Source organism: Salvelinus namaycush, chromosome 3, assembly GCF_016432855.1.
Source record: "Salvelinus namaycush isolate Seneca chromosome 3, SaNama_1.0, whole genome shotgun sequence".
In the NCBI taxonomy this organism is placed as follows: domain Eukaryota; kingdom Metazoa; phylum Chordata; class Actinopteri; order Salmoniformes; family Salmonidae; genus Salvelinus; species Salvelinus namaycush.
This window is the reverse complement of record NC_052309.1, coordinates 41,288,253-41,360,341: the sequence shown is the minus strand read 5'-3', so window position 1 is coordinate 41,360,341 and position 72,089 is coordinate 41,288,253. Positions and strand designations below refer to the sequence as shown.

At 42.8% G+C, this 72,089-nt stretch overlaps 1 protein-coding gene across 7 annotated transcripts; it reads left to right on the top strand.

Moving 5' to 3' along the window:
- Window positions 1-28,067: 28,067 nt before the first annotated feature.
- On the top strand, window positions 28,068-56,065 carry LOC120031411 (HMG box transcription factor BBX-like). Of its 7 annotated transcripts, XR_005473738.1 has the most exons (19): window positions 28,068-28,193; window positions 30,217-30,298; window positions 37,496-37,667; window positions 42,846-43,097; window positions 43,519-43,720; window positions 43,855-43,922; window positions 44,920-45,000; window positions 45,373-45,453; window positions 47,368-47,442; window positions 47,560-47,640; window positions 47,812-48,634; window positions 48,789-48,921; window positions 50,424-50,578; window positions 50,764-50,853; window positions 51,242-51,448; window positions 51,599-51,791; window positions 52,120-52,379; window positions 55,766-55,821; window positions 55,915-56,065. XR_005473738.1 is itself a non-coding variant. In XM_038977180.1 (17 exons), the coding sequence occupies exons 3-17, from the start codon at window positions 37,509-37,511 to the stop codon at window positions 52,193-52,195; spliced, it is 2,673 nt and encodes an 890-aa protein (XP_038833108.1). In that variant the 5' UTR covers window positions 28,068-28,193; window positions 30,217-30,298; window positions 37,496-37,508; the 3' UTR covers window positions 52,196-56,065. The 7 variants fall into 7 exon arrangements, 4 of the variants coding, with proteins under 4 accessions (XP_038833108.1, XP_038833079.1, XP_038833116.1 ...); XR_005473736.1 differs by having other exon boundaries at window positions 55,766-56,065; XR_005473737.1 differs by having other exon boundaries at window positions 52,120-55,821.
- Window positions 56,066-72,089: the final 16,024 nt, after the last annotated feature.

The window sequence follows — 72,089 nt, the reverse complement described above, 5'->3', positions numbered from 1 at the left end:
ACATCTGCTAGCCCCAGCCCGCTAGCTTTCTGAACGCCGTGTCTCCCGCTCGCCTAGTGTAGTAGTGACTACCGAATGGCTCCCTGACTCACCTATTGCTGCTCATCGAACCCTATGATCACTCGGCAACACAGCTGATGCTCCCTGGACTGTTTCAATAACACGGTACCTCATTTTGTTTATCTGTCGGCCCCAGCCTCGAACTCAGGTCCTGTATGTATCTAACTGAACCGCTCTGCCCATTCATCGCCATTTACCCGTTCTTGTCTTAGCTCTCCCAATCAACACCTGTGATTTGCTTTATGCCTCTCTCTAATGTCAATATGCCTTGTCTACTGCTGTATCGGCTTGCTCTTATTGTTTTATTTCACTGTAGAGCCTACAGTCCCGCTCAACTTGCCTTAGATAGCTCTTTTGTTCCACCCCCCATACATATGAAGACCTCACCTGGCTTAACTGGTGCCTCAGAGATGAAACCTCTCTCATCGTCACTCAACGCCTAGGTTTACCTCCACTGTACTCACATCCTACCATACCCTTGTCTGTACATTATATCCTGAATCTATTCTACCACGCCCAGAAATCTGCTCCTTTTATTCTCTGTTCCCAACACACTAGATGGCCAGTTCTTATAGCCTTTAGCCATACCCTTATCCTACTCCTCCTCTGTTCCTCTGGTGATGTAGATGTTAACGCAGGCCCTGTAGCCCCCAGTACCACACCTATTCCCCAGGCGCTATCATTTGTAGACTTCTGTAACTGTAAAAGCCTTGGTTTCATGCATGTTAACATCAGAAGCCTCCTTCCTAAGTTTGTTTTATTCACTGCTTTAGCGCACTCCGCCAACCTGGATGTCCTAGCCGTGTCTGAATCCTGGCTTAGGAAGACCACCAAAAATCCTGAAATTTCCATCCCCAACTACAACATTTTCCGCCAAGATAGAACTGCCAAAGGGGGTGGAGTTGCAATCTACTACAGAGATAGTCTGCAGAGTTCTGTCATGCTATCCAGGTCTGTCCACAAACAGTTCGAGCTTCTACTTTTAAAAATCCACCTGCCCAGAAATAAGTATCTCACTGTTGCCGCTTGTTATAGACCCCTCTCAGCCCTCAGCTGTGCCCTGCACACCATATGTGAATTGATTGCCCCCCATTTATCTTCAGACTTCGTACTGTTGGGAGCCCTAAACTAGGACATGCACTGCGGGCGTTCTACAATCTAAGCTAGATGCCCTCAATCTCACACAAATTATCAAGGAACCTACCAGGTACAACCATAAATCCGTAAACACAGGCACACTCATCGATATCGTCCTGACCATCCTGCCCTCTAAATAAACCTCTGCTGTCTTCAACCAGGATCTCAGCAATCACTGCCTCATTGCCTGCGTCTGTAATGGGTCTGCGGTCAAATGACAACCCCTCATCACTCTCAAACGCTCCCTAAAACATTTCAGCAAGCAGCCCTTTCTAATTGACCTGGCCCGGGTATCCTGAAAGAATATTGACCTCATCCCGTCAGTAAAGGATGCCTGGTTATTCTTTAAAAGTGCTTTCCTCACCATCTTAAATAAGCATGCCCCATTCAAAAAAAAAATTGAACTAAGAACAGATATAGCCCTTGGTTCACTCCAGACTTGACTGCCCTTGACCAGCAGTATCCTGTGGCGTATTGCATTAGCATCGAATAGACCCTTGCGATATGCAACTTTTCAGGGAAGTTAGGAACCAATATACACAGTCAGTTAGGAAAGCAATGGCTAGCTTTTTCAAACAGAAATGTACATCCTGTAGCACAAATTCCCAAAAGTTTTAGGACACTGAAGTCCATGGAGAATAAGAGCACCTCCCCACAACTGCCCACTGCACTGAGGCTAGGAAACACTGTCACCACCGATAAATCTATGATAATCGAGAATTTCAAAAAGTATTTTTCTACGGCTGGCCATGCTTTCCACCTGGCTACCCCTACCCCGGCCAACAGCTCCTTACCCCCCGCAGTAACCTGCCCAAGCCCCCTTCCCATGCTTCTCCTTCACCCAAATCCAGATAGCTGATGTTCTGAAAGAGCTGCAAAATCTGGACCCCTACAAATCAGCTGGGCTAGACAATCTGGACCCTCTCTTTCTAAAATGTTCTAACGCAATTGTTGCAACCCCTATTACTAGCCTGTTCAACCTCTCTTTCGTATCGTCTGAGATCCCGAAAGATTGGAACGCTGCCGCGGTCATCCCCCTCTTCAAAGGGGGAGACACTCTAGACCCAAACTGTTACAGACCTAACCAAGTTAACAAACAAATCACCGACCATTTCGAATCCCACCATATCTTCTCCGCTATGCAATCTGGTTTCCGAGCTGGTCATGGGTGCACCTTAGCCACGCTCAAGGTCCTAAACGATATCATAACCGCCATCGATAAAAGACAGTACTGTGCAGCCATCTTCATCGACCTAGCCAAGGCTTTCGACTCTGTCAATCAGCGCATTCTAATCGGCATACTCAACAGCCTTGGTTTCTCAAATGACTGCCTCGCCTGGTACACCAACTACTTCTCAAAAAGAGTTCCGTGTGTCAAATCGGAGGGCCTGTTGTCTGGACCTCTGGAAGTCTCTATGGGGGTGCCACAGGGTTCAATTCTCGGGCCGACTCTTTTCTCTGTATATATCAATGATGTCGCTCTTGCTGCTGGTTATTCTCTGATCCACCTCTACGCAGACGACACCATTCTGTATACTTCTGGCCCTTCTTTGGACACTGTGTTAACAAACCTCCAGATGAGCTTCAATACCATACAACACTCCTTCCATGGCCTCCAACCGCTCTTAAAACTAGTACAACTAAATGCATGCTCTTCAACCGATCGCTGACCGCACCCACCCGCCCGACTAGCATCACTACTCTAGATGGTTCTGACTTAGAATATGTGGACAACTACAAATACCTAGGTGTCTGGTTAGACTGTAAACTCTCCAGACTCACATTAAGCATCTCCAATCCAAAATTAAATCTAGAACCGGCTTCCTATTTCGCAACAAAGCCTCTTTCACTCATGCTGCTAAACATACCCTCGTAAAACTGACTATCCTACCGATCCTTGACTTCGGCGATGTAATTTACAAAATGGCCTCCAACACTCTACTCAGCAAATTGGATGTAGTCTATCACAGTGCCATACGTTTTGTCACCAAAACCCCATATACTACCCACCACTGCGACCTGTATGCTCTCGTAGGCTGGCCCTCGCTTCATATTCGTCGCCAGACGAACCTGGCTCCAGGTCATCTGTAAGTCTTTGCTAGGTAAAGCCCCGCCTTATCTCAGCTCACTGGTCACCATAGCAACAACCACCCGTAGCACTCGCTCCAGCAGGTATATTTCACTGGTCATCCCCAAAGCCAACTCCTACTTTGGCTGCCTTTCCTTCCAGTTCTCTGCTGCCAATGACTGGAACAAATTGCAAAGGTCACTGAAGCTGGAGACATATCTCCCTCACTAACTTTAAGCATCAGCTGTCAGAGCAACTTACCGATCACTGCACCTGTACACAGCCCATCTGTAAATAGCCCACCCAACTACCTCACCCCCATATTGTTATTTATTTTTGCTCTATTGCACCCCAGTATCTCTACTTGCACATTATCATTTGCACATCTATCACTCCAGTGTTAATGCAAAATTGTAATTATTTCGCCACTATGGCCTATTTATTGCCTTCCCTCCCTATTCTTACTACATTTGCACACACTGTATATAGATTTTTCTATTGTGTTATTGACTGTACGTTTGTTTATCCCATGTGTAACTCTGTGTTGTTGTTTTTGTCGCACTGCTTTGCTCTATCTTGGCCGGTCGCAGTTGTAAATGAGAACTATTTCTCAACTGGTCTACCTGGTTAAATAAAGGTGAAATAAAAAATGTACTAATAAAATCCATTAGGTTCTCTAGCAGATTATTAAGAATGTTTCACCCCATGTTTAAGATTGGCCTTTTTCCCTTTATTCAGATTACAAACCTCTCACTTTCAGTTATTTTAAAATGATGTCATCTCCAAAATATCGCTATTTTCAAAACTGTAACGCTCCTCCTCTTCGTCTGATGAGGAATACGAATCATCGGACCAACACGCAGCGTGGTAAGTGTTCATAGTAAATTTAATCAAATAAACTGCCCACTGAATGACAAAAAACAACACGAAACAGTCATGTAAGGTGAAAAAACACAAAACAGGAAACAACTACCCACCAACACAGGTGGGAACGGGCTACCTAAGTATGGTTCTCAATCAGAGACAACGATTGACAGCTGCCTCTGATTGGGAACCATACCAGGCCAAACACATAGAAAAGGACAACATAGTACAAAACATAGAATGCCCACCCCAACTCACGCCCTGACCAAACCAAAATGGAGACATAGAAAGGATCTCTAAGGTCAGGGCGTGACAGTACCCCCCCCCCAAAGGTGCGGACTCCGGACGCAAAACCTAAACCTATAGGGGAGGGTCTGGGTGGGCATCTATTCGCGGTGGCGGCTCTGGTGCGGGACGTGGACCCCGCTCCACCTTAGTCTTGGCCCACTTAGGTTGCGCCTCTGGAGCGGAGACCCTTGCCGCCGACCCCGGACAGGAGGGCGACTCCGGCTGCTCCGGACAGGAGGGCGACTCCGGCTGCTCCGGACAGGAGGGCGACTCCGGCTGCTCCGGACAGGAGGGCGACTCCGGCTGCTCCGGACAGGAGGGCGACTCCGGCTGCTCCGGACAGGAGGGCGACTCCGGCTGCTCCGGACAGGAGGGCGACTCCGGCTGCTCCGGACAGGAGGGCGACTCCGGCTGCTCCGGACAGGAGCCCGTCGCTGGAGGCTCCGGACTAGAGGGCGACGCTGGAGGCTCCGGACTAGAGGGCGACGCTGGAGGCTCCGGACTAGAGGGCGACGCTGGAGGCTCCGGACTAGAGGGCGACGCTGGAGGCTCCGGACTAGAGGGCGACGCTGGAGGCTCCGGACTAGAGGGCGACGCTGGAGGCTCCGGACTAGAGGGCGACGCTGGAGGCTCCGGACTAGAGGGCGACGCTGGAGGCTCCGGACTAGAGGGCGACGCTGGAGGCTCCGGACTAGAGGGCGACGCTGGAGGCTCCGGACTAGAGGGCGACGCTGGAGGCTCCGGACTAGAGGGCGACGCTGGAGGCTCCGGACTAGAGGGCGTCGCTGGAGGCTCCGGACTGACGGCCTTCGTTGGAGGCCACGTGCCATAACTCCTCACCGGAGGCTTCGTGCCACGGATCATCACCGGAGGCTTCGTGCCACGGATCCTCACCGGAGGCTTCGTGCCACGGATCCTCACCGGAGGCTTCGTGCCACGGATCCTCACCGGAGGCTTCGTGCCACGGATCCTCACCGGAGGCTTCGTGCCACGGATCCTCACTGGAGGCTTCGTGCCACGGATCATCACTGGAGGCTTCGTGCCACGGATCATCACTGGAGGCTTCGTGCCACGGATCATCACTGGAGGCTTCGTGCCACGGATCATCACTGGAGGCTTCGCGCCATGGATCATCACTGGAATGGAGAGACAGACAGGAGGCCTGGCTCTGGGAGCAGGCACAGGACTCACCAGGCTGAGGAGACATGCAGGAGGGTTAGGGCTTAGCACAGGCACAGGACTCACCAGGCTGGGGATACATGCAGGAGGCCTTGTCCTTGGCTGAGGCACCGGATGCACTGGGCCGTGGAGGCGCACTGGAGGTCTCGAGCAACGAACCTGCACAACCCGTCCTGGCTCGATGCCCACTCTAGCCTGGCCGATGCGAGGAGCTGCGATGTAGCGCACCGGGCTATGAACATGTACTGGAGACACCGTGCGCTCCACCGCATAACACGGTGCCTGACCAGTACGACGCTCCACCCGGTAAGCACGGGGAGTTGGCTCAGGTCTCCTATCTGACTCCGCCAATCTCCCCGTGTGCCCCGCCTCTCGGGCTTCCTTGCCAGCCGTGTTCCCTCGTACCGCTGGTTCCCTTCTCCTGCTGCCTCCGCTCTCCTGGCTGCCTCCACCTGTTCCCATGGGAGGTGATCCCTTCCAGCCAGGATCTCCTCCCATGTGTAGGATCCCTTCCCGTCCAGAATGTCCCCCCATGTCCATGAGTCCATCAATTGCTGCTCCTTCCTACCACGCTGCTTGGTCCTTTGGTGGTGGGTAGTTCTGTAACGCTCCTCCTCTTCGTCTGATGATGAGGAATACGAATCATCGGACCAACACGCAGCGTAGTAAGTGTTCATAGTAAATTTAATCAAATAAACTGACCACTGAATGACAAAAAACAACAAAGAGCGTGAACGACATGAAACAGTCCCGTAAGGTGAAAAAACACAAAACAGGAAATAACTACCCACCAACACAGGTGGGAACAGGCTACCTAAGTATGGTTCTCAATCAGAGACAACGATTGACAGCTGCCTCTGATTGGGAACCATACCAGGCCAAACACATAGAAATGGACAATATAGAACAAAACATAGAATGCCCACCCCAACTCACGCCCTGACCAAACCAAAATAGAGACATAAAAAGGATCTCTAAGGTCAGGGCGTGACAAAAACAAGCCATAGAAAGTTGTTTCAATTTCAGTTTAATCCACCAGAAAAGACAGAACAAATATTGCAACAAATGTTATGGTTAAACTCAATATATACTAATTGGGGGGGGGGGGGGAATTGTATAACCTTTGTAAATTCTATTATAAATAGGACTGGTGGAGTTATGTGACACATTCAGCTAACAAAATATATGGAAATGTCTGCTCTACCCAAAATTACAACCAACTATTGCAACATTACCGCAAAAATGTAAGAGACAAGTGGAAGAAAGTAAGAAACTGTCAGCTTGCATTATGAAAATAAAAAACTATACCAGTTTCATTTAAAGACCAAAAAAATACAGTTGTGCCATACAGATTACAAAATTTGGGAGGAGATTTTCGATGTACTGATTCCATGGCTCATGGTTTATGAATTCATACACAAAACGACATTGGATTCAAAACATTTTTCATTTAAATTACAATACAAAATTCTTGCAACCAATAGAATGTTACATACAGTGCATTCAGAAAGTAGGCAGACCCCTTGACTTTTTCCACATTTTGTTACGTTACAGCCTTATTCTAAAATGGATCAATTTCCCTCATCAATCTACACACAATACCCCATAATGACAAAGTGAAAACAGGCTTTTAGAAATGTTTGCAAATGTTTTAAAAATATGAAACAGAAATACCTTATTGACATAAGGGTTCAGACCCTATGCAATGAGACTCGAAATTGTCTGTCGGACCAAGATGGCGCCGACAGACATGGCAGCTCTGCTTCTAGCTCCTAAGCAACTTTGAAGTATTTTGTTTTTTTGTGTGTTATTTCTTACATTAATTGCCCAGAATTTTTTTGTGTTATTACATACAGTTGGAAATAACTTTTGGATATGAGAGCAGCAGTAACTCAGTACAGTAACAGTAACAGTACCAGCATTACGACCAGGAATACGACTTTCCCGAATTGGATCCTTTGTTCGTATCCCCCAGGGCAATTTAACTTATCCCAGAGGCTACTCCAAGACGCCGGAGAAGAGGTATTCGGAGTGGACTTCTTGTCCACTTCAGAGTATATTACTCGTTCAGTCTCTGGACAATAAAGTAGACGAGCTCAGGGCAAGGCTCTTCTTCCAGAGACACATCAGGGCCTGTAACATACTCTGTTTCACGGAATCATGGCTCTCTCCGGATATACTGTCCCGTCCATACAGCCAGCTGGGTTCTCAGTAGATCGCGCAGACAGGAACTCTCCAGGAAGAAGAATGGCGGGGGTGTATGTTTCATGATTAACTACTCAGGGTGTGATTGTGATAATGTACGGAATCTCCAGTCCTTTTGTACACCCGACCTATAATATCTCACAATCAAATGCCGACCGTATTACCTCCCAAGAGAATTCTCTTCGGTTATAGGATGGAAATAGGTATGGTCTAATTGACTCAAAACACATACTTAAGTTAAGCTTTCTTGAACAACTCGAAATAACTATTGATTTTTTGGTTCATTTTGGTTCATTATCAACGTTAGCTGGCAAACTCATTAATCTTCCTCTCTGATCAACTGCATTATCAATAGTCACTGGAGAGATCATTCACCTGTAGTATCTCTCTTGCACTAAGTTCACATGTCACATCCTTCTCTGTTTCACAACATTATTTATTAATGTTGTGATATCTACTATACTTGCCATGCATGTTGATTTTGGATTGGAAGGGGTATAAAGTCAGTTACGGTGACATCTTGCAGAACGTCTAATTCTGCTAGATGTTCTTGTCTATGTCTTAGCAGGACTGGCGGAGCACTTGTATTAGCTGTGTTGTTGGGTAGCTCCTCTGAACAACAGTGTCCTGACGAGAGAGCACATTTTCTATGCCAGGCGAAATCGCGCCTCACTAACTCATTGTTATGGATGCATCCAAATAAATGTCACTAGAAAACAGCTTAAACAAATGCAATTGCAGCTACTGTTGTTATTGTGGCTGCACTGTTTGACCTGACTAAGTTAGCCGTAGTTGGCTATCTAGTAAGCAAGGGATAGGAACGTTGCCAACCAGTATGGCAATGGAACATTTAGAATGAATGACTGGGTAGATACAGAACAAAAAGACTGAACGACTGGGTCGTGTCTCTAGCAACCGAACCGATAGAACGAATGACCAGCCAGTTTGGGTACAACCCTTTATTTGTGTTGAGACTATATCTTGTGGAAGGATGAAATAGAATGAATAAAATTCATCACAATAACATTTTTAATGAAAATGTGTCAACCATTATTTGAAAATGTTGGTAACCTGTTGTATGAAAGTGATTATAAACTGGGTAGTTGGAGTCCTGAATGGTGATTGGCTGAAAGGCGTGGTATATCAGACCGTATACCATGGGTATGACAAAACATTTATTTTTACTGCTCTAATTAGATTGAGAGTCATGTGTAGTATTTTGATACTTTGTGGAAGGCAGTTGATAAGCATTAAAACCTTTGTGGATGGAACTTCCCGAGTGGCGCAGCGGTCTGAAACACTGCATCGCAATGCAAACTGAACAGTAGGTTAACTGCCTTGTTCAGGGGCAGAACGACACATGTTTGCCATTGTCAGCTTGGGGATTCGATTCAGCAACCTTTCGGTTACTGGCCCAATGCTTTATAAACTGTGTTGTTCGAGCCCTGAATGCTGATTGGCTGACAGCCATGATATATCAGACCGTATACCACGAGTATCACAAAACATTTATTTTTACTGCTCTAATTACGTTGATATCCAGTTGAAGGCACAAGAAGGTGTGGTATATGGCCAATTTAGCACGGCTAAGGGCTGTTCTTAAGCACGACGCAACGCGGAGTGCCTGGATACACAAACCCCCGAGGTGCCTTATTGCTATTATAAACTGTTTACCAATGTAATTGGAGCATACGCGTGGTATACCACGGCTGTCAGCCAATCAGCACTCAGGGCTCGAACCACATAATTCATAATGCTTAATAATTCCCTTGAAGCGGGTGTTTGAAGGATATATTGGCACAGTTGCCGGCCCGAGACGATCCTCCAAACACTGGCTTCTCTGACATTATCACTTAAATAATGCAGAGTATATTTGTATGGTGGAATTGAGTGTCTATAGTTAATTCTTACATGTTCTATGATTGAGCTGCTTTTGAAAGCAAAAGTCGAATTGAAAACATTATTGGCATTGTTGAATTTGATTTTCATAATGGCAAGCTAGGAGTGATAGTTTGGTTACCACGGCAACTAATATCTAGTAAACTTGCTACCTAATCGGTGGATGTTGAACAAATGTCTACAGGCAAATGAACACATTTCTAGTGGAAAATATATATATATAGCCATGGTGTAAAAGGGATAATCAACATGGGTCTCCACTACAGGGTGAGGGTGATGTTGTGTGTTTAGAAATATGTGGATCAAGTAGGACACCTAGTGGCCTTTTAAATCAACTTCACACTTTCCCTTACAAAAACAGATTGCAGTTTCGTCGTCAACTGTAGTATTTTGGATGCTGTTAAAAGGGCTAAGACTTACTTATACAGTATTAATTTAACTACTTATTGTTTTTCAGCCAATAGATGTAATTATTTATTGACTGGAAAGCAGAGAACAGAGAATTGCACAAGCTGTATAGAAACTAGTCCTATTTTTACTATGTTTACTGTCAACCGGAACTTACTTTGAAATTGGAGGGGGACCCTTACCAGAAAATTGTGCAGTTTTGAAACTGCAGTAACTGCAGTTGATGGTGCTATTTTGGAAGCTGTGATTGCAGCATAACTGCAGTGTACTGCACTGTTATTTTGGACGCAGTATTTTCAGATATACTGCATACAGTTATACTGTACTCTTTTTTCGTAAGAGGATATTTTTCCTCAACCCTAACCGACCACAGTCCCTCATGATTACAATACTTAACACATCACACATCGTTCAGTTATCCACAGCATAAACCCTTATGCTGCAAAGGGGACTCACTTTCATACTCACGTGTCCCCATAGCCTGATCACCATTCTGTTTTACTGACACTTGAAGTGAAACGGAATGGTGAAGGCTGCAATCAGGCTGGTTCCAACTTGTTCATGTCCCCATGGGTCAAGGCAATGTTTTGATGGTGCTGGTGTTATTAGGGGCTGTGTTAATGGCATGAGAAGGAGATGAAGGATTGTGGCCTGTCATAGAAAACCATCCCCAAGCCAGCAGCTCTCGTGGAAGCCTTATGTTCCACATAGGAACAAAGAGGAGTAAGTTAGTGGCTCAAAGCGACTTACAGTAGTGAGTGCATATATTTTCATTTGAACTGGTCACCCGTGTGAATCGAACCCACAAACCTGGCATTGCAAGTGCCATGCTCTACCAACTGAGCCACACAGGACCACACTGAGACACATAGGAATGCTTAATTTGGTCGTCGGTACACATAGTGCTGATCTGCATTGCCAAAGAGCTCTGATTTTGTTTCATCGGTCCACAGAACATTTCCCAAGGATTAAAAGCTTGGAAAGTTCAATCAGGACTTTTTCCATGTAATTTTTAGCAGTGGGGTCTTCCTATTTTACCAATGACCAAATGAAGCATTCAAAGAAAAGAACACCCTACCTACAATCAAATGAAGAGGAGACCAGATAATACGGTGGGGTTGCTTCGCTGCCTCTGGTACTGGGGGCCTTGAATGTGTGCAAGACATCATGAAATCAGAAGAATATAAAGTTGTTTTGGAGTGCAATGTTCAACCCAGTGTTCAAAAACTGGGTCTACGTTGAAGGTTGTGAGTCTTCCAGCAGGACAACAACCGCAAACAATCAAAAAGTACACAGGAATGGTTAAAGAAGAAAAACTGGAATGTTCTGGAGTGGCCAGCAATGAGTCCAGATCAGAAAATCTATGGCGAGATCTGAAAACAGCAATTGGTAGAAGGCACCCCTCAAACATTAACAATTGGAGCAGTTTGCAGCAGAAGAGAAAGCAAAATGTCGAGTAGAAAAGTAGGGCAAGCTCACTGATGGCTACAACAACAAGCGTTTGTCTGCAGACAGTTATCTTGGCTGTGCAACCAAGTACTAGCTCCGGGGTACCAATAACTTTGTCAATGCCATTTGTTTATATTTTCTAAATTAAAGTGGGGCTGAACTGGCTGATTTCGCCTCGGTTATCCTCATTAAGAAATGCGAATGAGAAGACTATATTTGTGTGTTGGAGGTGGGGTTTGATGTAGGTGTTCCTTGGGTGTGTCGTTATCTCATGTCACTCAGAGTTTGATTAAGCTGAATAGGGGTGCACTGGGCTATGGCCCGTTATGTGGCTGGGCAAAAGCGGTGAGGGAGAAGCGCGCTTCTCAAATCGAACAGTAATCTGCGCCGCAGGGTCGTATTGTCCACAAGGCAGCAGGGTGCATCATTAAGAAACACACAACATGTATTTTTCATAAAGTATACACTGGGTGTAAAAAACATTAGGAACACGTTCCCCTTTTGCGACTCTACAAGGTGTCGAAAGTGTTCCACGGGTATGCTGGATTGCAGTTCTTGACACACTCAAACCGGTGCACCTGGCACTTACTACCATACCCCGTTCGAAGGCACTTAAATATTTTGTCTTGTCCATTCACCCTCTGAATGGCACACATGCACAATTAATGTCTCGATTGTCTCAAGGCCTAAAAATCCTTCTTTAACCTGCCTCCTCCCCTTCATCAACACTGATTGAAGTGGATTGAACAAATTACATCAATAAGGGATCATAGCTTTTACCTGAATTCAGCTGGTTAGTCCATGTCATGGAAAGAGCCGGTGTTCCTAATGTTTTGTACACTCAGTGTATGTTTGAATTTTCAAACTAATTTTACTTGAAAATGCACATAAAGCACGTGCATTTTTATTAGGAGAGCAAACACTCATGTGAAAACTGGCGATTCTAAATCATTACTCCACGTGGTTGAAATACTTCACTATGGTCGAGTTCCCCTGCTCAGACGTTATCTCCATCAACCAATCGTTGCGTGCCATGTCATTGACATTGCCGTTGGTCACCAGATTGCTATAACATATTAGCTAACCACATTATATGTAAAATACCTGGGCAGGGGAAGGGGACCCTTTGTTTTTAACCAAATTTGCCATCGGCATTGAACGGGACACTCGGCTCACACCCGGGAGGTAACCAGGTTTCAAAACTAATGCAATCACTTTTAACCCAGTGCAAACTCTGCCCTCCCAGGTAACCGGGCCAGCTTAATAAAATCCCCTCACTCAAACATGTCCTAGGCCAGGGGTGTCAAACTCATTCCATGGATGTCCTAGGCGCTGCATGTTTCCCATCTCCGGTTCTCCAGTACCCCCAACAGTGCACCTTTCAATTGTAGCCCCGGACAAGCACACCTGATTCAACTTGTCAACTGATTATCAAGCCCTCAATGAGTTGAATCAGGTATGTTTGTCCGGGGCTACAACAAAAATGTGTACTGTTGGGTGTAATTGAGGACCAGAGAATCACTGCTCTAAATAACTCATATGGGTAGTTATGCTGTCTGTAAAGTAAAGGGCGGACTCGAGGTAAAACCTGCTGCTATGATTGGATAGAGCGCAGCTGTCTCTTCATTCATCGACTCCTTATTGTATGACATTCTCTGGTCAGTTCTCCTCGTTTTCCTCTGTTTTTTCTGGTTTTGTCAACCAGCATAACCAGCTAGACCAGCTTAAGTACCATCAGACCACCATGGACCAGCTTGAAATGTATGCTGATACTGCTACCCCTTTTTGCTCTTGTGCTGTGGGGAGACCAATCTAAGTCTCTCCAAGTGCTCATTGTCTCTGGGGCTGATGAATGTCTTATGGATGCCACGATAGCTTCGGAGCTTGGTATTCCCATTCAGCCTCTCTCTGTGCCCATGGATGCTAGGGCATTAGATGGCCGCTCTATAGGGGAAGTCACCCATAGTACTGTGCCCGTTCAATTACAGGTTTCTGGTAACCACAGTGAGACCATACAGTTCCTCCTCATTGCATCTCCCCATGTTCCATTTGTGTTGGGATTTTCCTGGCTACAAAAACACAATCTTGTGATTGACTGGACCACAAACTCCATCCTGGGTTGGAGTCCTTTTTGCCATTCCCACTGCCTTCAAGCAGCACAGCCTCAAGTTGTCCTCCTCAGGATGTTAGCAAGACTGTGGATGTCTCTGCTATTCCTACTGAATACCATGACCTCCTGGAAGTGTACAGTAAGGCACGTGCTACTTCCCTTCCCCCACACCATCCTTATGATTGTGCCATTGACCTTCTCCCAGGCACTACACCACCTCGGGTCGGTTGTATTCTCTGTCCGGACCAGAGACCAAAGCTATGGAGGAGTGCATAGAGGAGTCTCTAGCCACTGGGGCCGTCCATCCTTCTGCATCTTCTGCCGGCGCAGGGTTTTTCTTTGTGGAGAAGAAGGACAAGACCCTGCACCCATGCATTGACTACTGGGGACTTAACGATATCACTGTCAAAAATTGTTACCCCCTACCTGTCACGAACGTTGTAAGAAGCGGACCAAAGCGCAGCGTGGTTTGAATACATTCTTCTATATTTAATGAAGAACACTTAAACAAAAAACAACAAAACGAATAAGACAAACGTGACCGCTATATAAACACTGTGCTAACATGCAACATAACATAGACAATCACCCACAACCCACAATACAAAACAGGCTACCTAAATATGGTTCCCAATCAGAGACAACGCAAAACACCTGTCTCTGATTGAGAACCATATCAGGCCAAACACATAGAAATAGACAAACCAGACATACAACATAGAATGCCCACTCAGATCACACCCTGACCAAACAAAACATAAAACATACAAAGCAAACTATGGTCAGGATGTGACACTACCTCTCCTCTTCTCTGCGTTTGAACCTCTCCAGGGGGCTAACATGTTGGCCCTTCGGAAATGCCTACCACCTCGTTCGGATACGTGAGGGGGATGAGTGGAAGACAGCCTTCAACACAGCCAGTGGACATTATGAGTACCAGGTTATGCCATTTGGACTCACCAATGCCCCCACTGTCTTGGTCAATGATGTGCTTCGGGACATGCTAAACCAGTTTGTGTTCGTCTACCTGGACGACATCCTGTTTTTTTCCCGATCTGCCCAAGAACATGTACTCCATGTCAGACAGGTCCTTCAGCGCCTCCTGGAGAATCAATTGTTTGTGAAAGCTGAGAAGTGTGAGTTCCACCGCTCTTCTATCACCTTTCTGGGATATGTCATTGCTGAGGGCAATGTTCAGATGGATCCTGGAAAGGTGAAAGCAGTGGTGGATGGGCCTCAACTAACGTCCAGGGTGCAGTTGCAACGGTTTCTTGGGTTTGCAAACTTCTACCGCCGTTTCATTCGGGAATACAGCACTCTGGCGGCCCCCCTCTCGGCATTCACCTCCCCCAAGGTCCCGTTAAAATGTTGGAGGGAAGTGAGGGCCATCCTGTCCCAGTGATCTGCCCAGGACCAGAAGCTTCATCCCTGTGCCTTCCTGTCCCATCGTATCAATCCTGCAAGGAGGAACTACAATGTTGGCAACCAAGAACTCCTGGCAGTGAAGATGGCATTGGAGGAGTGAAGGCACTGGCTGGAAGGAGCAGAACAACCATTCCTGGTCTGGACTGACCATAAAAACTTGGAATATCCCCGTTCAGCCAAGCGCCTCAATTCAAGGCAGGCCCGGTGGGCCCTCCTGTTTACCAGATTCAACTTTACCATTTCCTATCGTCCTGGGTCTAAGAATGTGAAGCCTGATGCTCTCTCCCGCCTATACAGTTCCTCTGCCACACCCTTGACTTCCGAAACTATTCTCCCTACCTCATGCCTTGCTGGCACTGTGGATTGGGGTATTGAGAACCTGGTTCGCGAGGTGCAACGCTCCCAACCTGGACCTGAAGGGGACCCAGCTAACCGGCTGTTTGTCCATAACCCAGTCCGGTCCCAGGTCCTGGAATGGGCTCATTCCTCCAGGCTGACCTGTCATTCAGGGTCCCGTTGTACGCTAGCCTTCCTTTGACAATGTTTCTGGTGGCTCACAATGGTCCCTGATGTCTCTGTCTTCGTCATCGCATGCATTGTGTGTGCTCAAAACATGACTCCACAGAAAGCTCCTTCTGGCCTCCTGCAGCCACTACCGGTTCCTCATCGTCCCTGTTCTCATATATCTCTGGACTTTGTCACTGGGCTCCCTTCATCTGATGGCAACACTGTCATTCTAACGGTAGTCGACCGGTTCTCCAAGGCTGCCTATTTCATCCCTCTCCCCAAACTACCTTCTGCCAAGGAGACGGCCCAGCTTATGGTGCAGCATGTCTTCCGGATCCAAGCTACTGCTGTTTGCCTTACCACTGACTGCTGGACATCAAGCGTAACCACTTCTTACATGTCAGTTACATGTCACTTCATTGAAGATTTTCGATGTCTAGCTGTCTTCTGGACTGCTTTGAGTTCAGCGACAGACACACCTCAGAGAACTTGGCAGAGGAACTGTTGAGAGTGGCCAGAGAATGGCAAGTAGATGGAAAAGTGGTCTGTTGTGTTAGCGACAATGCAGCTAACATAACCAAAGCCATAAATGTTTAAATGGATCCATCATCTATGTCTTGCCCACACAATCAACCTGATTGTAAGAGATGCTCTGAAGGTGATGAAGCCCACTGTGGACAAAGTGAAAACAGCTGTGGAATACTTCCACAGGAGCACAGTAGGTGCTGAAAAACTAAAGTCTACACAATGCCAGATGAGGATGCCTGAGCTGAGGCCTAAACAAGACTGCACTACAAGGTGGAATTCAACATTTTATATGTTGAAGCGGTTTCTTGAGTCAAAGGATGCCATCATCTCTACCCTGGCCATTGTCAATGTACCTGTTGATGCTCTGACCCAAGAGGAATGGGAGGTGGTGGAGGAGGTGTGCAGAGTCCTGGAACCCTTTGACAGGTCACTGTGGAGATCAGTGGAGAGAGGTACAGTAAGCAGTTATTACTACATCATTATTTAAGCCAGTATTATATACGTATATGAGCAGTGGATGAGAATGTAGTATCAGTAGACAAAACATGAACCTGAACTAATAAGTTACTGTTCTCTCTTTTCAACTATGTGATAGCCTCAAAAGTTATACTCCTGTGTAAGGGTCTGCAGCAAATCACAGCCAGCCGCCACAGAGAAGCAAATGTAACCACAAGACAGGTGACGGAGTTGATGGACACCCTATGTTCACAGAAAGTTCCACGGAACTGAATATAATCACGTGCTATCAGAAACCGTTGCACTTAACCCCAGGTTTAAGAAGTTAGCCTTCAGTGATGCCAGAGCAATTGATGAGGCTCTTCAAAGAATAACCTCAGCAGCAGGGAGGGACAACCTCAGCAGCAGGGAGGGACAGCCCCAGCAGTCAGCTGGCTCGGGCACCAGGGCAACAGGAAGAAGAGGGATCAGATGGAGAGAAGCACCAGCAGTAGTGCCACAAACTTCTGCTGTTTGGATGCTGTTTGACGAGAGAGCAACTGGGGATGCAGCACGAAGGAATCCCTCAGAAGATGCCATAATGGAGGTCCGATCCTATTTGGAGGATCTGCAGATCCTCTGAGCGGGTGGAAGAACAAGGCCTCTGTCTACCCAGGGAGACTCTGCATAGTGGCCACATCCGTTCCCTCTGAGAGGGTCTTCTCGAAAACGGGACAAATAATTACTGAGAGAAGAAACCGCATCAGCCCCTCGAAAGTGAGGCAGCTTGCATTTCTGAATGCAAATCTCTCATAAAAGCAAAATATGGTCAGCATTGCTGTGTGCTGCTGGTTATAACATGGCAATAAAGAAGACAGAGAAAAGAGGGACTAGTTTAATGTTTTAAGTGGGATGCTGCAGTTTTGCACATTGTTATTTATTTTTCTTTGATATGGTGCAATATTCTATTATTATGTTGTTCAGATTGTATTCATTTTGAATGGTTAGATTCATATGCACTTTGTTTATATACATTAAAAAGTTATACTTTAAATACAAATGTTTAATAGCATTCTTTTTCATAACAAACCAATGCATTGTTAAATACATTGTGGTTAAGGTAGAGTATGATTTCATTTAATAATTTAATTCGAATTGTTTTCACACAAATCATAGTAAAACTATCGCAAACTGTTCGACTTTAAAAAAATACAAAACATATTTTTTTTAAAGAGCTGTTTGGGAGCCAAAAGAGCCGGCTCTTTTTGGTGAGCCAGAATAGTCTTACTAGTCTCTTTCTCTCGTTGTTGGACAACATGCCTCAGATGCTTCAGACGCTTTTGGTTCGTAGTAGTGATCGGTTACAATTGAAAAAGCCCTATTTTTGTAGTACAGTGATCGGGCAGTTATATTGCAATGATTTGGCTGTTTTATGCGATAATAGTGCAGTGATTGGTCAAATGTTCAAGCCTTCGCATAATATGCGGGAAATTGTTGATTTTGTAAAAAATCGAATGTGTGATCGCAAAATCCTGGAGGGACTGCTTAGTGGTAGTAGTAAGAATACATGGATGAAGTCCCCGGATTTCCTTTCTCGGACTATATTCAAATGCCAGTAAGCATTCTGCAAACCGTGGCAATGGGAAAATTACAATGACACAAATTTTTACAGTAGCTAACTAAAAACTGTAGCTAGCCGGCAAGGTTGCTAGCAAAGCTAAAGGTAACAGGTTAACATAACCATCTATATCATATTAACCAAACAAATAGTTTTCTAAATATTAGCTAGCTAGTATTGATGAGGCCATGCAAACACTTTCCTCACGCTTAAACATATGTCTTCAAATTTATGGAAAGGTGCCTGGTAGCCTAGTGGTTAGAGCATTGGGCCAGTAACCGAAAGGTTTCTGGATTGAATCCCCGAGCTGACAAGGTACAAATCTGTTGTTCTGCCCCTGAGCAAGGCAGTTAACCCACTGTTCCCCGGGCGCTGTGGGTGTCGATTAAGGCAGCTCCGCACCTCTCGGATTCAGAATGGTTCGGTAAAATGCGGAAGACACATTTCAGTTGAAGGGATTCAGTTGTACAACTGACTAGGTATCCCCCTCTCACTCCCAAATCACAGGTTTTCTGGACACTTGTAGGTGGAATGGTGATGAGCTCTCCCACTGTATATGCTTTTGATAGCCTATTTTGTGGCTACTATATCGTTTAAAAGCCAAGTCTGTGCTCAGATGACTCAGCTCGAGTAACTGTCAAGTGTAGACAGGGTCTATGAATCTCAGTGCAAGTGTGGTTCAGTGGAGGCTGGTGGGAGGAGCTATAGGAGTATGGACTCATTGTAGAGGCTAGAATGGAATCAATGGAACAGAATCAAATGTGGTTTTCATATGTTTGATCTGTTCGACACCGTTCCATTAATTCCATTCCATCCAATGAGCCTGTCCTCCTATATCTCGAACCTACCAGCCTCCACTGGTGTTGTTAGTGTCTGCCCTGAGATTAGAAGGTTGGGGGTTCAATCCCCGGTTGTGGATACTAAAGACTCTAAAAATGGGATCCAATGCCTCTCTGTTTGGCACATAATTATATATTGAACACAAATATAAATGCAACATGTAAAGTGTTGGTCCCATGTTTCATGAGCTGAAATAAAAGATCCCAGAAATGTTCCATACGCACAAAAAGCTTATTTATCTCAAATGTTTTGCACACATTTGTTTACATCTGTCAGTGAGCATTTCTCCTTTGCCAAGATAATCCATCCACCTGACAGGTGTGGCATACCAAGAAGCTGATTTAACAGCATGATCATTACACAGGTGCACCTTCTGGTGGGGACAATAAAAACCCACTATAAAATGTGCAATTTTGTCACACAACACAATGCCACAGACGTCTCAAGTTTTGAGGGAGTGTGCAATTGACATGCTGACTGCAGCAATGTCCACCAGAGCTGTTGCCATAGATTTAAATGTTAATTTATTTACCATAACCTGCCTCCAACATCGTTTTAGAGAATTTGGCAGTACGTCCAACCAACCAAGGACCTCCACATCCGGCTTCTTCAACTGCTGGATCATCTGAGACTAGCCATCCGGACAGCTGATGAAACTGTGGGTTTGCACAACCGAAGAATTTCTGCCCTAACTGTCAGAAACAGTCTCGAGGAAGCTCATCTGTGTGCTCATTGTCCTCACCAGAGTCTTGACCTGACTGCAGTTCGGCGTTGTTAACCATCTTCAGTAGGCAAATGCTCACCATCGATGGCCACTGGCATGCTGGAAAAGTGTGCTCTTCACGGATGAATCTCGGTTTCAACCTTACTGGGCAGATGGCAGACAATGTGTACGGCATCGTGTGGGCGAGCGGTTTGCTGACGACCATATTGTGAACTGAGTGCCCCATGGTGGGCTTGTGGTATGGGCAGGCATAAGCTACGGACAACGAACACAATTGTATTTTATCGATGGCAATTTTAATGCACAGAGATACCGTGATGAGATCCTGAGGTCCATTGTTGTGCCATCCATCCACCGTTTCAGCATGATAATGCACGGCCCCATGTCACAAAGATCTGTCCACAATTCCTGGAAGCTGAAAATGTCCCAATTCTTCCATGGCCTGCATAGTCACCAGACATGCCACTCATTGAGCATGTTTGGGATGCTCTGGATCAACATGTACAACAGCATGTTCCAGTTCCCGCCAATATCCAGCAACTTCGCACAGCCATTGAAGAGGAGTGGGACAACATTCCACAGGCCACAATCAACAGCCTGATCAACTCTATGCAAAAGAGATGTCACGCTGCATGAGGCAAATCATGGTCACACCAGATATTGACTGGTTTCCTGATCCACACCCCTACCTTTTCTTAAGGTATCTGTGACCAACAGATGCATATCTGTATTCCCAGTCATGTGAAATCCATAGATTAGGGCCTAATGCATTTATTTCAATTGACTGATTTCCTTACATGAACTGTAAATCAGTAAAATCTTTGAAATTGTTGCATGTTGCGTTTATATTTTTGTCGATTGTAGATTGGGGGTAAGGCTATGGCCAAACAGAGATTTTGTGTCCAAAAATTATGGATTGAGCCAGTGGGTTTTCAATTTGACAGAATATGGAGAATGGAGATGATTGTCTGTCAAAAAATGTGCAATATGTTGGCCTTCGAGTGCATGCAATGTATAACTTTAACAGACAATTCTGAATGCGTATCTGTTTTCATGCATCTCTGTGCAATGAACTAGCGTCCTGTCCAGGGAGTACACTTGTACATATAGCTACCTCATACTCAGTGGCGATTTTAGCATGAAGGTGAAGCAAAGAGCAAACTACGCCCCAGTAAAGCCACTACACAACACAAAACAATAAATGAATTGCACTATAACGGTGACAGCAGTCTCAACACCTTACCACTGCTACACCTGGCTATCAGTGGAGCCTTGTCTGGCAGCCAAAAAATTAATTCAGGCTCATTTACTGCCTTTGAAAAAAACAGCTGATATGGCTGACTTGCTTAAATAAATGTGGTTTCTACTGACAATTGAGATGTACAAACTATGGTATAAGAGGATGTTGAGCGGATAAGAGGCAATCCGTAATTTCGATTAAGACATTAATGAGCGACCTTGGACAGACGTAGTCAATATAACTATTTGTTCAGCTCTTTTGAAGTGTACAGCGACAGAATTGAGAATTGTCACGGATCCTTCCAGAACTTTCGTCACGCACACCTGTCCTCTATTACCACTAATTAGTATTTGTATATATGTGCCCTTTGGTTTCCATTGGGGGTCGATTATTGTTACAATGTCCATTAGTGCGTGTGTGTACCTGTGCTGTGTGTTTTGGGCTTTCATGCCCTTGTGGATTGCGCAGATGATTAAGGGTTTCGTCCCGTGTGATAATCATTGTGCGCGTGTGTATTTATTCGAGGTACTCCTCGCGTTTTTGTTTGGGTTTCAACCCTGTGTTTTGTGTACGTGTTTGTTTGGTCTTCGTCCCCGTGCCTTTACACTGCACGTCGTAATTTGGACTGAATAAAAAAAACTATTACGCATTCCTGCGCCTGTCTCCCGAATCATTCATGCCAGCGTGACAGAATAATCGACCATTGATGGAGACAGTGGGAATGGCCCTTCCGACGACGCTGCAACTGGTCCGTCCGGCAGCGATAACTGGCCTGTCCGACGACGACGCAACTTCTGCAGCTGCATTGGGTTCTGATCGACCCGCACTGCGTTCCTGTGATCGTCCTCGAGACCGGTGTTGTTGCGCTGGGGGGGAGGGGTACTGTCACAGATCCCTCCGGAACTTTCATCATGCACACCTGTCCCCTATTCCCACTGATAGTTATTTGTATATATCTGCCCTTTGGTTTCCATTGGGGGTCGATTATTGTTACAATGTCCGTTGGTGAGTGTGAGTAACTGTGCTGATGATTATGGGTCTCGTCCTGTGTGTTAATCATTGGGCACTTGTGTATTTATTCGAGGTACTCCTCGCTCTTTTGTTTCAACCTTGTGTTTTGTGTACGTGTTTGTTTGGTTTTCGTGCCCTTACACGGCACGCCGTAATTTGGGGTATGATTAAAAAAAATATTACGCATTCCTGCGCCTCTCTCCCGAATCATTGTTACCAATGTGACAAGAACATGGGCCGTTCTTACAGTACTCTCCCTTACAGTACTCTAGGCTACATGTGCACCACCAAGTCAGAACAGTAAGCTAAATTATGTGGGGAAAAGGGACCAAATGATAAGGGTGAGGCACATGGGCTACTAACAGCTTACTACACAACATACACTTAGCATTACTTTCTTAGCTACAGTATACATATCTCCCTGGCATATTACATAATTTATGCAGCAGCATACAAGACACTTTTGGACTCACCTTGTTGTGCTCTGCTCACTTGAACAGGAAGGTGGCGCAGGGCGGTCCTTCATGGGAAAATTCTGTCATCAAAGTCTGGCATTCTCTGGATTTATGGTGCTTTCAAGACAACTGGGAGCTCTGAAAAAAACAAGGTTGAATCATTATGACGTCAACGATCTTCAGGTTGGAGCTCTAGAAAGAGGCCTGAGTTCCCAACTTGCAATTCCGAGGTAGATGACCATTCAAAAAGTATTTTCCCAGTCGTAGCAATTTTTTTCCCAGTTGTCTTGAACCCACTGAAGTCTGAGACTTCCCAGTTCCGAGTTTCCAGTTGTTTTGAGCGCAGCGGAAGTCATGCTGGATTGACTTTGCTGGTTTATCCTTTTAAGGTTGGAAAAAAGAGACCCTTTAACCCAAACTTGGACCACACACCCATTCCACAGAATAGCAGGCTAGTGATTGCTTTGCAATGCTTGCAGTTAGCCACTGATTCCTTCCAAGCCACTCATTGTTGAATTTGCAATTTCCAACTTGTGTAATGTTTATGTCCAATGGCCGATGAGCACCAATACGTTTTATCTATAATTTCTCTTCATTATTTCTCTTCATATGACAAGGATAGAAAAGGATTGCCAGTAGATTGTCGACATGATTCATGTATCTTATGGCAAAAAATAACTTCTGGATATCAGGACAGCGATCACTCACCTCGGACTAGACAAAGATTTTTTCTTCAACAAGCAGGACGCACAGGACATTCTCCAAACACCCGACAAGGCCAACATCCCAGTTATTTGCAAGAGAAAGAGACGCAGGTACAGAGGACACAGAGTGGGGTGCCTCGTAAGGATCCGCAGAAGGCGAGTGGGAAAGCTGACGTTAACGTAAATATTACTCGCCAACGTGCAATCATTGGACAACAAATTAGACTTGGTACGATCTCGAATATCCTACCAACGGGACATCAAAAACTGTAATATCTTATGGTTCACGGAATCGGGGCTGAATGATTACATGGATATTCAGCTAGCGGGATATACGCTGCACCGGCAAGATAGAACAGCACACTCCGAGACGAGGGGTGGCGGTCTGTGCATATTTGTAAACAACAGCTGGTGCACGAAATCTAAGGAAGTCTCTAGATTTTGTTCACCTGAAGTAGAGTATCTTGTGATAAAATGCAGAGCACACTATTTGCCTATAGAGTTTTCAGCTATACTTTTCGAGGCTGTTTATTTACCACCACAGACGGATGCTGGCACTAAGACCGCACTCAGTCAGCTGTATAAGGAAATAAGTAAACAGGAAACCGTTCACCCAGAGGTGGCGCTCCTAGTGACCGGAGACTTTAATGCAGGGAAACTTAAATCAGTTCTATCTAATTTCTATCGACATGTTAAATGTGCAACCAGAGGGAAAGAAATTCTAGATCACCTGTACTCCACACACAGAGACATGTACAAAGCTCTCCCTCGCCCTCCATTTGGTAAATCCAACCACAATTCTATTCTCCTGATTCCTGTTTACAAACAAAAATGAAAGGAAGAAGCACCAGTGACTCGGTCTATAAAAAAGTGGTCGATGAAGCAGATGCTAAACTACAGGACTGTTTTGCTATCACAGACTGGAACATGTTCCGGGATTCTTCCAATGGCATTGAGGAGTACACCACATCAGTCACTGGCTTTATCAATAAGTGCATCCAGGACGTCGTCCCCAGAGTGACTGTACGTACATACCCCAACCAGAAGCCATGGATTACAGGCAACATTCGCACTGAGCTAAAAGGTAGAGCTGCCGCTTTCAAGGTGCGGGACTCCAACCCGGAAGCTTATAAGAAATTCTGCTATGCCCTCCGACGAACCATCAAACAGGCAATACAGGGCTAAGATTGAATCGTACTACACCGGCTCTGAAGCTCGTCTTATGTGGCAGGGCTTGCAAACTATTACAGACTACAAACGGAAGCACAGCCGAAAGCTGCCCAGTGACGCGAGCCTACAAGACGAGCTAAATCACTTCTATGCTCGCTTCGAGGCAAGCAACACTGAGGCATGCATGAGAGCATCAGTTTTTCCGGACGACTGTGTGATCACGCTATCCGTAGCCGACGTGAGTAAGACCTTTAAACAGGTCTACGTTCACAAGGCTGCGGGGCCAGACGGATTACCAGGACGTGTGCTCCGGGCATGTGCTGACCAACTGGCAGGTTTCTCCACTGACATTTTCAACATGTCCCTGATTGAGTCTGTAATACCAACATGTTTCAAGCAGACCACCATAGTCCCTGTGCCCAAGAACATGAAGGCAACCTGCCTAAATGACTAGAGACCCGTAGCACTCACGTCCGTAGCCATGAAATGCTTTGAAAGGCTGGTAATGGCTCACATCAACACCATTATCCCAGAAACCCTAGACCCACTACAATTTGCATTCCACCCAAACAGATCCACAGATGATGCAATCTCTTTTGCACTCCACACTGCCCTTTCCCACCTAGACCGAATGAGAATGCTATTTATTGACTGACTACAGCTCAGGGTTCAACACCATAGTACCCTCAAAGCTCATCACTAAGCTAAGGATCCTGGGACTAAACACCTCCCTCTGCAACTGGATCCTGGACTTCCTGACGGGCCGCCCCCAGGTGGTGAGGGTAGGTAGCAACACATCTGCCACGCTGATCCTCAACACTGGAGCCCCTCAGGGGTGCGTGCTCAGTCCCCTCCTGTGCTCCCTGTTCACCCATGACTGCATGACCAGGCATGACTCCAACACCATCATTAAATTTGCATACGACACAACAGTGGTAGCCCTGATCACCAACAACGACGAGACAGCCTATAGGAAGGAGGTCAGAGACCTGGCCGGGTGGTGCCAGAATAACAACCTATCCCACAACGTAACCAAGACTAAGGAGATGATTGTGGACTACAGGAGAAGGAGGACCGAGCATGCCCCCATTCTCATCGACATGGCTGTAGTGGAGCAGGTTGAGAGCTTCAAGTACCTTGGTGTCCACATCACCAACAAACTAGAATGGTCCAAACACACCAAGACAGTCGTGAAGAGGGCATGACAAAGCCTATTCCCCCTCAGGAAACTAAAAAGATTTGGCATGGGTCCTGAGATCCTCAAAAGGTTCTACAGCTGCACCATCGAGAGCATCCTGACTGGTTGCATCACTGCCTGGTACGGCAATTGCTCGGCCTCCGACCGCAAGGCACTACAGAGGGTAGTGCGTATGGCCCAGTACATCACTGGGGCTAAGCTGCCTGCCACTCAGGACCTCAGGACCGGTGTCAGAGGAAGGCCCTAAAAATAGTCAAAGACCCCAGCCACCCCAGTCAGAGACTGTTCTCTCTACTACCGCATGGTAAGCGGTACCGGAGTGCCAAGTCTAGGACCAAAAGGCTTCTCAACAGTTTTTACCCCTAAGCCATAAGACTCCTGAACAGGAAATTATTTGCATTGTGTGCCACCCCCCCCTCCCCCCCCCCCCCCCCCCCCCCCAACTCCTCTTTTACGCTGCTGCTACTTTCTGTTTATCATATATGCATAGTCACTTTAACTACATCTACAGGTACATACTACCTCAATCAGCCTGACTAACCGGTGCCTGTTATAGCCTCGCTACTGTATATAGCCTTGCTACTGTTATTTTTCACTGTCTTTTTACTGTTGTTTTTATTTTTTTACTTACCTATTGTTCACCTAATACCTTTTTTGCACTGTTGGTTAGAGGCTGTAAGTAAGTATTTCACTGTAAGGTCTGCACCTGTTGTATTCGGCGCACGTGACAAATAAACTTTGATTTGATTTGATGACTGCTAGCTTGCTAGCTAAGATTTTGAAAGTATGATGTTGACATGTCCAATCAAAACTACTGTAGATATAATGTGATTTGATGTAATTTTATGTGTGGCCAATGACCTTGAGCCTTCATGGATGGGCACTTCTAATGTAACTCTATGGCAACACCCAAGGGGCTTAAATATTCAAGCTCTACCCATAGATTTTTCGGTGACATAGTGTCCCCATGAGTGACAGAACATTAAGCCAATCACGGCGCAACAAGAGAATATTACCAACCCCTACGCTCCTGTATTTTCTGCTGGCTGCCCCACCAGCACTGAAAGCACTGAGCTTGGCTGAAACACCTGCATTTTGGTGCTGCCTTACTGAAGAAAGCAATAAAGAGACCAAGTTTGTATACGGCTTTAGTAACTCAATTAATTATTATTATTTATTTGTTTTACATTGTTTGCAAACTGATATGTGACACATTTTAATGCCAAAATAACATCCAAAACAGGCCCCCCCCAGAAAATGACAGGTCACCACTGCTCATACTACAGAAACAGGAGATCCTGTTTTCTGGCTCAGACAAGGCTTATTTAGGCCATACCAATTTTATCAAATGTTTAAAGGCCCAGTGCAGTCAACAACGTGATTTTTCTGTGTTTTATACATATTTCCACCCTATTATGTTGGAATAGTACGTTAAAATTAAGAACATAATTATAATGCCCTTTTGGTGTTTGAAAAGACCGCCTGAAATTCAGTTTGTTTAGGTGGGATGGCGTGTTGGTGGTAAATCACCAGGCAGTAAATTAGTTAACTGTATGCGGACAGTTAGCAGCACACGTATGTGGATTTCACTGGCATCGCTCTTTGTGTAGCTATTTTAGAAATGGTGAGTGTAATATAGTTATGCAAGTGCCGTAAACTCAATCCACAGCTAGCTAGAAATGTTGCCAATGGAGCTAGTAAATATGATCATTTTATATAGCTCAATAAGGTTAGTTTGTTTCAAAGACGGTCACGTGTGTTGGCAAAAAGAGGATCAATGGTTTGAGCCCGGTATGGGGACAGTGGAGGAAGATATAGCCTACTGTTAGATGCACACAGACGTCGGTTTCTCCGCCCCATTTCTCTAAAAAGCTAAGGGATGGGAGTTGAAAAAAATGTAACCATTCTCAAATTCATAGACAAACCTATGGATGCAAGGACTGATCATCCATGATATCAAATAGTTTTAACCATGTTTTGAGGCTATACAGTGTTTGTTTACATGCACGTTGTTTACAAGCATTGGAGTAAAACAAGCGTATATTTGGGGTTATGATGGGGTACGATAGTTGAACTATGCTTACGAGACAAGTTATATTCTTCAAGAATCAATTATTAGGCCTATATATCATTAATTTGTAAGTCCAAAAATTGATGCAGCAACTAATGATTCTAGCTTTAAACATGTGACTTCATTTGAAGCGCGTATTCCGTGAAACATTATAGCTGCCGGTAGTGTCAATTTGTAGGCTATGTGCTATCATGGTTAGGCCTATACTGTGTACATTTAATTTACAACGAGATTCCATGTGCGAGTATGGCTTCTGAATAATTGGTGTGCATTTTCTTCGTTCTACCCTACCTGGTTGTACAGTGTAACTGTACATGTCCTGAACATTATGAAGACATTATATCTTGCTGTCTCAGAACAATACACAACTGTAATGTTCTCTCTGTTTGGTTGATTCGAGCTGTCGTTCAAGCCATCCTCCAATCACGATCAGCCTTACATGATAAGGCTATTTTCACTCTGTATGTACAGTACTCTCTGTATGTTGTAAAAACGGTTCTGGTCAGAGAAGAACACTAAGCGAGGGTGAATGAGGTTGACAACGGCTCAGTTGGAGCACCACGCTTTAGTTACCTTTACATTCTGGGTGGCCTGTTGCAGGTGAGTGCTGGAATACTTTGACTGTTACACTTTATTTTCCAAACACTTCGATCCCTCACTGTAACGCAACACCCAGGAAGCTATATTAAGTAGTCACACACGACTGAGACACAGGCAGTGACTTTCTGATTAAAATAGTCATTTTTTTCTCGCTACTCACATCTTTTCAGTGACGTTTTCAAGCACGTTGCAAAGAGAAAGTTTGTTTAAAATATGTGTGTTGTAAGGCCAGAATCTGAATGGGTGATGACACGGCTAGGCCAGTCAGTGCTTGGCTATGGACATCATACTGCACAAGGCTTTACAAGACCATAGCCCTAGAACAGTTCGAACGGGGGAGGGTAGATTAGAGAAGATGCAAAATTTGTTCGAGGAAAACGAAAGTACGCCACTGCGACCTAATGTAACTGATCATTTATCTGATTTCAATATAATTCGTGCATTTTCATATTTAGTTTGGTGATTTCAGATCGTTGTGTTGCTCTGTAGCGTTCATCCGGTGAAGAGAGTTCATATTTGTGTTATTGTACAGCCAGTGCCGAACTGTTATGTGTCAATAAGTTTTAAGGTGGACGCAGCTGGGGATGAGAGGGCCCTGGCATTCGAGCTGGGTATCAGAGGTATGTTTGAATATGTATCCTAGGCTATATGCCGTCATGACAGAGAACTTGTTGGTATTTTAGCCCTTATCAAAATCACAGTGTCGTTTTCACCTAAACCACTCAGTCATCCAGTGTGAGGTTTGTATCAGTGTATCGCCGCTCTCGAAGTGGTCAGCGTGGTGCTTTTTTGTTTTTCGTGAATTATTTAATGTCTTCAATGGGCTTTCATTTATAAACGTGTTGTTATAATCGTAAATTTCATCCCTCAAAGCCGTTTGGTGTACATTTTAAGTCACTGTTCGGTAAAAAACGACCATTGCAAAAAACTGAGACAACATGTACGACATGGTAAAGCGAGAGTATTTGCATTCCTCTGAGAAACGGGAGCACTACCCCTATGAAATGCACGGCTACATTGTTACTAAACGAATGATGGCAGCGTTCGATTGCGTGAAAACAATCAAATTAATGAAGTTTGGTTACAATTCCATGGATGTTTGTCACTTATAGTCGCTCGTGGCCTTTTGGAACCATTGCATGTTTTGCATACGACACGTTCAGCAGGCGGGCTGGAGCAATTTGAGTCTGAGAGCTAGCAAGCTAACAAGCTACTTTTATTCCTAGTAACTGGTAGGAAATGGTGACTATGATGCCCATTAAACGTATTGCCGCAAATATCTGGACGGAAAATCCCTAGTTTAAGTAATGAAAGGTGCCGATTTGTCCATGTGGAATACCTTTGTCAATGAATGCATACGAGTTTGACAGGAGTGAGATTTATACTTCATTTTCCCCAAAGCAAGATGGACTCTCATTCGCTTGTCTATCCTTTCAGACCCTAGATCGACATTTTGCATAGATGCTAATGTGAGCTTTATACTAAGGACTTTGGGTTAGGTAAACAAAATATTAGTTTATACTAATTTATGAACAATGTTGCTCATGTAATATTTACGGTGGGTTCACTTTATTGATTCCGTGACAGCCTAATCGGGTTTACAGTCAGCACCGGTTTTACCAGAAAATAACCGCTACAGTAGTGTAGTATAGCCAATCTTATCGACTGAACTGTATTTACCTGATATTGCGTCTTTTATTATGAACTGAGAGTTAACTGCTCTATTGTCTACGTTCCTGGGTTTCTGAAAAGCGCCTATGTACGATGGACTGCACAGATTCGGAATCGACACCGTGTTTCAACAACAACAAATAATGTCCCACAATAGTTCGAAGCCTTATCACATATTGAAGACTAGACTACACACCCGTTTTAAGTTCTTGTCACAGTGATGATTAATAAACATGTTTACTATGGCTACTGAAGAATAAAACTAGAATCCTAGCCTCTGTGGTTCTTTGGTGCGTTAACCAAGCATTGCAAATGTATCGCTTGACTGAGAGCAGTGTCTTGTATTTTATAGGTCATCATCATCGCATGACAAAGCCTGACTGACAGATTCATCTTCATCTTTCAGATACAGCTTTTCCATAGTCTGTGCCTAAGTAAGTATGCCTGCAATCCATCCCATATCCTCCAGGTCAAGGTTTCTTCTCTTTTGTTTACCTATTTGTCAATTTCCCATGGTATCCACTCATTGATATGCCATAATGCTTCATGTTATTATATCCTCATATTAACAATATAGCCTGTGTCTCCTCATATTAATATTACATAATTTATTGTCATACCTGATTTGAGAGTAAGCACAATAATCATTTCTATGGTTATGTCAATAATTGCGCAGTGTCATTGAGATATAGCCTTCGATTAAGATGATTGTTTCCAAATTACATAATTACTTTATTTAAGAGTAATTCCTACAATCCTGTGGTTGCATACCCTGCACACTAACGAGCTGATTCAACAATGGTGAAACAGTGTGACTCGGTCTCAGGTGTGTATGCACACTATGCATGGCTATCCCATAACACAACCCTCATAGGGCTCTGAGCTTGTCTTGACCAACCTGACCAGGAAAAACTCAGGGCCCTTGTTAGGTCACATGGTAAGGAAAAACTCAGTGCCCGATTCTAGTACGTGATTTGTAGTTGACGCTTTAATAGTATGCAAGATTCAGAAGTTCACTGCGTAAAAGAGACTGCAAACCAGTTTGAACAAAGTTAAAGGTTATGCAATGCCTTCAAAAAGTATTCACACCCCTTTACTTTCCCCACATTTTGTTGTTACAAAGTGGGACCTTTTTTGTGGGTCAACGATCTACACAAAATACTCAAATGCTTTGCACACTTCAATTGTACAATATTTGCCCATTATTATATAAAACAAAAAAATGGCATGTTGATTATTGCTAGACAGTCGATTTTAAGTCAAAGCTGTAACTAGGCCACTCAGGAACATTTAATGTTGTCTTTGTAAGCAACTACATTGTGTATTTGGCCTTGTGTTTTAGGTTATTGTCCTGCTCAAAGGTGAATTTGTCTCCCTGTGTCGGTTGGAAAGCAGACTGAACAAGGTTTTCCTCTAGGATTTTGCCTGTGCTTAGCTCTGTTTTATTTTTATCCTAAAAAAAACAACAACCTAGTCCTTGCTGATGACAATTGTACCCATAACATGATGCAGCCACCACCATGCTTCAAAATATGAAGTGGTACTCAGTGATGTGTTGTTGGATTTGCCCCAAACTGGTTTTTTATTTTTTATGTATTACCTTTATTTAACTAGGTAAGTCAGTTAAGAACAAATCCTTATTTACAATGACGGCCTACCCCGGCCAAACCCTAACCCGGACAATGCTGGGCCAATTGTGCGCCGCCCTATGGGACTCACAATCACGGCTGGATGTGATACGGCCTGGAATTGAACCAGGGTCTGTAGTGACGCCTCTAGCATTGAGATGCAGTGCCTTCGACTGCTGTGCCACTCAGGGCAAAAAGTTGATTTCTTTGCCACATTGTTTGCAGTATTACTTTAGTGCCTTATTGCAAATAGGAAGGACGCCTGTATCTTTGTAGTGACTGGGTGAATTTATACACCATCCAAAGTGTAATTAATAACTACACCAGGGTTATTCAATGTCAGATTATTTTTTTACCCATCTACCAGTAGGTGCCCTTCTTTGTGAGCCATTGGAAAACCTCCCTGGTCTTTGGTTGAATCTATGTGTGAAATTCACTGCTTGACTGAGGGACCTTACAAATTATAGTATGTATGGGTAGCCATTTGAACTTACACTGAACAAAAATATAATCACAACATGTAAAGTGTTGGTCCCATGTTTCATGAGCTGAAAAAAAAGATCCCCAAAATGTCCCATATTCCCCAAAAGCTTATTTCTTTTGAATTTTGTGCACACATTTGTTTACATCCCTGTTAGTGAGCATTTCTCCTTTTCCAAGATAATCCATCCACCTGACAGGCATAGCATATTAAGAAGCTGATTAAACCGCATGAGCATTAAACAACAGTCACCGTTGTGAACAGAGTGCCCCATGGTGGGGTTATGGTACTGGCAGGCATAAACAACGAACACAATGGCATTTAATTGATGGCAATTTTAATGCACAGAGTTACTGTGACGAGATCCTGAGGCCCATTGCCGTGCCATTCATCCGCCACCATCACCTCATGTTTCAGCATGATAATGCACGGCCCCATTTCACAAGGATCTGTACATAATTCCTACTACATAATTCCTAGAAGCTGAAAGTGCCCCAGTTCTTCCATGGCCTGCATACTCACCAGACATGTCACCCATTGAGCATGTTTGGTATGCTCTCGATCGACGTGTACGACAGTGTGTTCCAGTTCACGCCAATATCCAGCAACTTCGCACAGCCATTGAAGAGGAGTGGTACAACATTCCACAGGCCACAATCAACGGCCTGATCAACTCTATGCAAAGGAGATGTCACGCTGCATGAGGCAAATCGTGGTCACACCAGATACTGACTGGTTTTCTGATCCACGCCCCTACTTTTTTAAGGTATCTGTTGACCAACAGATGCAAATCTGTATTCCCAGTCATGTGAAATCCATAGATTAGGGTCTAATGAATTTATTTCAATTGACTGATTCTTATATGAACTGTAAGTAAAATCTTTGAAATTGTTGCATTTAATGTTTTTGTTCAGTATATTTGGGCTTGCCAAAAGAAAGGGGTTGAATAATTATTGGCTCAAGACTTTTCTGCTTTTCGTTTAATTAATTTGTCCAAAAAAATACTAAAAACATAATTACACTTTGTAACACAAAACACAACAAAAAGGCTGTAACATAATGAAAACATTTAATGTGGAAAAAGTTAAGGGGTGTGAATACTTTTTGAAGGGACTGTACATGTAACAGTTCCACATGCAAATAGCACGAGATGTTAATTATAGTAGTAATGAGGGATAACATTGCACATGAAGACAATTTTAACTGTCTGATTTACTAGCACTCTAATCATTGTTGTTAAAAGGCAAATGTCTTTTTGTTTATTTTATCACCTTGTTACTTCACATGATATCTGAGAAATTTATCAAGATGTTATATGGTGGATTAATGGGGCAATCTGCAGTTGCTACATTCATTTTTGGACTTTTAATTAATGATATGTACCCAATGATTCTTGAAGAATGTAACATAAATGCTTCATGAGATTAGTTAAACTGTCGTCCCCCATCAGAACCCAAAATATAAGCATGTTGTACGCCAATGTTTGTAAACAAAGTAAATGTAAACAAACGCTGTAAAGTCTCAAAATGGACTGACCATCCATGTTGATATGGATGGTTGGCCAATGCATCTGTATCTCTATCCATGCATTTGAGTGGTTACATTTCTCCCACCCAGTCCCTCAGCCTGCTCTCTTATTGTTTCAACTGTGGATTGCTCCTATTAAGGAACTTAGAGGCAAGTATCGATCAAAGTCCTGAGGTGTATACTAGGATGCTAGCTAGATCTATTCAGGATTTTTTTTAAAGCTAGCCAGCTTCAGATTCACATTCCAACTCGGGCTTCATCCATTTTAGGAAGGTGGATATTGATATTGTACCTGCCGCTAACGCAAGCCAGGTTTGTAACCGCACATGCATAACCCATCGAGTCCAACACCAAACTCTTAATTGAGACAATTCTGAAACCACAATCCAAGATCAAGTCAGTGCCACATTTTAAATCTCTAAATCAATATGAAAGAAAAGTTATCCTGCAAATAAGCTATTAGAAGTGCTGTCCTTTTATTTATGCGTATCATTCTTGACGTCTTTGGTGTCCTTATCAAAAAGCACCCTTTTTTCCCACTGCTATCGATAAAATTATTTAAGTCATACGAAAGTTTTTACTGCACATGAAGTTTGAAATACATCCTGTAGTTGCTAATTGTATAGTGTGATAGGTATTTGAATAAGGGCAATTCCACCACTTTTCAACCTCATTTTCATTATCTCCAGCACAATACCAGTGTCTACATATGTGAAAACGGTGCATTTCTAAAAAAAATATTAAGCTTAAAAGTTCTACCCGATGACATCATCAAAAGCATGAGTTGGCGCACACCCAGAGAAAATTATTTAGTGTCGAGGTGCTGACTAACAGGGAATAATATTATATATATATAAAAACCAGTCAAAAGTTGACACAACTACTCAAACCAGGGTTTTTCTTAATTTTGACTATTTTCTACATTGTAGAATAACTTAAATAGCGAATGGAGGATGCTTTCCCCCGTGATTTATTTTCATGCCAGCCAGTTAGACTATACTCCTCTTTTAAAACGAAGCCATGTGCTTAATATTAGGAAGGTTGAGAAATAAATATAGTAGGCCTAGCCTATAGAAAGCTGATGGGATCTGCTTTTTAATAGAGGCTGTTTTCTCACGCAATTGCATAGTCTATAGCAGTGGTTCTCAACCCCAAAAGGGGTGCACATCTTGGTTTTTGCCCTAGCACTACCTGATTTCAAGTCAAAGTTTGATGATTTGATCATTTGAATCAGCATTTTAAATCAGCTGTGAAGTGCTAGGGCAAAAGCAAAAATGTGTACCCCTTTGGGTAGCCAGGACCAGATTGAGAATCACTGGCCTATAGAAATGTTGTCCAACATGAGCTCTCATGAAGTGTTTAATTAGATTTTCGATTATGTTTGCATTGATGTCAGAGTGATTTAGAGAGGCAATAGAGTGCTGAGTACCAGGTAGTTAGCAAGTTTGGTAGGCTACACATTTTTTTTTTTTTTTTTTACCTTTATTTAACTAGGCAAGTCAGTTAAGAATAAATTCTTATTTTCAATGACAGCCTAGGAACAGTGGGTTAACTGCCTGTTCAGGGGCAGAACGACAGATTTGTACCATGTCAGCTCGGGGATTTGAACTTGCAACCTTTCGGTTACTAGTCCAACGCTCTAACCACTAGGCTACCCTGCCGCCTCGATAATAATAAATAATAATGACGTCAGCCACATCAGAGAAGCCTAAATACCATGACTAAACGGTCACATCGAATTAGACTGCCATACTGACTCGTGACCGTTGTTGTGGTGGTAATACGGTCACCGTAAGTATTTGGACAGTGACACGTGTTTTGTTTTTATGGCTCTGTACTCCAGCACTTTGGATTTGAAACAAATACTTTTGTTTCACTGAAATGGGGGTGGGGGCGAGAACTACAGTATGTACAAAAGTGCTGTAATTTCTAAACAGTTCACCCGATGTGGATGAAAATACCCTCAAATTTAAAGCTGACAGTCTGCAGTGGTGTAAAGTGCTTAAAAAAAGACTAAAGTACTACTTGAGTCATTTTTGGAGACATCTGTACTTTACTATTTATATTTGACAACATTTACTTCACTACATTCCTAAAGAATATGTATATACTTTTTACTCCATACATTTTCCCTGACACCCAAAAGTACTTGTTACATTTTGAAAGCTTAGCAGGACAGGAAATTGATCAAATTCACACACTTATCAAGAGGTCATCCATAATGCCTCTGCACTGATGACTCACTAAACACATGCTTTGTTTGTAAATGAGTGTTGGAGCATGCCCCTGGTTATCCATAAATTAAAATAAGAAAATTATGCCATCTGGTTTGCTTAATATAAAGAATTTGAAATGATATATACTTTTGATACTTAAGTATATTTCAAACCAAATACTTTTAGACTTTTACTCAAATAGAATTTTACAGGGTGACTTTTACTTGAGTCATTTTCTATTAAGGTATCTTTTACTTTTACTCAAGTATGACAATTGGGTACCTTTTCCACAACTGAGAGTGCACCTTAAACCTCAGTCATTGTAGCGTTTCAAATCCAAAGTGCTGGAATACAGAGCCCAACATGTCACTGTCCAAATAGTTTTGGACCTCACTGTATGTAGACACTGGTATGGCACTGTAGATAATGAATATGAGGTTGAAAAGTGGCGGAATTGCCCTTTAACAAAAAATACATTTTTTTATTAATAAAATATTTGAGGGCAGTGAAAAAATATTATAAATGCATTGGACCCAGCTATCAATTACAATTTTTTTTCTAAGTATTACAGAAATTGAAGGATAGATACTGCATACACTTTACCATAGAGTAAATACACACAGATGTGTGTTAATCTGATCAAATGCTGTGGTATCACAACCTGCCCTAAAACAAAGACTTGTCTTTTGTCAGATTTGAGGTTTTCTTGCTATACCGAAGTGTAGAATCGAATGGTTGTCAAATCAAATTTTATTGGTCACATACACATGGTTAGTAGATGTTAATGCGAGTGTAGCGAAATGCTTGTGCTTCTAGTTCCGACCATGCGGTAATATCTAACAATTTCACAACAACCCATATGTAAAATGTATGCACACATGACTAAGTTGCTTTGGATAAAAGCATCTGCTAGATGGCATTGCACCACACACGCAAGAAATCCAAACTATCCTGCAAGCGTATCTACACTTAGAATTGTGCACTCTATTGACCACACCCTGGCTGTGGCCAGGGTGTGGAAAGTGATGATGCCATCAGCCAATTAGAGACATGGGCAGTCTGGTGTTCAGTCTCAAAGTACTTTTGAAATGGCAGCCTCAATTTACTGCTAATTCTGTATCTTAGTACAAAACCGAGTAACATTACCAAGCGATTTTGGCCTTTTGGTATAATATATTGGTTTTGGAATGACAGTCACAGGGACCACCGTTTGAGCCCTCGTCAGGGTGCCTAATTAAAGGATCACTTTTTCATGACCTTTAACCTTTGTTACTACTATGGCCAACACCAGCAGTTGCTCAAGAGACTAAAGAATTCAGTCAATAATCAATCCAATGTATTTGTATAGTGCTACTTACAAAGTCATTGATCAGTGCGCTCAACAAAACCCAACCCCAAATGCTCCGACATGAATTTCCCCTAGGTAAAGATCTGGCATCTGCTTCCCCTCCCCCAATTCTCACCTTAAAGCGACAATCCATATTGGTGAAACTGCGTGTCCATTTGTGATATTACAACAACAAAGAAGTTACTGCAAACAACAAATACTGTTGCACGGGCGATAGCTCGTGGTTTTGTTGCCGAGCTGAGCATACCATTGATGCTCAGCTCGGCAACAAAACCAATAACTGTGGTGGGGTGGCCAGTGGCGCTATTTTGCAGATCTCAGCTTTAAGCATTAATGGGGAAAACTGACCCAAGATCAGTGTCTAAATGGAACTTGATCCTATGCCACAATAAGTTGTGAGTGAACTCTGACTATCTTTCTCCCCCCTCCAGGCTTGGCAGCGCCATGAAAGGTGGAGGAAGGGGTAAGGAGCCTCCTGTGGAGGTGGAGGTGAGCGGCAAGCGGCCCAAGCGCAAGTGTCTACAATGGCACCCGCTACTCTCCAAGAAGGCCCTGGACTTCTCGGAGGAGGAAGAGGAGGAGGACGAAGAAGAACTGGAGAAGGTGAGCGTCTTCTTTTGCAGATCGGGGATGCATTCAGTAGGCATGTTTTGAAATGAAAAACCATTTGTTATTGGTCAAGTACAGATAGTTTCAGACCTACTGAACATGACCCTGGACTTCCAGTCTTTAATCTCTTGCCGCAGTCCCACTTGACTATTGCTCCATGATACATGTACACAGTCTATTTGTTAGTTCACTGTATATGATGCAGTGACCTTTGACTCCAGTATAGAACCACCAGCCTCAGTACTTAACCCCCTCTATGAAATATCTCTCCCTGGCTGGATGTGGGGGCAGACAGACAGTGCTGGTCTGAAAGGATGTGCGAGGCTGCTGCAGCCATTGGATTTGAAGTCCCTCATTGTTTCTGATCATGTTAAAACAATTTGTATCTGGGTTAGGGGTCAATTCTGAATTGGGAATTGCTGATTAATTCCCATTCAATTTGATATACACTGAGTATACAAAACATTAAGGACATTAAGGTCCATGACATAGACTGACCAGGTGAATCCAGGTAAAAGCTATGATCCATTATTGATGTCACTTGTTAAATCTACTTCAATCAGTGTAGATGAAGGGGAGGGGACAGGTTAACCTGTCTGGGAACGGGGTTCCACTAGCGGAACGGGGTTCTCTCGCCAATGAAATTGCAGGGCGCCAAATTCAATCAACAGAAATCTCATAAATCAAATCTCAAAAATACAAGTATTAGGCACCATTTTAAAGATAAAATTCTCGTTAATCCAGCCACAGTGTCTGATTTCAAAAAGGCTTTACAGCGAAAGCTCCACAAACGATTATGTTAGGTCACCACCAAGTCACAGAAAAACACAGCAATTTTTCGAGCCAAAGAGATTTGTCACAAAAAGCAGAAATATAGATAAAATTAATCACTAACCTTTGATGATCTTCATCAGATGACACTCATAGGACTTCATGTTACACAATACATGTATGTTTTGTTCGATAAAGTGAATATTTATATCCAAGAATCTCATTTTACATTGGCGTGTTATGTTCAGTAGTTCTAAAACATGCGGTGATTTTGCAGAGAGCCACATCAATTCACAGAAATACTCATGATAAACATTGATAATAGATACAACTATTATACATGGAACTTAAGATAAACTTCTTAATGCAACCGCTGTGTCAGATTTCAAAAAACCTTTACGGAAAAAGCATAATCTGAGTACGGCGGTCAGAGCCCAAAACAGCCAAAGAAATATCTGCCATATTGTGCAGTCAACATTAGTCAGAAATAGCATTATAAATATTCACTTACCTTTGATGATCTTCATCAGAATGCACTCGCAGGAATCCCAGTTCCACAATAAATGTTTGATAAAGTTCATCATTTATGTCCAAACGCCTCCTTTTGTTAGGGCGTTTAGTCAACAAATCGAAACTCACGAGGCGCGGGCAAGTCCAGCGGAAATGTCGGATGAAAATTCCAAAAAGTTATATTACTGGTCGTAGAAACATATCAAACGATGTATAGAATCAATCTTTAGGATGTTTTTATCATAAATGTTCAATAATATCCCAACCGGAGAATTCCTTTGTCTGTAGAAAAGCCATGGAACAAGAGCTACTAGAGTTTGTGGCACTCTGCCAGACCACTGACTCAGAGCCCTTATGAGCCCCTCCTTTACAGTAGAAGCCTCAAACAAGTTTCTAAAGACGGTTGACATCTAGTGGAAGTTTTAGGAAGTGCAAAATGACCCCATAGACACTGTGTATTCGATAGGCCAAGCTTTGAAAAACTACAAACCTCAGATTTCCCACTTCCTGGTTGGATTTTTCTCAGGTTTTCGCCTGCCATATGAGTTCTGTTATACTCACAGACATCATTCAAACAGTTTTAGAAACTTCAGAGTGTTCTATCCAAATCTACTAATACTATGCATATATTAGCAACTGGGACAGGGTAGCAGGGTAGCAGGGTAGCAGGCCGTTTACTCTGGGCACGCTTTTCATCCAAACGTGAGAATGCTGCCACCTATCCATAAGAAGTTAAATTAGTTTTAAGACTTGAGACATGGATTGTGTATGTGTGCCATTCAGAGGGTGAATGGGCTAGACAAAATATTTAAGTGCCTTTGAATGGGGTATGGTAGTAGGTGCCAGGCGCATCGGTTTGAGTGTGTCAAAAACTGCAATGCTGCTGGGTTTTTCACGCTCAACAGTTTCTCGTGTGTATTAAGAATGGTCCACCACCCAAAGGACATCCAGCCAACTTGACACAACTGTGGGAAGCATTGGAGTCATCGTGGGCCAGCATCCCTGTGGAACGCTGGACACTTTGTAAAGTTCATGCCCCGACGAATTTAGCCTGCTATGAGGGCAAAATAGGGTGCAACGCAATATTAGGGAGGTGTTCCTAATGTTTGTACACTGTGTATAGTAAATAGGTCGTTCCACCAATTTAGGTGCCTTTTGAGTAGTGTAACTTGGTGAAAAATGTTTTATTTCACCTGATTTCTACATTCTGTCATAAAGAGCACATGTTGAACTTAATAAAAAACGTGTTTTCCCATCTCAAGAGGTTAAATAAAAGGATTAGTATATTAAGTGACAAATGACTGTAACAGGGCTGACTGTAGCAGGGCTGACTGTAACAGGGTTGACGACTTCATCTTAAATCATCCATAAAACCCCTTGTGACTGGGGGAATGGAAGCTTGTTGTTTGCAACAGGGAGGGGCAAGAATGTAATTGTTAGTACATTTCTTCTAGCATGTCTATCTATGGATAACAGGGTTGATGTGGTCGACCCGCTCAGTTTTCCACCACACAACACCAGAAAAATCACCAAAAAGAGTAGAACTAGCTCAACTGCTTTTACACTATGATTTGACTATAAGATGTTCAAGGTTTCTTTTGAAAAATATATTTAAAAAGCAATAGTTTCAACCATATTAAAATGAGAGTTAAGTTCACATAACAGGGTTGACCTTAAAATGAGAGCAATGTTGCTGTTTTTTTTTTAAGTATTTGTGCACAATTTCTACTTAAAATATCAAACATAAGGCACTCATTTTGTGGAACGACCCAAATACCTTGTGTAAAATATGATTGAAACATTAACGTAACTGTCCAGTGTTTCCAGATTTATATGAAATATTACCTAAATATTGATGCGAGTAGAGCGCTGATTGGCCAGCTCAGCCAATGAGCCAACACATCATCATGTTCTATGAGGAAATGGCAAGCATTTTTAAAGCCCCAGTGCAGTCTAAAATGTGATTTTTCTGTTTTGAAATAAATAATTCCAAAACTCTGCCAATAACAGCAAGTTTTCTGTTTTCCCCTCCCTACTCACAGTCCTAGCAAAATTCTTGCTTGAGAAATTGGTCTTTGCTAAGAAGCTATTTTTGTTTTAATGTTAAAAAATTAAAACAATCAGTAAGGTACTTAATTGTGATCCAGAAATTATATTGAGATAAAAATGGCTGCATTGGAGCTTTATTTATTTATAAAAATTATTTAACCTTTATTTAACTAGGGAAGTCAGTTAAGAACAAATTCTTATTTACAATGACGGCCTACACCGGCCAAACCCGGACGACGCTGGGCCAATCGTGTGCCGCCCTATGGGACTCCCAATCACGGCCGGTTGTGATATCTTTAAAAGGTCTGTTTAAAATACAAGATTTAGGTAGGGTTTTTTAAAGTGTTTTTTCCCCCTCCAACTTATGCTTTGGCCACAAAGGAGTATAGGATGTGTCAACAACCATTATTTGTGTGTGTTTTAACAGAATATGAACTTTAAGTGAGATATTCACTCAACAGTTACTTAACATTTCTGAAACACTGTTTTTGATAACTAGGTTTATATGTAGTCTAGAAGTATTCACTTTCATTTTCTGTCATATTAAAATAAAATAAAAGGTAAATCCATTTGAATTCAATCACTTTTTGACAGCACCCCATTTGATTTAAATGAAACCATTGCCCAAGTCTTTGCCCATTGTAGAAGTGCTCAGAAAGTGACTTTTTGCACCTGAATGGCAAAGCATTCAAGAGATAAAGGTGTTCAAAGTTGACCTATTTTGCATACTCAACCATGATATGAGACATCCATGTCTTCACCCCTGGAAAAGATAGACGGTTGAGATTTATATCATTTAAAAGCTTACAAACAGTATTGTCATACTATTTTATAATTTCTTGAAAAACAGTTTAACAAATTGTCTTTTTTTAAAACCTTAATACAATAAAATAATGATGCATATGTTGTAGCTTAGGCCCTTATTTTAGATCTGAGGTTGTATTGTGCCCGCCTTAGTTTGAAATGCTCCTGAATACAGGGTGGGTGTTATGTTTTGGCTAATAAATTTACTAAAATGGGAATAAAATTGACATTTCAACTCTCAAATGGTACAACAAAGATCGATGGAGGTCCACACCAGAGAATGTTGACTTGCATGGGAATATATGTTTTAAATTATACTCTCAATCCTAGAAATATAGATTATCCAATAGACATGGCCATTTTAAGTTGACATTTGACAGTGGGTGGACCGGCTGTCATCTTTGTGGTAGTAATTAGAAGTCAAAATTACAGTGGTCTGAAGGGATAGGTCCATTCTATGGAACAGCCGGTCCACCCTATTTCTATGATTTGAAATGACACCAAGAGCAGATGATGTAAAGTAGGGTCTAAGCTACAACATATGCGAATATGAAACAAATCTGAGTTGACATGTTTTTTTTATCATTTACATTTAAAGTTAAAATACATTTTTATATAACTTCTAGAAATTAAATAGTTTGAGAACCCTGTTTGAAAGCTTTAAAATATCAAAGTCAACCATTTAACTTTTCAAATGATGAAGACATGGATGTCTCATGGTATGGTGGGGTATGCAAAATGGGTCAACTTTGAGAATTGTTATCTCCTGAATATTTTGCCATTCAGGTCCAAAAAGTCACTTTCTGACCACTTCTTCCATGGGCAAACAGGTATGGAAAGTTAGGTTAAAATCAAAAGGGATGCTGTCAAAAAGTGATTGAATTCCAATGGATATACCCAAAAAGGACATTTTGAATTATTCCCAAAGAAATATCAACTGAAACAATCGAGCCTTACCATTGTTATGATGATGATGATAGTGGTGGGGGTAGTGATGATAAAGATTGAAATATCTATCACTGATGCATCTGTCCACAGCCATTGCTGGTCAGGGAGAGCCGGGGGCCGGAGGTGGCATGCGGGGGGCCCATGGAGGTGGAGGAGGACTCTTCAGAGCAGCGGGCCCGCCGGCCCATGAACGCCTTCCTGCTTTTTTGCAAGCGCCACCGTTCACTGGTGAGGCAGGAGCACCCTCGGCTGGACAACCGCGGTGCCACCAAGATCCTGGCTGACTGGTGGGCTGTGTTGGAGCCCAAAGAGAAACAGAAGTACACGGACATGGCCAAGGAGGTGAGCACCACCAAAACCCTGTTCTGGAACTGTCAAACGTTTCTTATTCTCTTCTGGGATGAATCCTGACTTCATTTAAGTATCATTTTTACATCAATATTTGACTTAGTTAGGATTTGCCCCTTTCTGTTTCTCTAAACAGACCATTCCATTTGATTTAGTCATTTGAGGAGAGCACTTTAAATTCAGATAATTTTTCCTCATGGACTGGCAGAGTTCAGAGAGAATGAACCCTGATTTGTGCGGTGTGACAAGCAAATGAGCAGATCAAGCACTCCAACACAGGATCACAAGCAAACTAATTTGAAAGACTTTACTGAGACAAAACCTCTTCAGTATGTTCTGCATTTTGCTAGAGTAGGTATTAATTGCTGTGTCTTTCTTTTGCTGATAACCATTCTGGCTTTGTGTTGTCTTCCAGTACAAAGATGCCTTCATGAAGGCTAACCCAGGCTACAAGTGGTGCCCCACCACCAACAAGCCAGTCAAGAGCCCCTGCCACACTGTCAGCAACGCACGCAAAAAAGTGTGGTCCTTCCCTTCCAACTCTCCTAAGGGTTGTGCCACTGCCAAGAAAGTGCCCAAGACTGACAGCACACCACAGCTTAATTTCGCCATGGCAGGTACGTCAAGTGACACATTTCTGGGTTAAACAGCTTATAAAATATGAATGTCATGTCTCAGCATAGCTGCCACTGAATTAATGTCAAATTAGTAAAGATTCATCCCAACTTGCCTTCATTTTGTGCCTTCCCAGATCCCACAAAGATGGGTGGTCTAAGCATGCTACTGTTGGCTGGGGAGCATGCCCTTACTGCCAGAGAGGTATGTCACATCATACTGCACTGAACGAAAATATAAATGCAACATGTAAAGTGTTGGTCCCACATTTCATGAGCTGATATAAAAGATCCCAGAAATTTTCCACATGAACAAAAAGCTTATTTCTCTCAAATGTTGTGCACAAATTTGTTTACATCCATGTTAGTGAGCCTTTCTCCTTTGCCAAGATAATTCATCCACCTGACAGGTGTGGCATATCAAGAAATTGATTAAACAGCATGATCATTACACAGGTGTAGTGGGGACTATAAAAGGCCACTCTAAAATGTGCAGTTTTGTCACACAACACAATGCCACAGATGTCTTGTCTCAAGTTTTGAGGGAGCGTGCAATTGGCATGTTGACTGCAGGAATGTCCACCAGAGCTGTTGCCAGCAAATTGAATGTTAATTTATCTACCATACCATAACCCCACCGCCCCATGGTGGGCAGGCATAAGCTATGGACAACAAATACAATTGCATTTTATCGATGGTTATTTGAATGCACAAAAATACAGTGACGAGATCCTGAGGCCCATTTCTTTTTAAAGTATCTGTGACCAACAGATGCATATCTGTATTCCCAGTCGTGAAATCCATAGATTAAGGCCTAATTTATTTATTTAATTGACTGATTTCCTCAAATGAACAGTAACTCTGTAAAATCAATGAAATTGTTGCATGTTGCGTTCATATTTTTGTTCAGTATAAGTCCTGGGCTGTAGTGCAGCAATTCACCACCAGGGGACCTCAGAGTTATATGGGTTTATGAAATAACGTATAGGCCCGGTCTAGTGGTTTTACAACTCGTCAAACTGAGTTTATCCATGTTGTGCAACAACTTTAATCTAGAACTCATTGTTTTAATGGAAATATTTCTGAAGAACTTAAGTCATTCTCTCATTTGTTGGGAAAGCACTGTGAGATGCAAATTCAAAGATCACGTTATTCAAATGTATGTGAATGTGTGAATTTAAGTATGAATTGAACCTCCATAGATTTCCTCCAGTTCTTCAAAGTCTGGAGCCACAGATGTCACAAAGCAACCTGAGAACTCCTCCCTATTCCAACTTGCTGAGGTAAGACCACCTAGAATGGGATGGTTCTCTTGAACGTCTTGTAACACTATTTAGTAGACCTGTCACGGCAACCGCAGTCTGACACAAGTTTGTTGATTTTATGCCAATATGCATAGATGTATAAAAGATTGCCTACGTTACATTTATTATCTATTTGCATAGAAATGGTTCAGTTTGCTCTTAAAGTAACCCTACCATACCCAACACACCACATGCCACAATCATAACATTCCCTAAAATGATGGCACTACTATGCCTTTTCTGTGACCTATCCTGCTCTGACTTTATGTCAAGCTGCAATAGGGAAAAGGAAGTGAGGCTCATTCCTGTTGAAATGGGTCAGCCAACCCTCAATTGTGTGTCCCTTTCCAGATCTCCTCTAGCACGCTTCAGCCCAGTTTAACGGACACAGCTGACGAGGGGAAGCCCTTGAGTCGGGGGGACCAGGCAGAAGTGGGTATTCTCAGGAAAAGGCTATTTGTGACCACATGATTTAGCTCAATGTTATTGACCTGTAACATTCATAGGCGAGGTGCCAACTGCTCAGCATGCTTACATACTGCATGAGTATGTACTTTTATCATTCTACATGCTATTTTAATGTGCTATTAAGTAGTTGGTTTTTAAATCGAGTGGGGTACCTTCCTGCTTACTGAAATCCACATCAACAAAATTCAAATCTGCCAGTACTTCCACTATTGGCTCTTCCTAATGTGTGGGCACGCCTTAAGGGAGGGCACAAATGAAAGCATTCAGTATATACCTACTAGAGGTCGACCGATTTATGATTTTTCAACACCGATTATTGGAGGACCAAAAAAGCCGATACCGATTAATCGGACGATTTTTAAAATGTATTTGTAATAATGACAATTACAACAATACTAAATGAACACTTATTTTAACTTAATATAATACATCAATAAAATCAATTTAGCCTCAAATAAATAATGAAACATGTTCAATATGGTTTAAATAATGCAAAAACAAAGTGTTGGAGAAGAAAGTAAAAGTGCAATATGTGCCATGTAAAAAAGCTAACGTTTAAGTTCCTTGCTCAGAACATGAGAACATATGAAAGCTGGTGGTTCCTTTTAACATGAGTCTTCAATATTCCCAGGTAAGAGGTTTTAGGTTGTAGTTATTATAGGAATTATAGGACTATTTCTCTCTATACCATTTGTATTTCATATACCTTTGACTATTGGATGTTCTTATAGGCACTTTAGTATTGCCAGTGTAACAGTATAGCTTCCGTCCCTCTCCTCGCCGCTACCTGGGCTCGAACCAGGAACACATCGACAACAGCCACCCTCGATGCAGCGTTACCCATGCAGAGCAAGGGGAACAACTACTCCAAGTCCCAGAGCGAGTGACGTTTGAAACGCTATTAGCGCGCACCCCGCTAACTAGCTAGCCATTTCACATCGGTAACACCAGCCTAATCTCGGGAGTTGATAGGCTTGAATTCATAAACAGCAGAGCTGCTGGCAAAACGCACGAAGGTGCTGTTTGAATGAATGCTTACGAGCCTGCTGGTGCCCACCATCGCTCAGTCAGACTGCTCTATCAAATCATAGACTTAATTATAACATAATAACACACAGAAATACGAGCCGTAGGTCATTAATATTGTCGAATCCGGAAACTATCATCTCAAACAAAACATTTATTCTTTCAGTGAAATACGGGTGGCATCCATCAGTCTAAATATTCCTGTTACATTGCACAACCTTCAATGTTATTTCATAATTATGGTTAGGTACACGTTGGAGCAACGACAGTCTTTTTTCGCGAATGCGCACTGCATCGATTATATGCAACGCAGGGCATTCTAGATAAACTAGTAATATCATCAATCATGTGTAGTTATAACTAGTGATTATGATTGATTGATTGTTTTTTATAAGATAAGTTTAATGCTAGCTAGCAACTTACCTTGGCTTTTACTGCATTCGCGTAACAGGTGGGCTCCTCGTGAGGCAGGTGGTTAGAGCGTTGGACTAGTTAACCGTAAGGTTGCAAGATTGAATCCCTGAGCTGACAAGGTAGAAATCTGTCGTTCCGCCCCTGTACAAGGCAGTTAACCCACCGTTTCTAGGCCGTCATTGAAAATAAGAATGTGTTCTTAACTGACTTGCCTAGTTAAATAAATAAAAAAATCGGCAAAATCTGCGTCCAACATTACCGATTTCCGATTTGTTATGAATAATTGGGGCCGACTTCAAGTTATCAGCCATTCCGATTAATCGGTCGACCTCTAATACCTACCATAATATTTAGTATAGACAATTCACGAATATGAACATACCGGTACATAATCCCAGGATCTTTATCCATTCTCCCTTTCTTCCCATTTTTCATCAGACGTGGTCTGGCACCTCACAGCAGGGAAAGTCTGACGTACCCAAGGATAAGTCCCCTCTTTTTCAACTGGCAGAGGTACAGTCATTACACTGTCTCAAGTCTGCCACTCTGCACAATTACATGCGCTTTATAGTATTGTCTTTATGATGCAAAGTGATGTTTTATCTAATTATCCTCTGTTGTCTATTAAAGCAGATCTCCTCTGATTCAAGCCAGTCGACTGCACCGGAGGGAAAGCAGTGTAGCCAGTCGGCTCTCTTCCAGCTCGCTGAGGTACTGCAGGCCCTCCATCACAAAACCTTTAAGGGTCCATTTAAGCCCATTTGATATTACTGAAATCTTCAAAACCCCTATAGTGAAAATGACTAATAGTTATCTCCAGCACTTTCACATTGGTGTGACTACTGAAATGTTCATTTATGTGCACTGTTGTGTTTGGTATAGATGTGTTTGGCCTCCGAGGCAGGGAAGATGGAGACACAGGACGATACCTGTGCCCCACACATCAAAACTGAGACGGTGGTCAAGGAGGACACTGGGGGCAACATCACCGATTTTCCTCTTTCCTCTCCCCCGTCTTCCTCCGCTTCTTCCTCCTCCACGCCCACCAACGCCAGTCCCCCGCTGCTCAGCGGCCAAGCAGCCAGCGTCAAAAAGAAGAAGAAGAAGAAAGAAGCTACTGCCAGAGAGCCACCCAAAGCGGTGGACAAAGACAAGATCCCTCGTCCGGGCTCGCCCAAAAAGACCCTCAAAAAGCGACCATCGTCTGAGTCTGAGTTGGAGAGCCTCCTCTACACTATCGAGGCCGTGGCTAAAGGGGCCTGGGGCGACGCCGAGGAGGATATACCCAAGAAGAAGGCTAGCACCGCCGTCGTTACCATTCCGAGAGAGCCCAGCTCACCCAAAAAGAAGTCCAAAGCCAAGAGGCCCCTGAAGGCTAAGGAAGAGGATGAGATGGAGGAGGATGGAAGGCGCACAGAGCTGCCATCGATAGTGGAGACGGCAGCGAATCTAGCAAGCCCCAAGACAGAGGCTGAGGAGGCCAGCATCGGCAGCACCCCGGACCCCCTGGGCAGCACGGAGAAGCCCAACGCCCCTCCCAGCCCCCCGCACATCAAGCACAAAGTCGAGGAGAAGCAGAGGGAAGCGGAGGCCAACGCTGAAGGGTGTGGCTCCAGGAAGTCTGAGAGAAGCTGCAAGGGGGCGCTGTACAAGACCCTGGTGTCGGAAGGGATGCTGACCTCACTGAGGGCCAACGTGGACAGAGGTATGTATTAGTAACCCCCCTGCCCTATCTCCACAATGACTATCAATATGCTGTTGTTTTACACCCATTCTGAGCAAGTTCCTGTGCTTTTATTTAAATTTTACAGTTGTCTCCTCTAAACTCTGTTTTTGTATGTGTGGTGTGTGTTAATCAGGCAAAAGAGGCTCTTTTCGAAGTGGATCTGATGAAGGGGGCTGGACTGACGAGACCTGGGCTTTCTCACAGATGGGACCCACTAATCCCAAGAAGCTAAAGAAGTCAAAATCCAAAGACGAGACGGCGCCAGGGTGAGTTCCCTGTCCAAGAACATTTTACCCCAAAAAGTGCTAGGTTTTATCACTGAAAACTGAATGAAATATGACTAGTGGGAGCAGAATATAGTGAACGAACAATAAGCCCGTTTGACAAGGGGCATGTCCATCATGCAAGGATTCACGTTTGTACTAATGGAAGTGGATGGCAGTGGAGATTGGCTAAGTGCGTTCGTGGCTCGATGCTCTTTGCATTTACGCCGCAAGTCTGTTTTATTTATAGACTATTGGTGAATTGTTGGATGTGGAAAATACATTATTCCTTCAGAGTCTATTTAACTAGCTCTGCTTTCTTTGCGGTGTAATGGGGTCCTCTGTGTGCAAGTTAACATCTGACTTTGAGGAATCCCTGAAGAGAGCAAATAGGCCAGGTTAGGTTATGGGCACACCTATGTGTTTGAAATATTAATGTGGGCACCTCCATCAAATCAAATGTATTTATATAGCCCTTCTTACATCAGCTGATATCTTAAAGTGCTGTACAGACACCCAGCCTAAAACCCCAAACAGCAAGCAATGCAGGTGTAGAAGCACGGTGGCTAGGAAAAACTCCCTAGAAAGGCCAAAACCTAGGAAGAAACCGAGAGGAGGGGTGGCCAGTCCTCTTCTGGCTGTGCCGGGTGGAGATTATAACAGAACATGGCCAAGATGTTCAAATGTTCATAAATGACCAGCATGGTCAAATAATATTAATCACAGTAGTTGTCGAGGGTGCAGCAAGTCAGCACCTCAGGAGTAAATGTCAGTTGGCTTTTCATAGCCGATCATTAAGAGTATCTCTACCGCTCCTGCGGTCTCTAGAGAGTTGAAAACAGCAGGTCTGGGACAGGTAGCACATCCGGTGAACAGGTCAGGGTTCCATAGCCGCAGGCAGAACAGTTGAAACTGGAGCAGCAGCACGGCCAGGTGGACTGGGGACAGCAAGGAGTCATCATGCCAGGTAGTCCTGAGGCATGGTCCTAGGGCTCAGGTCCTCCGAGAGAGAGAAAGAAAGAGAGAATTAGAGAGCATACTTAAATTCACACAGGACACCGGATAAGACAGGAGAACTACTCCAGATATAACAAACTGACCCTAGCCCCCCGACACATAAACTAATGCAGCATAAGTGTTAACAATAAGCGTTAACAATAAGGTTGGTTCATCCCATTCATATTTTTAGGGGTTCCCAAGGGTCAATGCTTAATTCAAACCCTGCTTGAATGACATGGATAATAAGCCACTTCGTAAAACGGTTTATAGCGACTCAGTAATCGAGGAACATAGCAACAGTGGGCCTTAGTTATCCGATCAAGGCACACTTAAAACACGCAAGAGGGAACTTGAAAAGCTATTATTGTGTTGGCATTTCTATCGAAATATTAAAAACAACAGTGACAAACAAATTACAACGCGTTTCCGCAAAATGAAAGCCTTCATGAAGAAAGTGGAGTTGAGCATGTTCCCACCCGTATCTAATCAACAACATACCTTTGCAGTTTGGGGAAACTGGAGGAGGAGTTTGAGAAGAAGTTCAACAGCCTGCCGCAGTACAGCCCTCTGACGTTCGACAAGAAAAGCACCACCGTCACCAAGAAGAAAAAAACAGACGTTAGCACCGCACCGGAGGAACAACCCCCAAAACCTGCCAAGGGTAAGCAGAGAATGTTACTGGAATGTTCGCCAAACATTTCAATTTGTTTTGACAGAAGCCATCCCTCCGCATCCCATACCGCTCCTGTTGCTCCTTGCTTTCAGGAACTTTACCACATTGTTACCATTTAACATGGCATGCAATGCTTTTGTTTCTTTTTTTGTTTATCTTTTTTGTTATATCAGGTCCATCTTCATCTCAGAAAAAGACTTTATTCCACAAGATTGTTAGCAAGTACAAGCAGAAAAAGGAGAAACCCAATACTGTGGACAAAGGTGAATTAGAGCATCATGTGATGTGTGTGGATTGTAATCCAGTTGTGGATGTTCTTGGCATGGTATTTACATATAGTTGGAGATAATGCACACATTACGCAATGTAAAAAAGTGACAACGGAAGTACCATGCGTTTTTATTTCACATTGAATTTAGACACATGTAAAATATTCTCTCTTTAGTTGTTGAACAAGTTTTAACTTGCAAAGTGAGGAGTAAATAAAAAGTGTACCATCTAGCAGAAAATCAATTTTTGCAGTCAATTCATGATTTACGCATTAATTATCTTGGAGTTAGGTGCCCAGATCTCAAGTTAGAATTTTGGTTCAATATTTCTAAAATCCTTATTGAAAATGAGTGGGTCTTTTCAAATGTTATCCCCTCTCAGACATAGCGATGCATAGTGACTCCCCCATGTCAGACTCGGCTGCCAAGGCCAAGCAGACCCCCGCCCCATGTGCCACCGCCACGCCTTCCCCAGAGGCCATGGGAACTAGCGCTAGCATGCCGGTGGGCAGCCAGAAGAGGAAGGCTAGGAAGAGCAAAATAACCCACCTGGTGCGCTCGGCCGACGGCAGGGTGTCCCCAGCAGAGGGTAAGTCTTTCCTCACAGGCAATAGTTGATTCTGTATACTTTATGTGAGCTGGAAAACACCAAATGAGGGATTAGCTGTGCATGCCATTTTGAGAGGCCATTTTGAATGACATAGCCTCATGGCATCTGCTTTGGTCCGTTTTATCACAGAGGACAAAGTCAGGGACCTGACCCCGGAGCAGGACGACAAGCCATTACCCCGAGAGACTTTATGCAACGAAACAGAGTGCTACAGTGCACCCAAGCAGGAGGAAGCAGATAGAAGCAGTGCACCCGAAGTCCTGCCCGCCTTCTTTAGCCTGTCTGCCCTTGCCGAGGTGGCAGCCATGGAGAATATTCACAGGTAGGCAGCCAGAAATATAGGAAGATGGACTCACCTTTGCTTCAAGGAAGCTGTTCCTTTTCAACTTTTGTTTAAACACTGGTACATTTTTCTCTGTACGCTTTGAACGTGAATGCGCTATGTTTTATTTTCTATCAATTTGTGTCCTTAGATAACCAGGGAGTTTCACATCTAATCTATGATCTTAAATTATCAATCAAGTACAAGGGAGGAGCCAAAACACTACTTCACTAACCAGACAAAAAAACATCCGAACACAAATGCCAAGAACAAAAAGTGCATACCTTGATTGGTTGACCTTTACCAACTTCTCTTCCTCCTGTACCAGAGGCCAGCGTGTGATTGGCGATAGCCAGAAGGAAATGGCCCAGACCCCTGTCCTCATCTCCTGCGCTGACCAATGAAGTGGATCAGCCGCCCTCCTGCCTCCAGCAAAACGAAATGGACGCTTGCGTGTTGTGTGCGTTTTAACTTTTAACCTCCGACTCCTCATCCTGTTCTGGAAGGAAGGAGATGGAACGTGACTTGTGGATGGATCCCTCCTCTGTGGTGAATTAGCTAGAGCTCTGGTCTGAGGGGGAAAGTGGGGTAAGAGACCCCCCCCCTCCCAACCTCCTCCCATCCACTCACCTTCTAAGTATTCTCCTGAACCCTTCCCTTGGCAGTAGGATGTTACCTCCCTTCTCTTCCTGTACGGTCCTACCTACTTAGAGTACCCTGAGGAAGGCAGGTTGTGTTCACGTTAATGTGTAATCTTTGTCCGATATTACGCCATTTTAAGGTCAAGTTTTGCAAACAAAAATTGCATTTCAGAAAAAGAAAGGAAACCTATACACGGTCAGCTTGACCACTTGTAAGAAAACACCTTCCCCCTTTCACACACTGTTGCAAAGTCCCCTCCACCTAGCATACCTCAATGTAGGGATGAGTCGAATCTTGTGGCTTCCTGCACACCTTCCTGCTTGAACAAATTGACACAGCTTGGTAGATAGTCCTTTGTGATTTATTTCATGTGGTACCCTCATTTTGATTTGCCTATTTAGTGTGGTCTAGAGATAAAGCAGACCTCTTAACCTTCCACACCATGGTCAAGTATTCCATATTACTCCATCCCTTGCCTTCCCACCAGCTTAGCAACTGCTACTACGGTGATCTGTTTAACCTTCATTGTCAGTTTGAACTCAACACATTGAGGCTCTTGCATTTGAACTTAAGCTTACGTTTAAGCTTAGATGGGAGGCCTTTGGTTAGCATATTGTAAGTCTTAACCTGCCTGTTTTACCTGGCGGTTGGTCGCCTACAGTGGGGCTCAATTTGATGAGAAGCAAAGTTACTGACAGTATGGACGGTTCTCCATGGCCTTAACTCTCTCATTACGACGTTAGCCGTACCTCAACCACTGCCATCCCATCCACTGCGCAACCATTCACATGAATCTTACATCCGTTTGAATATACTTGAATGATGAAAATGCATTTTGTGTCAATACTTGATCTTATCGCAGTCTGCGTAGCATCTACAAGGCTAATCCAAATGTGTGCTACTAGTTTCCTAAGATAGTTTTTTAACAAAGAACACTGCACTAACGTAGGATGCGCTTTTAAGATGTAACTTTTTCTTAGTAGGGCAATGTGTTTTCCCTGGTCTCTTTTTGTTTCTCCTACTAGCCTTTGAGATTTTCTTATGCCAAGTAACGGTCCACTCTTAGGCAATGAGAATAATTAAGGTTTTGCTTTTGAACGTGTTTGTTTTTCAGTAACAAGACAATTGGTTTTAATGCTTTGTTTGTTTTTATTTTTTTATTTTGTTTAAAAAAACTTTTTTTTTCATGTTCTAACCGAGGTAGAACAGGCTAGCGTCCATTCCATATCCAAATAGCTGATCCTTGTGTCCATTCTTCTGTTTACAGTGTGTGAGCTGTAGTAGGGTTGGGGGACTCTTGCCGTCTGCACTGGGTGTAAGCTAATCAGATGGAAAAAGCTGTCTCGGGCTTATACAAGTAGTGCAAGCTAGTTCCAAGGTTGAAGAGTCCCCAACGATATGTCCTCCATGAAATTATCATTATGCTATATTATGACTCTTTTGTTTCTAAGTTGACCAATGCTCTTTTTTTTAGGTCTTACAGTCAGTCATGCTTCTCTCGCTGTTGCTTTTGCGTTTATTGCTCTTTTTATATTAGATTCTTCTCCTTCACTTAAGTGTATTATGATGCTGTTGAACTAGATTTTATTTTTTTTGCTTTTATCTTGTGTTCCCAACCTCGGTTTTCTTTTCCTGAGGCCTAGTTTACTGGATTAAGACTGTTGTCAAAAAGCTCATACACAAAATAATGCATCAATGCTTACTGTACCTGTTAAGCAAATGAGCACTGAGATGCACTGCTTCTAGAAGGGTAGTTTCCACCTGTAGTTTCCGGAGTTTGTATTCTTAAAGCGACTGCATTGCCATTTCTGGGCTATGTCTGAATGATGTGTGCTGTCAGGGCACAACATGAACTTTAAAAAAAGGCTATTCGTTCAACCCTCTTATTGTCCAATGGTGGTACTTAGTTTTAGCCAAGGGATTATAATGCCACAAAGTAGAATATATTGAAACCATATTAAATATATCCTTACAAGTCAGGATTGGACTGACTTGTAGGGATACGAGCAATGCTGTATTAGTTTATTTATCGCTAAAAGTGGGCAAATGGACTGTAAACAAGCAGACCTAAATCATGACTTTCGAACTCCAAGCTTGAAGGAAATCTTTAAAACAAACATTTAAGACTTAGATATACTGTATATATTTTCCAGGTTTGATAGAAAATAAATTGAAGGGTGACTAAAGTCATCCAAGCAGTAAACTACACATAGTTCTTCCACTGATAGACAGCAGTGTTGTTCTTTCACACAAATGAAGCAATTGTCTTCCCCAAAAAGAGTGATGATGTACATGCTTGTAACTAGTGGTTTTGAGACATTTGCCAAAGAAAAGGGAAAGTTGTCTTTTTAAATGAAAATTCTGTTGAAAACGAAGGTTAGCATAGCGGTTGCACTGCATTTTCTTGGTGTGTAGATCTTCAGGTAACAAATGTATTATATCAGCACAACTAATCCTATATATCTGATGGGTTTCCTAAGACTTAAACCCCAAGTGGGAATGGTGTACATTGTACTGGCACCTTTTCAATGCCTCTTTTAATAGACAATATTTGCACCTTATGATCCAAACCAAAATGATATCATGATGATCTTTAAAAATGTAATATCATTAAGTGAAATTAAAAGATTACACAGGTATTTATGTCCATCTTATGACATTATGCATTTAAGTATTTTGATCTAATTTGAGCATTTTAGAATCAAGTCGGTAACCAACCCCACACATCTTCAAAAACAGCCATAATATATCACCCTCAACCTTTTCTATTTAGAAAATGCCTCTATAAAATTCCTATATTATTAGTTATTGAAATGACTATAGACTATATCCTTTTGTGCTAGTACTGTCTCTTGAATGTAATCGATTTTGTACATGTATTTTTCTAATTCAATTTAGGTCTTGACTCTACTGTGTATGTATGCGATGGTGGACTGTTTCCACAGGTGAATAGTTTGTTACAACCTATGGTCCTCATGACGATTCAGCTGCTGTGCTGGGAACTCAGTGGAGGTGTGTGGAGTTGTAAGTCATTGTGACTTACCTGCCAACGTCTGTTAAAGTTATATATGAGAGAGATTTTTTTTGTTTGTAAGGGACAGTGTCACCCCGGACGGTTTTATTTGTTTCTTCTCTGCAGTTCAATGAGGCTCTCACTTCAGGAAAGGGTGAAACCAGGGACACTCATGCAATTACAAAGAACAATTGCCAAACCCTCTGTATTCAAGCTTATTTATTACAATTTCTTTTTTATAGCTGTTCATTTAGTTACAAAAATAGAAAAACTGAATATGCACCCAGATAAAAAAATAAATAACTTTCTCCCTTTACAGGAATGTAGATCACGGCTTCCCTTTTGTTCTTCTGAAGAGATGACGCAAGATCTTAAGTATGTTTCCTCTGATAGCTTGTATAATGTGTGCTCAATCTTATTTATGTCAATAGTACTGTATCATGACATGTATGGACTTGATTGTTACAGGCCAGTTGTTCAATGCAGCCTTGCCTTACTGGAGCCCCTGCTTAGTGAGGGATCCCTTAGCCATCGCCCGCAGCCCCTTTCACTGAGTCATGTCATAACACTGTCTGCTGACGCAACTATTATTCCTTGAACACCTATTAAAGTAACCTATATTAAACCTTTTCGTCTCACCACAGTCTCTTCTTCGACATCAAAATGTGATTTCTGGAATCTGTTAAACAATTAGCAGTGTAACGCAAATGTTAACATAACGCTTCGAACACACCGACTGCGTCTTGCGTTTCGATACACCAGAAGTACATTCATTTCCAATGGAACGCTGCATTTGCCTTGCAGCATTGCGTTGCAGAGGCAGTTGCTGTGCGTTCTGTGTGGTGCATACGTTCGATAAATCGAACGTATGCATCAAATTGTATGAGTGGACTTGACAGAAAGTAGCAAAATATGAATGTAGATTTTTTTTTTGCACACATTCAGTAAAAATTTGGGATTACATAAAACAGTTTGATTGCATAATTTCTTTACATTTTTTATTTATTTATTTGCCAAGTATATTATTTATTCGATGACATCCTCAAATTAATTGTGAGAGCCTATAATATAATTTCCCTCCAAAATGCAGTTTTGGAGCGAAATGCAATAATAAATAGTCAAGATAGGCAGAGTAGGCTCTTTCAACAATGAGACCAACGTTGAGGAAGGTGGTCTTGATCGCGCTGTTGGGCCGGGACCAGCCCCGCCGAAAGCTAGCTAACGCTAACTAGCCACATCTAGCACAAGCTCACTACTAAACTGACCTGGCAATCCTACTGTCGTGGACACTTGTCTCCAAGCAGCATTTTTTGTGTTTATGTCCCTGTAGCTGTCAGCAGTTGTGTCAAAAAGACACGGTTTTGAGGATACTGCGAAAATGATTCTCTCCTCCATGTGTCCAACCGCATGCGACCATTTGCAAAAGGTACCTGCATCAGTATAGTTGCCTAGCTGCGCAAAATGTTATGCAGCAGTGATGCAAATACACAGTCGGTGTGTTCGAAGCGTAAGCATTCTGTTGCAGCACGGCGCTCCAACTGTTTGATCTGGCTAAATTGGGGAACTCTAGCATAATGGGCACTTTAATGCAGTTTCGAAGAAATGTATGTGACAATTCTCTTCGTCTTCTACTCATTCTGGGATGTGAATAGTGGAAATTGACTGTCTATGTCCTAACCACTTGATTAACCCTTATCCCAAACCCCCGATACATTTTTGGATCCCTCTGATCACTGTGACGCCACTTAAAGGTGCTGCGTGGTCATTCTGACGTCTGCATTGGCCGTGCAGCATTTACGATGATATGGGCTCTGCAGAAGTCAGGGCATTCATACTTCTTGCGCTTCGACGAGCAGCACAGAGCCAAGGATTTGTATAACTAAACCAAGATAGACCACAGCCTGTCGTTTCAAATGGGTGCAAATGAGTCCTAGTGGGTAGAACAAGCAAGGAGGTGGGCAGAGCCAAGCATGAGCTAGCGAGATCCTATAGGCACGTTCTAGCTTCATTTGCATATCTCTTTTAGGGAACGCCTACTATGTGAGGTGCGCGTGTACAATAAGTCAGTTCGCCTTTGCAATCCTAAACAACACTTTTTTTTAAAACTTTGGCAAAGGGTAAAGTCTACAAAACTTAGTCCACTCTGTTCGTAACAGATTCTAGTTTTGGGAACAGAACTGTATTGAGATCAAATGTTACATCGATGAGAAAATGATCAGTATGTTGGCCAAAATCCATCTTCTCCAACTGCTGAACACTTGGCTTCCTCTCGCTATTTGGTAGTACATCCGGAGAAATGTCTCATTGTTCTATCTGTGGCAGAGCTGTTGTGAAGGAAGTTGTCAAGGAAGTGAGTTTGTGAGACCTCCCGCCCTCACCTACCGTCAACCAATCATGTCAATGCAGAGCTATAGTGATGCAGAACGGAGCTCAATTTGGCCTATGCGTGCCTCCGGAGGCTTCGCTATTGTGTCACACCATCCAAACGGTGCCTCCGACCACATTTTTGGATCAAGCCTAAATTGGCTCTTAGGCTGGCCCGATGGTGGAGTACCCAAAGTCCTCCAGGGGCTCAGTTTGTTTTCTGTTTGGAAGGAAGTCTGTGTAGACGTATGGCAATGGGTTCACCTCCTCTTCAAGCTGCTCCTAGAGGTGACACACACAATGCACTGAGCTAAGGCATTAACAATGTCCCACACTGCTTCATTGAGTGACAAAGTAATGACCCTTTGTTACTGTCCTTGCATTTTTTTTACCGGTTAATTTCCAATCTCAGCATACACATGATTCTCTGTCACGGTGGTGTCTCTCTTCTCCTTCCTAAAAACAATCGGTTTTAATCGAACGTTAGGTCCTGCATTTTACATTTCAGACTCTTTAGATGCTTTCTTTAAATTATGCTCTGTTAGTACCTTTCCTGTTTCTGACAGGGTGCTGCTCCTTGTTGCAAAGTCCTGTTAAAATTGACAGGAAAATAAAATAATAGAAAGGATGGACTTCTGTTCATAGAAGTACAAAAACAAGGGATAACACTTTACAGGTGTAATGCATTGTACGACTTGTCATAAGCATGCATGATCGCGACTAATAAACAGCCATTTGGAGACAGTGGATGCATAGAGACATCACATTATAAGCCTATTTGTAAGAGATAGTGGCTCATATTACACAACACATAAAGCATCTGGATTTATCGGTTAGTGATGTCAAGATATCTACGGAATGAGTAATAACTGAATCTGAAGCACAATGCTGGGTAGAAAGACGGAGACAGACAAAAATGGATTAGAAGGGTTATATGATGTACTTACAAATGACTGACAGTGATATATTAAATGGGACCATAGTGTTATTTGTATAAATCGCAACATGTTAAGTGTTGGTCCCATGTTTCATGAGCTGAAATAAAAGATCCCGGAAATGTTCCAAATACACACAAAGCAAATTTTTCTCATTTTGTGCACATATTTTTTTGCATCCCTGTTAGTTAGTCTCCTTTGCCAAGATAATACATCCACCTGACAGGTGTGGCATATTAAGAAGCTGATTAAACAGCATGATCATTACACAGGTGAGCCTTGTGCTGGGGAAAATAAAAGGCCACTCTAAAATGTGCAGTTTTGTTGCACAACAAACAACACTGAATCTGAAGCACAGCAGGCAATGCTGGGTAGAAAGACGGGGACAGAGTGGCAAGTTTAGCATGTACAGTTGAAGTCAGAAGTTTACATACACCTTAGCCAAATACATTTAAACTCAGTTTCACAATTCCTGACATTTAATCCTGGTAAAAATTCCCTGTCTTATGTCAGTTAGGATCACCACTTTATTTTAAGAATGTGAAATGTCAGAATAATAGAGTGATTTATTTCAGCTTTTATTTCTTTCATCACATTCCCAGTGGGTCAGAAGTTTAAATACACTCAATTAGTATTTGGTAGCATTGCCTTTAAATTGTTTAACTTGGGTCAAACGTTTCAGGTAGCCTTCCACAATAAGTTGGGTGAATTTTGGCCCATTCCTCCTGATAGAGGTGGTGTAACTCAAAATCAAATCAAATGTATTTATATAGCCCTTCTTACATCAGCTGATATCTCAAAGTGCTGTACAGAAACCCAGCCTAAAACCCCAAACAGCAAGCAATGCAGGTGTAGAAGCACGGTGGCTAGGAAAATCTCCCTAGAAAGGCCAAAACCTGAGTTAGGTTTGCAGGCCTCCTTGCTCGCACATGCTTTTTCAGTTCTGCCCACAAATGTTATATAGGATTGAGGTCAGAGCTTTGTGATGGCCACTCCAATACCTACACCTTGTTGTCCTTAAGCCATTTTGCCACAACGTTGGAAGTATGCCTGGGGTCATTGTTCATTTGAAAGACCCATTTGCGACTTCCTGACTGATGTCTTGAGATGTTGCTTCAATATATCCACATAATTTTCCTCCCTCATGATGCCATCTATTTTGTGAAGTGCACCAGTCCCTCCTGCAGCAAAGCACCCCCACAACATGATGCTGCCACCCCTGTGCTTCACGGTTGGGATGGTGTTCTTTGGCTTGCAAGCCTCCCTCTTTTTCCTCCAAACATAACGATGGTCATTATGGCCAAACAGTTGTATTTTTGTTTCATCAGACCAGAGGATATTTCTCCAAAAAGTATGATCTTTGTCTCCATGTGCAGTTGCAAACCGTAGTCTGGCTTTTTTATAACAGTTTTGGAGCGACCTTTCAGGTTATGTCGATATAGACCTCGTTTTACTGTGGATATAGATACTTTTGTATCTGTTTCCTCCAGCATCTTCACAAGGTCCTTTGCTGTTGTTCTGGGATTGATTTGCACTTTTCGCACCAAATTATGTTAATCTCTAGGAGACAAGACGCGTCTCCTTCCTGAGCGGAATGATGGCTGCGCGGTCCCATGGTGTTTATGTAACCGATGTGAAATGGCTAGCTAGTTAGCGTTTCAATCGGTGACGTCACTTGCTCTGAGACCTTGAAGTAGTTGTCCCCCTTGCTCTGCAAGGGCCGCGGCTTTTGTGGCGCGATGGGTAATGATGCTTCGTGGGTGACTGTTGTTGTGTGCAGAGGGTCCCTGGTTCGAGCCCAGGTTGGGACGAGGCGAGGGATGGAAGCTATACTGTTACATTTATACTTGCATACTATTGTTTGTACAGATGAAAGTGGTACCTTCAGGCGTTTGGAAATTGCTCCCAAGGATGAACCAGACTTGTGGAAGTCTACAATTTTTTTTCTGAGGTCTTGGCTGATTTCTTTTAGTTTTCCCATGATGTCAAGCAAAGAGGCACTGAGTTTGAAGGTAGGCCTTGAAATACATCCACAGTTACACTTCCAATTGACTCAAATAATGTCAATTAGCCTAACAGAAGCTTCTAAAGCCATGACATAATTTTCTGGAATTTTCCAAGCTGTTTAAAAGCACAGTCAATTTAGTGTTTGTAAACTTCTGACCCACTGCAATTGTGATACAGTGAAATAATCTGTCTGTAAACAATTGTTGGAAAAATGTCTTGTGTCAAAGTAGATGTCCTAACCGACTTGCCAAAACGATAGTTTGTTAATTAACAAGAAATTTGTGGAGTGGTTGAAAAACGAGTTTTAATGACTCCAACCTAAGTGTATGTAAACTTCCGATTTCAGCTGTAAATCTTGGTGGGGCAAACCCCCCCAAAAATGTTTTAGATGCATGCCAGCAAAGCTACTACAGAACACAAACAATACAGTAATTAAATTATAACGGTGACAAACAGTGCCCACAAACTATTAGAGCCTACATAAAGCTGTCCCAACAGCAGAGTCCCAACAGCAGTCCCAACACCTTACCACTGCTACACCTGGCTATCAACAGAGCCTTGTCTGGCAGCGAAACAGTTCATTCAGCCTCATTTACTGCCTTTAAAAAACATAGCTGATATGGCTGACATGCTTAAACAAATGTGGTTTCTACTGACAATTGAGATATTCAAACTATGGCATAAGGGGATGACGAGCGGAAAAGAGGCAATCTGTAATTTCTATTAAGATGTTAATGAGCGAGCTAGGACGGACGTAGTCAATATAACTATTTGTTTAGCACTTTTTGAAATAAATGTACAGCGACAGAATTGAGAACATGGGCTGTTCTTACAGTATTCTCCCTGTACACGAAGTCAGAACCGTAGGATAAATAAAGGGGGCGTATTATGCAGATAATGATAGCTTTTACAATATTCAATGATTGCATTTCTCTAAAACAGTCTATAGGCTACATGTGCACCACCAAGTCTGAACAGTAGGCAAAATTAAGAGGTGGAAAAGGGACCAAATTATTAGGATTAGGCACATGGGCTACAGCTTACTACACAACATACACTTAGCATTACTTTCTTAGCTACAGTATACATATCTCCCTGGTATATTACATAATTTATGCAGCAGCATAAAATATATTTTTGGACTCACCTTGGTGTGCTGTGCTCACTTGAACAGGAAGGTGGCAGGAAGGGCAGTCCAGGAAGGGACAGTCCTTCGTGGGAAAATTTTGTCATCAAACTTTGTCATCAGAGTCTGGCATTCTCTGGATTTATGGTGCTTTCAAGACAACTGGGAACGCGGAAAACAAGGTCGAATCATTATGACATCAGATATTTTCAGGTTGGAGCTCTAGAAAGAAGCCCGAATTCCCGACTTCCAATTCTGAGTTGGATGACCGTTCATAACGTATTTTCCCAGTCAGAGCTAGTTTTTTTTTAAGAGTTCCCAGTTGTCTTGAACTCACTGAAGTCTGAGACTTCCCAGTTCTGAGTTTCCAGTTATTTTGAGCACGGCAGAAGTTATGCTGGATTGACAGCATGGCCAATGTAGAATGTTTATCCTTTTACGCTTAGAAAAGAGACCGTTAAACCCAGACTTGGAACCACAAACACACTCCACTGAATAGCAGGCTAGTGATTGCTTTGCAATGCTTTCAGTTAGCCACTAATTCCTTCCAAACCACTTGTTTAATTTGCAATTTTCAACTGGTTGTGTAATGTTCATGTCCAATCGCCTATGAGCACAGATAAGTTTTATATATCTATAATTTCTCTTCATTATTTCTCTTAATATGACAAGGATTAAAAAGCATTTGCCAGTAGATTTTCGACTTGATTCATAATGATCACTGCTAGCTTGCTAGCTAAGTTTTTGAAAGTATGATGTTGACATGTCCTATCAAAGCTACTGTAGATATAACGTGATTTGATGTTATTTTATCTGTGGCCAATGACCTTAAGCCATCTTGGATGGGCTCCTCTAATGTAACTCTATGGCAGCACCTAAGGGGCTTGAATTTTTTAGCTCTGTCCCCATGAGTGAAAGAACACTGAGCCAATTGCGGCGCAACTAGAGAACATTATCCAATCACGGCGCAACTGGAGAACATTACCAACCCCTATGCTCCATATTTTCCGCTGGCTGCCCCACCACCACAGAAAGCACTGAGCTAGGCTGAAACACCTGCATTTTGGAGCTGCCTTACTCAAGAAAGCAAAAAAGAGACCAAGTTTGTATGTGGCTTTATTAACTCAATTATTTTATAGTTTTTACATTGTTTGCAAACTGATATGTGACACGTCTTAATGTCAAAATAACATGCAAAAAGATACCCCCCCCCGCCCCACCTGCCCTGAACGACGGGTCGCCACTGCACAGCAAAATGCCACAGATGTCTCAAGTTTTGAGAGAGGGTGCAATTGGCTTGCTGACTGCAGGAATGTCCACCAGAGCTGTTGCCAGAGAATTGAAGGTTCATTTCCCTACCATAAGCCGCCTACAACGTCGTTTTAGAGAATTTGGGAGAGAATCCAGCCGGCCTCACAGCTGCAGACCTCATTTAACAATCCCCAGCCCAGGACCTCCAAATCTGGATTCTTCACCTGCGGGATTGTCTGAGACCAGCCACCTGGGCATCTGATGAAACTGAGGAGTATTTCTGTCTAATAAAGCCCTTTTGTGGGGAAAAACACCTTCTGATAGGCTGAGCCTGGCTCCCCAGTGGGTGAGCCTGGCTCCCCAGTGGGTGGGCCCAGCTCCCAAGTGGGTGGGCCTACAGTATGCCCTCCAAGGTCCACCCATGGCTGCGCCACTGCCCAGTCGTGAAATCCATAGATTAGGGCTATTGAATTTATTTCAATTGACTGATTTCTTTATATGAACTGTAACTCGTTGAAATTATTACATGTTGCATTTATATTTTTGTTCAGTATGAGGTAAAAAACATGTTTGCAATATAAGGATTTTCAAACAGATATTTTGATCGTGCTATTTGTAGGCACGTTCCTTGGGGTTATTTGAACTTTTTTTGTTATCAACTAAAGGGGTGGTGTAGTTGCTTCCATCGAGCATGGTCCCAGATCTGTTTGCGCTCATGCCTACTCCATTGTCATTGTCCAGTACTCTGTGTACTACAATGAATGAATGGATATGGGGGGTTATTTGTAGTACACCATCCATGAAATCTTAAATTAATGGCCAATGTACACCCATCTAGTACCGGGTCGGACCCGCCTTTGCCTCCAGAACAGCCTGAATTCTCTGGGGCATGTACACGTTACTCAATTGGTGTCAAGGGACCTAACATGTGCCAGGAAGACATTCCCCACACAATTACACCACCGCCACCGGCCTGTACCGTTGACACCAGGCAGGGTGGGGCAACAGCCTCATGCTGTTTATGCCAAATCCTGACTCCGGAACAGGGATTCGTCGGACCAGGTGATATTTTTCTATCACTTAATTTTCCAGTGTTGGTGATCACGTGCCTACTGGAGACACTTATTTTAGTTTTTAGCTGACATGAGTGGAACCTTGTGTGGTTATCTGCTGCAATAGCCTATCCGTGACAAAGACCAACGAGTTGTGTGTTCCGAGATGCCGTTCTGCACACCACTTTTGTACTACGCCCTTATTTGTCTTTTTGTGGCCGATTTTCGTTGCACAATTCTTGCCATTCTCCTTCGACCTCTCATCAATGAGCTGTTTTCACCCAGAGGACTGCCGCTGACTAGATGTTTTTTGTTTGTCGCACCATTCTCGGTTAACCCTAGACACTGTCGAGTGTGAAAAGCCCCGGAGGCCGGCTGTTTCTGAGATACTGGAACCAGGACGCCTGGCACCGACTATCATACCACGCTCAAAGTCCCTTAGGTCACTCGTTTTGCCCATTCTAACATTCAATCGAACAGTAAATAAATGCCTTGATGCCTGTCTGGCTGCTTTCTATAGCAAGCCGTGGCCACATGACTCACTGTCTGTAGGAGCGAACAACTTTCCTGAATGGGGTGGTGTACCTAATAAACTGGCCAGCGTGTGCACTTTGCCATAATGTATGAAGCAATACAGTGATATATACAGAACCAGTCAAAACTATGGACACCTACTCATTCAAGGGTTTTTCTTTATTTTTACTATTTTCTACATTGTAGAATAATAGTGAAGACATCAAAACTATGAAATTACACATATGGAATCATGTAGTGACCGAAAAAGTAACAACATTTTATATTTGAGATTCTTCAAAATAACCACCCTTTGCCTTGATGACAGCTTTGCACACTGTTGGCGTTCTCTCAAGCAGCTTCACCTGGAATGCTTTTCCAACAGTCTTAAAGGAGTTCCCACATATGCTGAGCACTTGTTGGCTGCTTTTCCTTAACTCTGTGGTCCATCTTATCCCAAACCATCTCAATTGGGTTGATGTCAGGTAATTGTGGCGGCCAGGTCATCTCATGCAGCACTCCATTACTCTCCTTCTTGGTCAAAAAAGCCCTTACACAGGGCTAACACAGTGTGTTGGGTCATTGTCCTGTTGACAAATAAATGATAAGTCCCACCAAGTGCAAACCAGATGGGATGGCGTATTGCTGCAGAATGTTGTGGTAGCCATGCTGGTTAAGTGTGCCTTGAATTCTAAAGAAGTCACTGACAGTGTCACTGGCAAAGCACCCCCACACCATCACACCTTCTCCTCCATTCTTCATGGTGGGAACCACCCATACAGAGATCATCCATTCACCTACTCTGCATCTCACAAAGACAAGGTGGTTGGAAACAAAAATCTCACATTTGGACTCATCAGACCAAAGGACAGATTTGCACTGGTCTAATGTCCATTGCTCGTGTTTCTTGGCCAAAGCAAGTCTCTTCTTCTTATTGGTGTCCTTTAGTAGTGGTTTCTTTGCAGCAATTCGACCATGAAGGCCTGATTCACACAGTCTCCTCTGAACAGTTGATGTTGAAATGTGTCTGTTATTTATTTGGGCTGCAATTTCTGAGGCTGGTAACTCTAATGAACTTATTCTCTGCAGCAGAGGTAACTCTGGGTCTTCCTTTCCTGTGGCGGTCCTCATGAGAGCCAGCTTCATCATATCGCTTGATGGTTTTTGCAACTGCACTTGAAGAAACTTTCAAAGTTCTTGAGATTTTCCAGATTGACAGACCTTCATGTCTTAAAGTAATGATTGACTGTTGTTTCTCTTTGCTTATTTGAGCTGTTCTTGCCATAATATGGACTTGGTCTTTTACCAAATAGGGCTATCTTCTGTATACCACGCCTACCTTGTCACAACCCAACTGATTGGCTCAAATGGATTAAAATGACCTTTTAACAAGGCACACCTGTTCATTGAAATGCATTCCAGGTGACTACCTCATGAAGCTGGTTGAGAGAATGCCAAGATTGTGTAAAGCTGTCATCAAGGCAAAGGGTAGCTACTTTGAAGAATTGAAAATGTAAAATATATTTTGATAAAAAAAAAAAATGTGGTTACTACATTATTCCATATGTGTTATTTCATAGTTTTGACTTCTCTATTATTCTACAATGTAGAATATAGTACAAATAAAGAAAAACCCTTGAATAGGAAGTCCAAGTACTGTCCAGTCATTGTCACAAAGGTCTACTTAACTTATATGCCCCACTCGCGCCAGAAGTTCTGAACGAGAAAGTGTAGGCTATATAGAAATAATGACCCTCAAATTGAAAATCATTAAACAAAATAATGAGGATTTCTATCAGTCTAATCGAGGTGTAGATTACATCACACATTCCAGGGTTCGCCTGCATGGGATTTATCCTTTTAAATGTTAAGTCCCCTATGTAGGTGACTTTGATCAGTTCTGGTCTGGTTCCGATCACCATTTTTGTTTACAGAGCACTCTGTGAACGGCGCTACATCAATTGCTGTGCACTCCGTGACAGATGTGGTTGTACCGCTTTGCATTCAACTCTCTGCTCTCATCGGAGATGCAGTATGTAATATCTGACACCTTATTTGCATAGGGAGCAAAACGTCACATTTTCTGGCCTATCCAGACAAAGGATTGATTTCCTTTGTAACCAATGAGGCTGTAACCTAAAAATTGGTGGCAATGGGAGACACAACCAGTTAAGTAGACCAGAACTGAACTTAATTTTTTTCAAAGGTAAACGGCCTGAGTTAACTGTCTTCATTTATCCACCATCTTTGACCGAACGTAGCAAACGTTTTTCTTTCTGGTCCTGACGAGATAAAAACTGTCTGTGAAGGTTCTCTTCTGCACTGTTGAACCAATCCAGTAAATGCGGAGTGTCGCCTTGTTAAAGGCACTGTTTTCCCAAAGTTCTGTTAACGCCGGCGAGGGCAGGTGTTCGGCAGGTGGGAGCGAAGGACACTGTGTGCTAGCTTAGCCAGCTAGTCCTAAGGAGGACTCCTGTACACAGCAAACAGTGTCGCTAGCTATCAAACTAGTTAGTACATGGTGTTGGCCAAGCCTCCTGCCTGCTATGCTGGTGGGGACATCCGGTAGACAGTGTCCTTTGCACCCGCCTTACGGGCACGGTTTTCTCCAGTACACAGGCGGGGGCGAGTTAGCTAGCACATGCCTGCTGTGCTAGCGTGAGGCGGGAGCGACCGGTAGACCAGTGTCCTTCGCTCCCATCTGTCGGGCACTGTTTTCCTGCAGTTCTGTAAATGACGGTGAGGGCAGGCAAGAGCGAAGAACATTCAGATAATATTTTATTTCCCTTTTGACCCACATTCAAAAGTGTCACACAAGCATGAAGATGTCACGATCGGGGGTCTTTATGACGGAACCAATGGGATGCTTGAATAGGAATGACCAAATGCAGAAACGCCCTGAATTGCGTGCCCACTATTGTTGTCGCCTGCCTTCCTGCCTTTGGGACAATGACTCCCATTGTCAGGGCGGAGACATGAGCATCTCGTCAACAAAGATCCTGAAGTGGGTGGATCTGCTTAGCTCTTAACACCAGCCCAGAGAAGCTCCTAAAGACACACTTCTGTGGCATTATGTTACTGCAGAGAGTGAAACGGTCAGTGTCCCAGTCACATCCTCTACCACCTGCACTTACACAGCAGAAAGCCTCACCAATTCAACGATGCCATCTGAGGATTTTGCTGCCGCTGCCTTCTTTCAATGGGAGCTGGAGGCCTCAAAGCAGAGGGAGGCAGTGAGGATTGAGCGAACTGAGGAAAGAGAAAATCCTCAGAGCAGCATTCTTCTGGCCGTCTGTACAGGTTCTGCCACCAACCGCTGAAACAAGGCCCCAACAGCCCTCACACACATACCGGCTTACCTTGAGCGGCAGGAAAAAATCTACTGCCTAGCCAAAGTGTTTTCCCTGTACCTGGCAGGAGCCTCAATAGTCTGCCTTTTATGAGACTGGAAAGTAAAGATGGATGGTGGAGAATGGGAGTGACTCTACAGACACACAAACACACATACACAGAAATAAATAGGGTCTGAAAATCTATTTACATGATGGAAGTGGCTTGGACTCTTGTTTGTTTTGTATTTATTTCACAGGTACTGCATTCTTTACATTGCTGTAAACACATATATATATTTATATATATATATGAATGTGTGTGTGTGTATATACAGTATATATATATATATATATATATGTGTATATATTATTGTTCATGGCTATTTTGTGTAAATTTTGCACAAAGACCAACATTTTATTCTAATCGTGGTGAACATGTCCTGTATTATAAACCAATTTCTATAGTTAGTGTGTGAATAAGTTTGTTTTACAAAGGATTGTGCTCCAACACTATCATAAATACGGCTTTGATTTCATTAAAGTAAACCTCAACATAAAGCAATCTTCTCTTGTTTAAAAAAAATAAATATTGTCTTTATATGCATCACAATGGCAAATGCAACATTCTCCAAATGCAAGATGTCCTCCAGCGATGTCTGAACTTTTACTTTTGAAAAGCAATATCACAACTAGAAAGAGTAAAAAATAAACATTTGACAAAATAGTGTTTTTTAGACACAAATTTTAGGCATTGAAGGTGTTGGTCTGATGGGAATTTGTGATGTCATCTTACTTGAGGAACAACAGAAGAACAACGGAGAACAAACGGGGAAAGCCCCTACTTGTGCCATGTCATGATTTACCTGGACCACCTATGGAGATGTGCCTCTTGTTAAGTCAATCAGGTGTTACATCAGGTGAAATGGAGACAAGTGCCATTTTAAGAAAATAAAAAGCAATGTATTTACATTCACATATAAAACAACTATCTAGGTTTGTTGCATGAAGAAATTAATACTGTAAATAGGTGTTGATCATGAAGCATGTCACTGCCGAGGTAGAATATTGAAAGTGGAACATTCCAATTTATGCGTTTATTTTAAGATTTGTTTTACTTTACATCTCACAGGATATAGTTTCCTTGCTCTGAAGGGGCTCTCAGTTAATTACAGTGGGTCCCCTGCTCTCCTTCTAAAACTAGTTAATCCCAGTGGGTCCCCTCCTCTCCTGTAAAACTATTTGGTCCGAGGGAATAAACGTTATTATAATAAAGAATTGAAGACAAAGATATTCCATAAACTGATTAAACTTGATCAAAACATGTAATGTAATTATTGTTTTAAGTACAGTGTACCAACTTCTGAGGGAATAAACTCTCTTATGTTTATTTTAATAAACAGAGTAACATTTTATCATATGATTCATGTTTTAAGTACAGTGTAACAAGTATTGTAAATACTTACGTGTCCCTAGTTGGGATCGAACCATGTCTCAAAAAATGGCAGAAACGGTCAAATAAGGTCACCAAAATCATGCTACATGCTGCATACACGACTGGCCCTTGCAGGCTAACCCTGTAAAACAACACATTTCACTACACCTATCTGATGTGATTTTTTTTTTTGTCATTTAACTTTTAAAATTACCTTTTATATGTGGCATAAACACATCCAGTCACATGTTAATCTGATTAGGCTAATTCAAAAGTCTCCTGTAGGCATGTGCACATTCATCCAAAATACAATTCCAGCATCCTCAAAATGGCTTGACATTTACCAGGTTTCCATCCAACCTTTTTATGAAACTAAAGTACATGTCGCATAAAAGCATGCAGTTTATTAGGCTACAGACTTAACCGCTAAATTTATTTTGATGTGCACTACGTATTTACACACAGACTGTTATCCTCAACAAGTACATTTGATGGAAAAACAACTCTGATGAGAAAATGCCCATATTGTTTTTATGCAGATTTGAGAATATTCACATGAAAATCTGTCGCCAATAGGATGGAAACCTGGCTATAGACATGTCGTCGTCGTCGTCGTCCCCCCCCCCCCCCCCCCCCCCGGTCGCGCATTTTAAGCAGCTAGGCTGGCTATTTGTGGAAAAAAAGATATTCAACTTGTTCTGGTCCACAGAATTATCATGGACTCAGCTCCCAGGTACCTACAGTATCCAACTATTTTTCATTCGTTAGAAATGTCCATCAGCGTAATACCAGCGCCAGAGACTTAAATATAAGAGTCTATCTGGTAAGATTTTTTTTTTTTATATACCCCGCTGTTGAGTGGAACAAACTACCACAGAAACTTAAAGCCATACCAACCATAACCACTTCTTAAAATAATGTCAAAAGCTGGTTAATGTGTGAACAGTACAACCTTTTTCGTCTGTATCTCTAAAATGTGTCTGTATCTATGGAATTATATATATCAGTGCATTCTTAGAAAAAAGGGTTACAAAAGGGTTCTGTGGCTGTCCCCATAAGAGAACCCTTTTTGGTTCCATATAGAACCCTTTTTGGTTCCATGTAGAACCCTCTGTGGAAAGGTGGTTCTACCTAGAACCAAAATGGGTTATTTGAAGGGCTCTCCTATGGGGACAGCCAAATAACTTTTTTTTCTAAGAGTGTGCCTTCAGAAAGTATTCATACCCCTGGATGAATAAGTATTCCACCTTTTGTTTGTGTTACAGTTTGAATTCAAAATTGATTACATATGTTTTTTCTCAACCATCTATACACAATACCTCACAATGAGAGTGAAAACATGTTTTTAGACATTTGAGCAGCTTCAACGGTAAACTTCCTTGACCCCAATGACGTGGATGTCGATTAAGGCAGCCTGATTCAGAGGGGTTGGGTTAGATGCGGAAGACACATTTCAGTTGAATGCATTCAGTTGTACAACTGACTAGTTGTCCCCCTTTCACTTTCCTTTAGAAATAAAAATAGAATATTACAGGCAGAGGCATATCACGTTATCCACTTAGCCTGCCACAGAGATGAGAGATGAATCAGAATTATACAACAGGTATATGCATGCTTTTCATGATCAGTAAACATCAATTGATCATGTCCTTTCAGATATGTGAGGGTAGCCAACTATTTGGCATGTAGCCAGCTAGCTAGCTAAGCAGACAACACGTCATTTAGCTGCTTCATCAGAGATTAGGCTTTTGGAAAGAGCTTGACATTCACAAGTTCTCATTCTAGTAAAGTTGTCACTCGGACTACTGTCATCACCACTATAGATGGCAAGCAAATCAAACAATATTTGGATATAGCCATCTAGTTTATTCCCTGGAAGTTAGTTTGTTAATTGGCCATATTGACGTATTATTAGCTAGCTAGCTAGCCAATTTGAGAGAGGCAGCTATAACTCTATAAGGAAGACATCCCGTACAGAGCACCTGGATGTCCCATTGAAAGACTGAGGCGTCTCCGGGAGAGAGTGATATGTATCGCTCAGCTTTGACTGCTAGGGGAGCCATCGAATAGATGTTTAGCGGGATGTCCCGTTGAAAGAGCGAGAAGTCTCGGAGAGAGAGGGATGTGTACTTTTGTGAATGCAAGGACGTCTCCACCAGGGAAAGCTACTGCACAGATACAGTGCATTCGGAAAGTATTCAGACCCCTTCCCTTTTTCCACATTTTGTTACGTTACAGCCTTATTCTAAAATTGATGCAATAATTTTTTCCCCTCATCAATCTACACATAATGTCAAAGCAAAAACAGATTTTTAGACATGTTTGCTAATTTACATAAGTATTCAGACCCTTTGCTTTGAGACTCGAAATAGATCTCAGGGGCATCCTGTTTCTATTGATCATACTTTAGATTTTTCTACAAATTGAATGGAGTCCACCTGTGGTAAATTCAATTGATTGGACATAATTTGGAAAGAAACACACCTGTCTATATAAGGTCCCACAGTTGACAGTGCACGTCAGAGCAAAAACCAAGCCACGAGGTCGAAGGAATTGTCCGTAGAGCCCCGAGACAGGATTGTGTCGAGGCACAGATCTGGGAAAGGGTACCAAAACATTTCTGCAGCATTG

Coding starts and splice junctions, on each gene's coding strand:
- LOC120031411 (XM_038977151.1), top strand. CDS start 37,509: ATGAAAGGTGGAGGAAGGGGTAAGGAGCCTCCTGTGGAGGTGGAGGTG. Junction 43,098..43,518: donor ACACGGACATGGCCAAGGAG/GTGAGCACCACC, acceptor GTTGTCTTCCAG/TACAAAGATGCCTTCATGAA. Junction 47,641..47,811: donor CTCTCTTCCAGCTCGCTGAG/GTACTGCAGGCC, acceptor TGTTTGGTATAG/ATGTGTTTGGCCTCCGAGGC.